Source organism: Lampetra planeri, chromosome 2 (genome assembly GCF_965212315.1).
Source record: "Lampetra planeri chromosome 2, kcLamPlan1.2.h2, whole genome shotgun sequence".
In the NCBI taxonomy this organism is placed as follows: domain Eukaryota; kingdom Metazoa; phylum Chordata; class Hyperoartia; order Petromyzontiformes; family Petromyzontidae; genus Lampetra; species Lampetra planeri.
Genome location: NC_136108.1, coordinates 14,352,200 through 14,424,288, shown reverse-complemented (window position 1 = coordinate 14,424,288; position 72,089 = coordinate 14,352,200). Strand labels below are relative to the sequence as shown.

At 45.3% G+C, this 72,089-nt stretch overlaps 3 protein-coding genes across 7 annotated transcripts in view; 1 reads left to right on the top strand and 2 right to left on the bottom strand.

Moving 5' to 3' along the window:
* Window positions 1-6,032, bottom strand: part of LOC144728675 (nuclear envelope integral membrane protein 1-like) — an 8,419-nt gene extending 2,387 nt beyond the window's left edge. For both annotated transcript variants that reach the window (XM_078608269.1, XM_078608278.1), the window contains exons 1-7: window positions 5,883-6,032; window positions 2,730-2,830; window positions 1,731-1,941; window positions 1,225-1,297; window positions 666-759; window positions 175-289; window positions 1-67 (exon numbers count right to left, since the gene is read on the bottom strand). The exon at window positions 1-67 is cut by the window's left edge and continues 159 nt beyond it. In XM_078608269.1, the coding sequence (XP_078464395.1) occupies window positions 1-67; window positions 175-289; window positions 666-759; window positions 1,225-1,297; window positions 1,731-1,941; window positions 2,730-2,830; window positions 5,883-5,964 (743 nt within the window). In that variant the 5' untranslated portion in view covers window positions 5,965-6,032. The remainder of the gene's footprint in view (window positions 68-174; window positions 290-665; window positions 760-1,224; window positions 1,298-1,730; window positions 1,942-2,729; window positions 2,831-5,882) is intronic.
* Window positions 6,033-15,024: 8,992 nt separating this feature from the next.
* NAB1 (NGFI-A binding protein 1) lies at window positions 15,025-33,325 on the top strand. Of its 3 annotated transcripts, XM_078608257.1 has the most exons (12): window positions 15,296-15,362; window positions 21,701-21,841; window positions 23,180-23,471; window positions 24,008-24,142; window positions 25,840-26,088; window positions 26,687-27,091; window positions 27,695-27,828; window positions 28,513-28,645; window positions 28,771-28,890; window positions 30,496-30,670; window positions 30,941-31,147; window positions 31,633-33,325. In XM_078608257.1, the coding sequence occupies exons 3-12, from the start codon at window positions 23,244-23,246 to the stop codon at window positions 31,761-31,763; spliced, it is 1,917 nt and encodes a 638-aa protein (XP_078464383.1). In that variant the 5' UTR covers window positions 15,296-15,362; window positions 21,701-21,841; window positions 23,180-23,243; the 3' UTR covers window positions 31,764-33,325. The 3 variants fall into 3 exon arrangements, with proteins under 3 accessions (XP_078464375.1, XP_078464368.1, XP_078464383.1); XM_078608249.1 differs by lacking the exon at window positions 21,701-21,841 and having other exon boundaries at window positions 15,025-15,362; window positions 31,639-33,325; XM_078608242.1 differs by lacking the exon at window positions 21,701-21,841 and having other exon boundaries at window positions 15,025-15,362.
* Window positions 33,326-34,683: 1,358 nt separating this feature from the next.
* On the bottom strand, window positions 34,684-62,399 carry STAT1 (signal transducer and activator of transcription 1). 2 transcript variants are annotated; one of them, XM_078608221.1, is made up of 25 exons: window positions 62,219-62,399; window positions 61,687-61,806; window positions 53,173-53,310; window positions 52,758-52,902; window positions 51,417-51,515; window positions 50,620-50,712; window positions 49,663-49,741; window positions 49,410-49,492; window positions 48,581-48,732; window positions 46,423-46,581; window positions 45,831-45,923; window positions 44,882-44,941; window positions 44,744-44,770; window positions 44,144-44,237; window positions 43,813-43,857; window positions 43,012-43,095; window positions 42,090-42,188; window positions 41,595-41,730; window positions 41,255-41,307; window positions 40,947-41,041; window positions 40,155-40,294; window positions 39,700-39,885; window positions 39,099-39,165; window positions 38,705-38,975; window positions 34,684-38,481 (listed from the first exon to the last, which is right to left on the bottom strand). In XM_078608221.1, exons 3-25 carry the CDS (start codon window positions 53,298-53,300, stop codon window positions 38,383-38,385), a joined length of 2,487 nt encoding a protein of 828 aa, XP_078464347.1. In that variant the 5' UTR covers window positions 53,301-53,310; window positions 61,687-61,806; window positions 62,219-62,399; the 3' UTR covers window positions 34,684-38,382. The 2 variants fall into 2 exon arrangements, with proteins under 2 accessions (XP_078464347.1, XP_078464355.1); XM_078608229.1 differs by having other exon boundaries at window positions 61,740-61,806; window positions 62,219-62,377.
* Window positions 62,400-72,089: the final 9,690 nt, after the last annotated feature.

Sequence of the window (72,089 nt, the reverse complement as noted above, 5' to 3'; positions counted from 1 at the left end):
TCGTTAGTCACAGGTCCCAGCCGGTAGCAGACAGCAAAGCTCACAAAGCCCACTGCCGCCAGGTAGCCTGCATTCACATGTTACAAGCATGGCCCTTATCCAAATGCAAGTTATTCTCACAAGAGTGGGGTTTGATCAAGAAACTTGAGGACTATATTTCATAAGTGTACTTACCAGCAACATACATCTTGTGATCAGCAAGCAATTCTCCCAGGTGGCGGTAAGTCCACTGCATTGCATAAAGAGCAGCGGACCATCCTCCCACCATTATAGCGTAAACACTCGACCTCTGTAATGGCAACAAGCCGGCAATTCATCTTTATGTTAAAATAAGTTGTTGCCTTTCAAGCACTAATTCACTTGCATAACAATCAGCGAGAGCCTTGGTACTGTCAAAACGATAATTCACCCAAAGCACTGTTACAAAATGTGCGAAGACAAGATATTTTATGCATCTCGAGACAATGCAAGAACAATTGATATTCACTGTGATGTGGGAGAATTGACGTAAATTAAAAAATGGCATCATGTAATAATTTACACTCCATGCAATTTTAGGACCACAAAGCACTTTTTGAAAATTATGGCAAACAAAGAATTGAGCTGCCTGTGCTATATGCACCCGGTGGCTGTCACGTGACGTGTATGTTCTTCCAACAACAAACCTTGGGAAGAAAGCGGCCAACAACAAAGATGATGATGAGCAGTGATGCCACAATCCCCAAGAGCACACCCGATGAGTAAAAGAATGTCGCACTCCTGCAAGTACATGACAAACAGCTGTGAGATGACCCAATCGTGGCCACTAATCTGCTACACTCCTACAGTTATAAAGCATCCAATTTGTGTTTTACAGTTCCCAACTAAAAACCCTTGACATCTTAAAATGGACGGTTAAGCTTGACAAGCAACTGAAAACTTTGATTTAAAGTTTGACCATTATTTCAAAATATAAAAAATGTGTGGCAAAAATCTAGCAAAATTTCGTGATCCCTTAGCACCAGTATCAGTACTTGACTGGATTCGTTGGTTGTAAATTGTAAATGTTGTGTGCTGTAGCAACAGTGGTGTTTTGTTTTATTGCTCTTAAACTACCAGGAATATTTAATTGCAAAAGCAGCATGCTCAAAGTTATATTATACAATGCTGCATAAGTCAAACATTGGCTATAATATACAGTGGCTTACATGGAACGCCAAGCATTGAGCATTTTAAGATGCATACCTACTAAGATTTTCAGCATAGAAGAAAAGAATCATTCCAAAGAGGAGAATGCCGATTAACCTCCAACTAAATGCTGAAAAAACAAAAACACATACAAATTGTAAGAGCATTGGAATTTACAATAAAATGTACAACACAATTAAAATCCTAAAACTCATTTTTGACCAGCATGGTGAAATGATATGAAATAACCCCATGGCAGACATGCTATGGGAAGACCTTTATCCAGCAGTTGATTAACAATTGGAAGTAATTGTATGTTTCATAATGCAAATTCAAAGCATTTAAATCCAGGTCACAAACACACCACAGGCACAATTCACGAGTTTGTAGCAAATGCCAATATTTTTTCTAAATAATTGCCATTTTTTCCCCCCATTATCTGTCAACTGGGCTCCTGATCCACCAAAAAGCATAAGGAAAATGGTTTTGTGCAACACATGAATCAAACCCATATTACTGTAAAGTATATTGTATGAGATACTCTCCCTATAGAAGTGTCATACCGGTACGGATGACTTTGACTTCATAGATGCCGCTCGTCTCCACGCAGAAGCAGGTCTGGTTGGCGAGGTTGAAGTAGTGGTAGACATCTCGGGAACCACTGCTCACCCGTCTCCACATCCAGCTATGCCAGCTGCTCACCTGCTGCTGAATCTCCGTGGCATTGTGCCCCATCAGCAACTTCACGTCACCATTCTTTCCCTTCACCTCCACCTGGGAAGTGGAATGGGCTCACAACTCCACACTACTGCTGTCTGCTGATATGGAACCTATAGCTGGTTAAAATATTGAACCTCTGCATATGGGGAAATTAAATGGGGAAATTATATCTGAAGATTATTTCTCGATTTACTGGGAAATGCCTGGAGGTTTAACTGCAATTGAATAACACTTTAAATGAGTTACACTTTTGCTTTTTAGACATTTTAACTATGACTTTTCAAGCCAAATGGTTATTCAAGATACAGTATTATAAATATAAAGCTTATTTTTCACGAAGAGCTCATTGTGACCAAAAGTCTGTTTAAGGAAGACCTGGTAATCGACTGCAATGTATCTGATGTAACCTGCTGACACTTGATTAGCCCTTTTTCTAAGCATACTCTTCCCCGTTCAGTCTTCCCAATGCTAACACAAAATACGCCAAGCCCTCGCTTAATGCGTGTTCATACAACGCATTTTCGCTATAACGCGGTTCTTCTATTGGGGACACTTTACGCACAGCGCAGAACGTGCCCGTTACAACACGGATTCTGAGTGGTTGACGACTTACTACTTTCTGGAGCTGCGTGGCCGAGCGGTATTATACAGTGCACTGCGGCCTACCATCATCTTAGTTGTCATGCCATGGGATGACTGCAGGCAGATTTTCTAGTGCCAATGTGATTCAGTAGAGTAAATCCTCGCTTTCTACGTTTTTGCTTAACGCGGAACTTTTCGAAACATTTTTACGGCATCAAACGAGCAATTACTGTAAGACCAAAAAGTGATGATTGTCTTACATGTATCGTCAACCAAATATCTTTTAGTTGTAACTTAGCCGGTGTGAAGCAAAACGTCTGGGTTTTATTGTGCTCTTCAACGGAGCCAATCTTCAAAATGCCTGCAAGGATACACACAGCACATAATCACCACAGGCACACCAATGTTAAAATATTCAATGTTGGTTCAAGTCATTCCTGGATTTTTTCTTGCAGAACAGTGTTTCAATTCCAGGAACATAGAAGCTCAAATATTACTCAACATAAGTCTCCACCACAGTGCAGAGCTTCCCAAGCCAATACACAATTGCCTGAAGAATGTCTCTGCTCGAATGTCAGAAAACACCTGATTTGGATGTATGGGAGAAACTCCAAACCCTCGATGTTCAACTTGGCTGTGGGCGCATGGGCTGCATAGGGTCAAGCATTGTCTTGGAGAAAAACTATTTTTCTGGACAGAAGGCCAAGATGTTTCTTTTTTTTATTGCGATGCACACATCCTGAAGGTAAAATAGGAGAATCTTGATTTGAAGCTTTCGTGACTGCAGGAATCCATACTCTTTGGTTCTTTCGGTAAAGTCACGTAGGTATAAAATAAATCACGTTTCGGGCGCAACACAAGCGTCCGTCATCAGGTGCTTTCCGACCATGTGTTGCGCCAAAAACGTCGCGATTTATTTTATTTTATACCGACGTGACTTTACCGAAAGAACGAAAGAGTATAGTAGACAATGTTAATAATGGTGCCCTTGGCTGAATAATACATATTAATATTGTACTGTAATCATCGTGTCAGAATTAATTGGGTGGTAAAGATGCTGTTTCCATTCCATACTGAAATGCTTTAATTATGGTGTGCGATTATGAATCTAGGTCTCGTCACTGGTGACAATGCGTTCCGGGAATGTTTGGCTCCCTGCGATTTCCATCTTTGAGAATCTGAGCACTTGAGTGGGCAACGATTACAATCAGATCTCGAACTGAAGACGTGTCCTGATAGGTTTGAAGCGAAGAAACACTTCTTTCTATGTTGCTTTGGGCATGCAGGCACTTTTACATGGGTGCAAAATTTGCTGTGGATGGAGAATACGTTGAGAAATAGGTACCATTGCTGTCATTCTGGATTATAAAATATTTTCTGTGAGAAAAATTACAAGCATGGCTTTAACCACACCCTGTACAGTATAGAGATTTTATTACGCAAGGTAGGCATGCAATCTTACATATGCTATTGCCCTCTACAACTGTATGGCTGTATAGTTTTTAGGCTGATCACTAGCATCAGTTGTGGGTCAAGTGTCTCAGGTCACTCCTGGATAAGGATCAAATGCACATTAGTCAATGGCAGCTAGTCTGCAGCTAAAACACATGTCAGTAGTATCCTCACTCTTTGGTTCTTTCGGTAAAGTCACGTAGGTAGAAAGAAAATACAAATCACGACGTTAGTAGTATCCTGAGTTTACTCTTCAGTTAAGCTTGAATTTAACCTGCGAAAGCCTAAGATTGTAGAGTATTTAGAATACACTTTTATGGATACATATCGGATCAAATTAGGAACATCTCCAAATAAATGTATTAATGTACACAAGTCCTTTTTTTTGTCAATCCACTGCTGCATGATAACTTCCTCTCGCCGTGGGTCATGGGGGTTGTTTGACTAAACTCCACGGTGGGGCGTGTGGGCTCGTGAAGACGGGGAGCATGGGACAGTGCCAATGAATGTTGCCGTTCAGGTTCCTCTGCGGATCTGACGATCTCCGGCGCATGCTAGTTGATTTGGTGATATGCTAAATAAGGTAATCGGTAGGAAATAATAATTAAAATGCGGTGCTATAGAAATATAGCTAGCAGAGCTTAGAGAATAACTACTGTTGCCATCTCTTGGGTACAAAATATTCATCGAGACATCACTAGAAGTACAATATCTCAAAACTCAAAGTATTTTAATACAAGAGTCCCCCCTATATCGGTTTGTCCCTAACTTATTGTAATTATACTCTTACCAATCTAAAAACAATCGGTCCGAGACAATCTACACGACTGGGAATGTAATGTTTAAGTGATGTTTGAGCAATATTTTCGATTTTCCATGTAACAGTTGATTTTTGTTCCGATTTGTATTTGCTTCATTGCTCTACTTAGATTTGTTTAGCTTTTTTTCATTTTGGTGACCATGGTTACTCTTGCAAATAAGACGATCCAGGGATCTTTTGAGTTCTACACCCGGTTAATCAAAATACACTCGAACATTGTCTGCCGTCGTGTGCATTATATATGCCACTGACAAAAACCACGACTATCAATATCTTGGGAAGCCAGAATTTCCCAGGACAGACGACTCAAAGAGGGCTGCTCCCTGTGGAAACCAGTACGGGTGGCAGCCCCAACGTGTTAAAGGAAGCGTTAAGCAATGTCAGGTGAACTGAACAATGTCATCTTTGGCAGGCCATGGTGATCAGCGAATATATAATTTCGGGGAACATCGAGACGCGAGAGAGGAAGGACACAAGCCGTGCACGAGTAATTGTGCATGAATGGCATAACCTCGAGGACTTCCAAAAACGTACTAAATTCATGGGGAACACTTACACGCGTGCGTGGCGCGACAATCGTCCACCTTCACAATCGATAACAGCATTGATATTTCGATACACAACCCATGCGAGTGCCAGACAAAACGCTGCATATGTCCAAAGCAAAACGATACGATGGGTGGAGGTTACAGCAATACGAGTCCTACGACTTTCCCAACGTGCTGCTTTAAACATTGACGCTTTCACTTTTGACTCACAACTTTACACGACTCACTACCACACCACCGTTAACGCAGCATGTGACAGGCAACCTCCCCTCTCCACTTGCTTGCGGCGGAGATGCGCTGGTTGGTGTACACTCGTCGGGCGAAACGCTGTTGCTCACGCCGTTAAACGCCAAAGCAACGTAAAGAGAACAACAGCAACAACTAAAACAGCAACAACTAAAACAGCAACAACAACGACGACTCCCCCCTCGTGGTTGTGAAAGGCGCGAACATTCAACGCCAGCATCACGGCCATTGCTGGCCTCTGACTCTCGGCGCCGACTGCGAAGTTCTAACTCGACACATGAACAACGCCAGCAACGAGAGTCGAGAGAGATACGTGCAGATAAAGAGTGACAACGAGAGGCGCGTACGGGGTTCGTCCGGAGCTGCAGAGACGCGGAGGAGGAGGATCAGAAGCGGCGGTAGCAGCAGCAACAACGCGCATTGCGCCATGACAGCGGTGTGGATCGATCCGCTCGACGCTACTCGGCGATTCGATTCCGCAATCGATTTTTTCGTTTATAGCAGTGGAGAATCGAGTCGCGATTTTTGTTTGCACGAGGTTAATCGAGTCGACTAATATCACGAATTCGATTCGCAAGCACGACTGCAGATATTCTTGGTTCTTTCGGTAAAGTCACGTAGTAGGGAAGTAATAAAATAATACAAATATAAAAAAACACATGTTTATTTTATTATTTCCCTTCTACGTGACTTTACCGAAAGAACCAAGAATATGAATCCCTGCAGTCACGAAAGCTTTAAATCAAAATTGTATGACTGCAGATGCTTATGAAGGGCAATTGCCTGAAACGTTGCCTATTGTATATGTATACCCCCCCCTCCCTTTTTGAGGAAGGGATACTGACACATTTGTTGAGTTTACTGCGTATTATTTTACGTTTTTGAATACACCTTTTAAAAAGATTACGTTATTGAGAATGTAATGGGGGTTACAACACATCTGGACCACCACGAAAAGTCACCATTAATAATATTGAGCTGTTTTTATATTTTATTATAACAGAGAGCCCCCCCCCCCCCCCCCTGTTATCAATGCCCAATGTAACCATTGTCCCCGTACACAGTATTCCACACGTTTGATCTTCACAGCTGGAACATAATTGGGTTAAAACAAATCTTCAGGTATTGGTGGCCTGGCTAAGACGAAAAAATAACATAAAAAAAACATTTTGTTTAAACACGCTTTTATGAAATGTACCGTACTAGTAATGTAAGAATTCCACGACTCCAGGAAGTGGCCCCGAAGCTTGCCATAACGTAAGTGACCGTGGCCAATTACAGCCAACGTCAGTTGACTGTGGACAATTAGACCCAAGCCGAAACATAACATATAAAAAAAAATGTTTACAAATATATATTTCTTATGATAGAATATAGTATTATCATCAGTATGACATAAGTATACCAAGTTTGCAGTCGATACCACATTGGGAAGTGGGTTAAAATTGAGTTACAAGATTTGAGGATACAACAACAACGACGACAACAACAACAGAGTGAGTGAGTTAAATGAAAGCGTGTAAAAAACCCAACATTTGTGAACCAATAGCCGGTTACCATGATAAGCTGTACCAGTTGACCTTTGGCAACGGCCACTTGTTAATTATTTACAATTGGAAGTGAAAACGTGAAACGCCACCTCCTGGTTTGATCATGAATTATACTCTTAGGTTTTTTCGTTAAAGTCACGTAGGCAAAAATAAATAAATAACAAATAATAATAAAAATAATAAAAATTAAATATTTATATTTCTTTTTTATTTCTTTTTTACCTACGTGATTTTACCGAAAAAAACCTGTTACGAAAGCTTCAAATCTAGAATTGGTCATGAATTGGCAGTATAGCAAGTGGATTATTTTATATCTGTTCGAGGATTGAGTTGTTGCTGCCCGTTCGTAGCGTGGGGTTTTACTCACGCATCCTCCCACATATATAAGAACGAATTCATGGAGTTGGCCAAACATCCAAATATAGGTCCACAGAGCTTGGGTAATTGTTTGGCGCCGGTTCTAGCTGCCTTCCCATTCACCTGTGGTTTCCCGCACTTCTGAATCCCATGAATACTGTGCATTACACACGTGGGTATTTTATATTTTAAATACCGAACACTGTACTATATAGTCATCTAATGGATAAAAGGCGTCCTCTGGTCTTTTGGCATCATCTGGTCTAGCACCGTTTGATGCTAGGCTCAAAAGAAAGCTGTTTCTGGTGTGGACCGATCAGTTTCAAAGACAATGCATATATTATCAGAGTATGTTTTTTGTTTGCATTCTGACCACAAGTATATGTGGTTAATGCAAACATGATTCCTTGTAAAAGGTTTCAGTTTGGTGTTTTAACATCTTAACACCTGTTTGTTGCCAGAAAAAAAGGTAAAATCTATTCTCATATTTTTGGTACTGACAAAAGGAGGTCCCATGATGGTTGCGGTACATTCATTTGTATTCATCTTTATTCTATCTTAATTTAATCAGTCAATTGCTGTAGTTCATTAACATTGGTTGTTACAATGGGTAAATGTCATCAGCAAACCTGAGACAGTTAATACGTTAACTATTTATGTTTATGCGTTTGCAAAACTGAAATAAAGCTTTAGTTGTAATAATATATATTTAAAATGTGCAGAAATACATAAGCAGGACCATAAGGGATGGCGATAATATGGGGTGGCTTTTGTTCAGCGGTGGATATAGATGAGATATTGTGATGAATTGTATGAGCAAGCGAAGCCCACGCGCCTCAGCACGCCACCCACGCACGTGCGTCACACACGCGCACGAGTCACACGAACCACGCACCTCCATTCCACACACTCACACATACTTCCCACGCAGTCACATACACAGTTACACACGTCCTATACAAACCACAAAGACACACACCCCCCCGTCCCCTTCCCCCGTATAGCCTCTAACAGAGTGTTGAGGACAGTGCTGTCAGTGAGCGCCTATGAAGGCCAGCACAGCACACGAAGTGGTGGGTGGCCATGATCACGCCCGGTTGACTCTGTCTCCCTCTAGTGGCGATGTTTACACACTACACAAGGTACGCACTTGGGGCTGAGTTGACCTAGGGAAGGCCCAGGATCTCTTCAGATAATATAATTGATACTGGCGTTGGCCGTGAGCAGGAATCGAACTCGGGTCTCCGGGGTCGTAGGGCAGTGCGCTAACCACCACTCTACCTATGGGACCCTTTTTGCCGGTGTCAAAATGATGAACAAACAAACAGGCTTTACTTTTTCACCACTCTCCCGCTCTCCAAACAATAACAACAACCGACCTTCACCACGAAGTGGCGGTAACGTCACCCCCGGTGCCTTTGCCAAGCGAAGTGCACCACACAACCACGCACATCATACGCACACAGTAACGCGCGCACACTTCATGTCAACACAGTCACGCACACACACACGTCCGACACACAGTCACAGACACAGGTCCTACAGACCTATACCAACAGTTACACACACGGCCTGAGCACGCGCACACCTTTTTTCAACGCCACTTGAGTGACTGTGACGTCATCCCCTGGCATGTGCCAGGCAGAGCACATGGCATCCATGCAGGACCTCCGATTAGAACGGTTGGCTACGTACGGTGCGAAAGAAGTTCAACATACATACAGGAAAGCTCCTGCCTGAAACCAACTGGGAGTTTCTCAACTCACTGAGCAAAGAGATGCCCTGGTCGTTGTTACAATCAGCGTCATCCTTCCAATCCTACCAAACCCATAATGTTGACCGGTTAGTTGTAATGATGTCATGTAAGACACCGTAAGGTCTGCTGTAGCATACGGACAGCGTGTGCATCATGTGCTGAGGACAGCATGTGGTGCATCTTTGACTTCTGATCAATTAACCATCAGAAACAGGCGCGTGGACTGACAAGTTGAAGGTCTAATGATTGATTGTTGGAAAGTATTGAAGATGAGATCTTCCCTTCCCTATGATTGTCTCGATATAAAATAATATATGCTCTATACACTCACACACATTTGTTTTACACACACACACAAAGTCATACAAAGTAACCGGTTAAGAAAACGTAATAACGAGACGTCCATGCTATCTCTGAGATAGATACAATATTATTGTAACGTTTTGGCAGATTATCGTATTTTATTTTGTCAGATACTCCATACACACACCCATATACTCCATACACACACCCAGACTCTTTACCCATATGGGAACACACACCCATGCTCCACTGCCAGCATACACACGTCCCACCCACACACCACATCCGTGTCCCGCCAACACACACGCAGCTTTATCCCCTTCTTAGCAACAACAACCGCCATTCGCCACTAAGTGGCGGTGACGTCACCACGACGCTTGTGCCAGGCTAGGTGCACCTTGAGGCCACGTGAAGTGTCGAACGCCCGCTGGCAGGAGGTCACGGGGCAGACCCAGATGCCACAGGTCGACTGACTGAGACGACTGGCTGATGCACCACCTGTGCCCCCTACTGTGCCAACTTGCTGTGCTTTAGCCACCCGGCGCTCCGCTCGTTGTTGTGAGCGGTGCTCCTCCGCTCTCCGTTGTCGTTGGAAGGCGACTGCCGGTGGCTGGGCATGTGGGCTACATGACCCAGCCAAAGCAGCCTTGCCTGCCGGAGGAGCTCACCGATGGGACTTTGTCCAAATCTTTCAAGGATTTGTGAGCTCCTCACACAATCCAGCCTGGTTAAACCCAGGATGGATCGTAGGCAGGCCAACCCCTGACTCACACCACCTCAACACACACACGCCCACAACAGTCTCACCCACACATTCTCCCATCCTACACACACATCGATGTCCGACAGACATTATATGAATGTCTCACACACACATACCACATACCCTAAACACACCAACTCACAAAGACACCCAAAAACTTTTCCTCGACATACAGACTACAAATATATGAGTTAACTATTGATTATTTCACCAGGAAAGGCTAACTGAGATATATAGCTATTTTTCAGAAGCGACCTGGCCACGAATGATAGCTCAATTAAGGGGCTTATCATTTGGAAATTTTCATGTAGAGAGAAAAACTGGAGGACCCCAAGATAAATCCACACGTTCACGGGGAGAGACACACGCAAACTCCAAATATACAAGCGTCAGGGTCGGGATTGAGATCGAACCCATGACCTTCTGTATACCAGGCGAGGTAGTTAACATATCGCCACCGCGTTACCCCCATACGCGTCCCTCCACTAATTACCACATGGGTTCAATTCCTGGCTCGGGTGCTTTATGAGTGGCGTTAGTATATTCTCCAAATGTTTACACCATTGGAACCTCATTTGCCAGTAAAAATATGATAATTGGTTTTTACCCTTCTATCTGGAAACAAAACTGACACCTTTTTTACAAGGAGTCATGTTTACATAGACCACGATACCTGCAGTCATAATGCAAACAAAAAACATAACTCTGATAATGTGCACTGTCCTTGAAGTTGATTGGTCCACACCAGAGACAGCTTTCCAACCCATGTCAGACTAGGCTCACATGGGTTGTTTGCATTATGACTTCAGGTATTGTGGTCTATGTAAACATGACTCCTTGTAAAAAAGGTGTCAGTTTTGTTGCCAGATAGAAGGGTAAAAAACCAATTATCTCCAGATGTTCTCCATGAATAACCTTTAGCTTCTACAGTTTCCTCACGTAAATAAAAACACGTTTGCACACTACACCGATTACCCATGTATTATGGCCGTCCACTTATACACACACATACAAGCACCCAATTTTCTCCTATACACAGATACTCATTAACTCTCCTTTCCCACGCGTTCTATCCTCCACCCTTCCAACCGTATAGACACATATATCTTTCCTCTCAAAGCAAACATTCAGTCACTGAAACCCACGCCTTTTCGCTTCCACAAATACACTTCGACACCACACACACACAACCTGCCCTATCTTTCCAAAGACAAATACAAATATCCCTCGTATAATCTTGATTTGAAGCTTTCGTGACTGCAGGAATCCATACTCTTTAGTTCTTTCGGTAAAGTCACATACGTAAAGTCACGTACGTGACTACTGAAAAAAACAAAGAGTATCCCTCGTATAGCCTTAACAGACCGTTGGGGGCAAGTGCTGTTAGCGAGCACCTATGATGGGGTGGGTGGCCAGCACCACGCCCGGCCGCCTTTGTCTCCCCAGGGGCGATGTTTACACACCAGGCAAGGTACTCATTTGAGGCTGAGTCGACCTAGGGGAGGCCCAGCACCGATTCAGATATTCGTGACTGGTGTCGGCCGTGAACGAGAATCGACCTCGGGCCCCCAGGTTCGTAGCGTAGAGCGATAACCACTGCGCCACCGCTCCCCTGCACGCACACCCTCCCTTGAAAGCACACACGCTGCTCTCCAACTTCCCCACACGCGCACACCCAGCAGACCTTCTAAACTCTCCCCACTCACAACGATCCCCCCTGGACACACTCCCCACACGCACACCCTCCCACTTCTCCCACACAAACACCCTCACCCTCTACACAAACACTCTCTAACACCCCCCCCCACACGCACACCCTCTCACTTCCCACACAAAGACAAAGATCCCCCGTATAGCCTTAACCGATTGTTGGGGCAAGTGCTGTTAGCGAGCAACTATGAAGGGCCGGCACGGCACACGAGGGGGTGGATGTCGAGCGCCACGCCAGACCGCCTTTGTCTCCCGAGTGGCGATGTTTACACACTGCACCAGGAACTCAATTCAGGCTGAGTCGACCGAGGGGAGGCCCAGAACCGGTTATAATACTCGCCACTGTTGTTGGTCGTGAGCGAGAATCGAACTCGGGTCATCGGGTTCATAGCACAACGCGCTAACCGCTGCAATTCCCACACACATAATGTACACTCAAACCATACACACACATACAATCCAACCATCCGCACACGTAGACTCCGACCATGCAACAACAACAACCGCCATTCGCCACTAAGTGGTGGTGACGTCACCACGACGTTTGTGCCAGGCTATGTGCACCTTGAGGCCACGTGAAGTGTCGAACACCCGCTGGCAGGAGGTCACGGGGCAGACCCAGGTGCCACGGGTCGACTGACTGAGATGACTGGCTGATGCACCACCTGTGCCCCCGACTGTGCCAACTTGCTGTGCTTTAGCCACCCGGCGCTCCGCTCGTTGTTGTGAGCGTCGCTCCCCTGCTCTCCGTTGTTCTTGACACCGCTGGTACCAGTCATCGGCAAGTCCACTCAGATCTACGTTCCCCTATACCACATCACTCCATCTCTTCTCTAGCCCGTGCCGCGCCCGTTTAGCCCCCTCGATCCGGCCAAACAAAAGCTGTTTCGGCATGCAGTGGCTGGGCATGCGGGCTACATGACCCAGCCAACGCAACCTTGCCTGCCGGAGGAGCTCACCAATGGGACTTTGCCCAGATCTTTCAAGGATTTCTGAGCTCCTCACACAATCCAGCCTGGTTAAACCCAGGATGGATCGTAGGCAGGCCATCCTAAATGTTTCTAACCGGCGCAGATGCTCCATATGGGGGGTCCACGTTTGGCAAGCGTAGAGAAGGGAGGGAATGACTGTGGCCGAGAAGACCTGAAGCTTCGTGCGGAGCGACAGACCAGGTTGCTTCCACACAGTGTTACGCAACCGATGAAAAGATATTGCCGCTCGACTGATTCGGAGTGAGACCTCTGCTGTTAAACTGGAGCCGGCCATAAGCACACTGCCCATGTATGGGAAACTCTCCACTCTCTCCACAACTGCCCCATCACCGATTGGGAGTTGTGGGGGTGGAATGTCCGATTGTACAAAATACCCAGGCAGGTACTTAGCTTTGGTGGAGCTGATGGTAAGGCCCCACCTCTTAGTGGCAAGCTCCAGGTTCAGCAGCGCCTCCAACGTCTCCTCTGAGTGAGCAGCAATTACCAGATCATCGGTATACATAACGTGGTTGAGCAATAGGGAGCCATCCTTTGACCGTACCCGGGCATCGATCAGCCTCCCATTGTATCTGTACCAGATGGAAATTCCTCCGGTACAGCCATCGAAGACTTCACGAACTACGTGGTCGAAAAATAAGTTGAATAATGTGGCAGCCAGAGGACATCCCTGTCGCACCCCAAGGTGTACAGGGAATGGCTCCGACTCTCGGCCAAGTAGTTTTACCCGGGCCCGCTCACCATCATGAAGGTCCTTAATGATCGTGAGCAGAGGGTCAGGGACTCCAAAAGCACGAATAATAACCCAGAGCCCAGGCCTACTGATGGAATCATAGGCCTTGACGAGGTCAATAAATCTTGACTTAAAGCTTTTGTGACTACAGGAATTCATATTCTTTGGGTCTTTCGGTAATCTACGTGACTTTACCGTAAGACACAAAGAATATCAGGTAAATAAAGTAGAGATGTAGGTTTTGTTGGAATTCCCTACACCTCTGCTGTAGCAGACGGACAGAAGAAATGGCATCTGTGCAGGACCGCCCTTTCCTGAAATCGCATTGGGGCTCCGCAAGCCTCTCCTTAGCATGCCTGGCAAGGCGATGTTGAATTATCCTTGACAGGACCTTTCCCAGTACACTGAGTGAGATGCCCCTGTAGTTGTTACAGTCTGTGCGATCCCCCTTCTTAAAGAGGGGGACCATCAGGGCATCCTTCCAATCCTGTGGAACCCGTCCAGTAGTCCAGACTGTTGTTATGATGTCATGTAGTGCAGTCTGTGCACAAACGCCACACTCCCTCAGCATTTCGCTTGGGAGATAATCTCTGCCCGGTGCCTTTCCTGGTCTCAGACTCTGGATCGCCAGAGTCTGAGACCCCCCCCCACACACTCATACACTCCAACCCTCCACACATCCACATACACTCCAACCCTTCACACACCCACATATTCTCCAACCCTCCACGCACACACTCCAACTTTCCACACACACATACACAAACAATCCAACCTTTCACACACACTCCAACCTTTCACACACACACATACACTCCAACCTCACCCACACATACACTCCAACTCTCCACACACACTTAAACCCTCCACACACACATACACTCCAACTTTTCACACACACATACACTCCAACACTGCACACACACATTCCAACCTTTCACACACACACATACACTCCAACCTCACACACACATACACTCCAACCTCACACACACATACACTCCAACCCTCCACACACACTCAAACCCTCCACACACATACACTCCAACCCTCCACACACACATACACTCCAACCCATCACACACATACACTCCAACCCATCACATATACACTCCAACCCTCCACATCCACACACACATTCCAACCCATCACACACACACACACTCCAACCCATCACACATACACTCCAACCCTCCACACACACACACATTCCAACCCATCACACACACACACTCCAACCCATCACACATACAATCCAACCCTCCGCCCACACGCACAAACCGGCGCGCCACACACGCACACCCCCGCACTGCGCCCGCGTGACGACGGAGGAAGGGGTGGAGATGGAGAAGGAGGAGGAGGAGCCGCTCGCTCGGGGAGACGTGATGAGGAGGGTGGTGGTAGTGGGGGGTTCCACTTCCCACAGGCAGCCTCAGCAGCAGCAGCAGCGTCTCCTCGCCCGGCTCCCCTGCGTGGCACACGCGAGGTTGTGGGGTTCAGAGCGTGATTCTCGTCGTTGTTGTTGCTGCTGCTGCGCGACAAGAGGCCGCTTGATCCACCGTAAAAACGCTGCGTTGCACTGCGGCGGTAATAGAGCGAAGAGGTTTTTTGTTTGTTTGTTAGTCCGAGACAGAAGACGACGACAGCGGGTCGAGGCGGACACGAGGTACGGACGGGGATGAGGGGGGAGGATGATGCTGTTGTTGGGACAGCGGTGGTCGGGAGACCGAGAGACCAGGGTGACCACTGTGCACTGGGGGAGACGCGGGGTGGGGGGAGAGACACGGGGCCGGGGCGTGAGACGGGGTCAGGGGTCAGGGCGTGAGACGGGGTCAGGGCGTGAGACGGAGTCAGGGGGTGAGACGAGGTCAGGGGGTGAGACGAGGTCAGGGCGTGAGACGGGGTCAGGGGTCAGGGCGTGAGACGGGATCAGGGCGTGAGACGGGGTCAGGGCGTGAGACGAGGTCAGGGGGTGATACGGGGTCAGGGGTCAGGGCGTGAGACGGGGTCAGGGCGTGAGGCGGGGTCAGGGAGTGAGACGGGGCCAGGGAGACGAGACGAGGCCAGGGGGACGAGAGAGAGGCCTTGAGAAGCCAGGCCGACAGGGCAGACAGAGACGGGAGAGACACCGGAGACCCAAGTGGACAGGAGAGAGATAGAGGGGGAACAAGAGACACGAATGTGAGCTGGGCTCTATTCAGCTCATGGGCCACCAATTGTTCAGGTGGTGTGTCTTGTCGATGTCGCTGCACACCCCGCTTGTTGGGAATCTCAGTGCTTGCTGTGGTTGATGGTTGTGGTGGTGGTGGTGATGTAACCGAGCTTGACCCTTTTGGTTGATGTTGTTTGAGTTAAGCGGCGATATAGGGTTTAAGTCTGAGTGAGGAATGGGATGTGTGTGGTGAGGGTTGAGGCCGTGAGGGGTGAGGGTGGAGGTCGTGAGGGGTGAGGGTTGAGGCCGTGAGGGGTGAGGGTTGAGGTCGTGAGGGGTGAGGGTCGAGGCCGTGAGGGGTGATGAGGTCGTGAGGGTCGAGGTCGTGTGGGGTGAGGGTCGAGGCCGTGAGGGGTGAGGCCGTGAGGGTCGAGGTCGTGAGGGGTGAGGTCGTGAGGGGTGAGGGTGGAGGCCGTGTGGGGTGAGGGTCGAGGTCGTGAGGGTCGATGTCGTGTGGGGTGAGGGTTTAACCTGACACCGATGTTCTGTTCCGCGTACCCGTGTGGACCCATCTGCTGTGCTTCTGGCTACTGTCTCTATGAAGTTTTCCGCTGTCAATTCAAATTTCCCTCGCTTGTTTTGGAAGTGACACTTGGACCGCAGCCTGTCAATGTCACTTCGCTGCGGGATCGTGGCGTGACGTCCACCATCATCAGCAGAACACGGGGAGACCGACAGCTTCTCCAGCACAGCATATTGAGAGGGGAATGGGGTTGCCTTTTGTCTCCAAAGTGCCGGACGTGTACACGCCGCACAAAGTCCCTGTATTATTGCACTTCTTTCACACCGTACGTGCTCAATCGTAGGTGCGCGACGAAGTTGTCGCGTAAGACCGAGTCGTAATCTGGAGGAGGGCCCGGGACAGCTTCACAAAGCCACCACTTGGTGTGACGCACCCGCGGGTTCCACAGCGCACGACAACGACGCCGCAAGAGGCACAAAGGGGGCCGCTTTCTATCCGCGCTGTTGCTTCACCCCAGGACCTTGCTGTGTGTGTGTGGGAGGCTGCAGTCTCCGGCCCTCCCTGCCGCGTTTTCCCCGTGAGCGAGCGAGCGAGCAGCCCTCCACAGGACGCCCCCCCACGCCTCTGACGTTCACGCGCAGCTGGTGCCGATAATGGCCACGTGGGGCACGTGGGCGGGCAGCAGCAGCAGCACGAGAGGAAAGGGCACCACCTTGTTTTTTTCGGTAAAGTCACGTAGAAGGGAAATAATAAAATAATAAAAATAAAACTTAATAAATTGCAATTCTCACGACGTTTCGGCCACAACGCAAGCAGCCGTCCTCAGGTGAAGAACAGGGCTGTTGGATGCTGTCTTTCCGACAGACCTGTTCTTCACCTGAGGACGGCTGCTTGCGTTGTGGCCGAAACATCGTGATAATTGCATTTTATTATGTTTTATTTTTATTATTTTATTATTTCCCTTCTACGTGGCTTTACCGAAAGAACCAAGAAGATGAATCCTTGCAGTCACGAAAGCTTTAAATCGAGAAGAAAGGGCACCTTAGGCTGTGCGTGCGTGCGGTGCAAGGAGGGCTCTGGCAGGCAGCGGTGTCTCTCACTGCAGCACATCCACCGGCCCACACACAGCAACGCTGGTTGATGGGGCTTTAGAGACGCATTCACGCCAGCCACTTGTACGCAGATGCTCACAGCTGTAACAATGGGAAACGTGGAGAGGAAGAGAGACGCCTTTTGTTTGGCTGGTGTGGTGGTGTGCTCAGAGGCACGTTGCAGGAGGTGACACCTTTGTGTGTTGCGTGTGATACCCATGTGCATGATATCGTATTTTGTTTTGCACAGCGTGCCATTTCATTTGGTTGACTAAAGCTTTCGATCACACTTCCACGATTACTACTTTAACCAAGTTTTGTTATAATACTGGACAGTATAGTGACTGTAGCCAAACTAATCGTGAAGCACTTGGTTTAAAGGCACCAACATAAATTTTCACCCAGAAGAAAACCCGACAACCTATTGCTGCTGCCTTACTAATTTCTAAGACTTGGAAGGCACCATTCGTGTTATTTGACACAAGCATAGAAGGATATTGTCATTATCTTTTACCTATGCATTAAAGTCACGTCTCATGGTCTTGCAATGCAGCAACAATCCATCTAGCTCCTGCACACGAGGATATTTCATTGCTCCATCTCTGCAGGTGACGTGCTCTCGGTGTGTTCTTTTCTTTGGCTGCCACGAACTCGATCTCGACCACTGCCAATCGTCTCTTGTCTCGACGTGTTCTTCAGAGGCCTAATTACTTGTCCCAACTATCAACGTGATGTCTCTAACTTGCATATGTTCTCCGATCCACGAGTTTCTCTTTTTGTCTCTCGATGTAATTCATGCATATCGCCATGCTTCTTGGCACATTTTTCAGCCTTTGTTTGCTAATGTCCATGTTTTTAAACCATATGGCATTTTCAGGAAACAGACGCTTAAAAAAAACCCACTCTCTTATGTTATCAAACTGTTTTAAAAACTTCTAGTGCATACTTTGATACACTTATTGTTACATTGTGTTTTTTAAGTTGTACTCAAAAGTTTGGAAGTTTCGAGCAGGACAGCAACTTGAGATGGTATTTTTTGCCCTGACTTGTGTTAAATCTGTGTTGACAGGAGCAAGTGTGCCTTTATATACGTAACAATTGACTTGCAAATTGTGTGACCACACTACATATACTATACAATACAATTTGGCTTTATTTAGGTTCTGAATGTGACCGCATCTCAAGGAGCCGTTCAAAAGTGTGACATTGCATAGGTGATTTCTAAAATCACAATTTCCAAATAATGTTGCACTGCACTTTTAAAGAATGTTACGAAAATAACTTTTATGTAGTTACTATAATATAGTTAAAAAAATGTGTTGTAAGCTTAAAGTAGCAACTAATATTCATTTGTAGGTTTTACAATAATCGATTATATCGATTACTATAGTGTGGACTTCATTCTTTTTCAAATTTCTCAAATCTGATGAATAGAGAAGTTGCTTCATTTAGCCCATTGTTGGTCAGACGATTCGTACGTGAAAGATACGTGCGTAGGAGAAGTTTTTTTTAAATTTGTATATTGTGATGAATGCACATTCGAGTGTGCCACAGATTGCCATGCATATTGTGTGGGTGGCAGTCGTGCGTGCACGCGCTCGTGCGTGCGTGGGTGTACAATTGAATGAATGCAGCAAATGAAAATGAGAACTCTTCTACTTGTTGTAAAGGACCTGGCTGGCTGCCTTTTGGTCCAGATGGAGACGAGGCAGCAGCAGCAGCAGGGCCAGAGTGGGCGAGTGAAGGAGCTCGTGGAAAGAGAAGGAGGCAGGAAGCTGGGTTTATACTCTTTGGTTCTTTCGGTAAAGTCACGTAGGTATCAAATTAAATCACGACGTTTCGGGCGCAACACAAGCGTCCGTCATCAGGTGGGACAACCACAGCAAGAAAGAGGCCATAAACAGGCCATTTGTTGCAGCAGCCCTTTTGCCCACTTCAGCAATTGTTTCTTGCTGTGGTTGTCCCACCTGATGACGGACGCTTGTGTTGCGCCCGATACGTCGTGATTTAATTAATTTTATTTTATACCTACGTGACTTTACCGAAAGAACCAAAGAGTATGGATCCCTGCAGTCACGAAAACTTCAAATCTCAGCTGGGTTTACTCCTCAATCCTCCTGCAGCGAGGCTGCCTCTGTTGAGTGTCGTGTGTAGCATGTGTACCTACTCTAGTCGATAGTATGTCAAGAAATATGTGGTGTCAATGAGACGATCATCATTATTATCATCATCACACTTGTTTACCCAGGGAAGCCTTACTTGAGTCTCAAGGGTCCTGCCAAGTGTTTGCAGTAGGGGGCGATTAGCTATGTGTAATCCCAATTGAGTACTTGTAGATACATTTTCAGCATTGGGATATTTGGTTATATATGTTGGACTTCTTCCGCACCATCCGTGCTAATCGGAGGTGTGGGAGGACAACAAACTAAACGCAAAAAAAACTGTTCTAAAAAATACCAGCTATATTGTATGGTTTCTTTTGGCTATCGGCGGAATATAATCCAGGAGCTTTTCGCTGTGAGGCACCACATGTGTTACCACTGCGCCACAATTATTCGAGTTAATATACAGTACATTGGGCCAGAAGAAGTGGCACGGTGCTGGGAGATTTGCGTGAGAGAGATAGAGAGAGGGGTTGGTGGTGTGTACTGTGAGAGAGAGAGAGGGGTTGGTGGTGGTGTGCTGAGAGAGAGAGAGGGGTTGGTGGTGTGTACTGTGAGAGAGAGAGGGGTTGGTGGTGGTGTGCTGTGAGAGAGGGGTTGGTGAACTTGGTGGTGTGTACTGTGTGAGAGAGAGGGGTTGGTGGTGTGTGGTGGTGATGGTGTGTGCCGTGAAGAGGGATTGGTGGTGTGTTTGGTGCTGGTCCTGTGAGAGAGGGGGAGGGGTTGATGTTGTGTATGGTGGTGGTGGTAGTGGGGACTGTTATCGGTGACGTACGCCACGGGACGGGTGAATTGGGGTTTGAGAGACGGAACGTTCGGCGCGTGGTCAGAGGAAGTGGAGGCGGCTGCGTGGGAGGAGGAGTTGCCGTGCCAGGCGCAGCTGTGTGGGAGGAGAGTGCGCGCAATCGGAGAGCTTTTACTGCCGGGTCTGATGAGGGACGGGGGTGGTGTGGAAAGAACACTGACCATGGGAAGGAGAGGGCTTGTGTGGGTGGGCGGGCGGATGTCTTTGTGAACATTTGTGCGTAGTGGGTGTGTGCGTGGGCGGCTGGCGTCAGCTAAAACCCCAAAGGGGAATGTGTAGTATTAAAAAACCCATTAAAATTAGCTCTGTGCCTTTCACGAAGACTATTTTCATACATTGAAAATGTATTTCCACACATTAAAATAAAGCGGACGTACCATGTTCCCACAAACACTTATACATTTCATACTAATTTTCCTGTAATTTGTTGCATTTTTGATGGATATATTTATTTACGGAGCATGATTAGACATATTTGCATCTTAATAACACAGTGAAGTCCAGACAGCATCACTTATCTTGCTTAGGGCATGGGGCAGCAACACAGATTGTTACACCTGTGTAGTTGATGAACAGGAATTGTCTCCAGATTGTGTTATTTTTAGTGGATTCCATATCGAGATTATTGTAATTCGAACGCAGAGGCATGGCATAAAACTAATGCAAAGAAAACTTACCCACTAAAGGCTATGTAACATTTATTCTGCATGACAAGTTGGATAAAAGCAAATAGTTTTAAAGGTTTAGATATAAATTTGTTAGCTGCAAATTTCAAGAGGTCATATTGAGGCCGATTGGTTTACGTACTAAACGCGGGCACGTGTCGAATATTCACAGAAGCCTCCACGCTTAACCACAGGGCAATGGGGCTTATTTTTCATCACATATCGTAGGATAAAGACAACGATCCCCGTATAGCCTTAACAGACTGTTGGGGCAAGTGCTGTTAGCGCGCACCTATGAAGGCCGGGACGGCCTTTGTATCCCGAGTGGCGATGTTTACACACTGCACCAGATACTCAGGCTGAGTCGACCGGTTCAAATAATCGTCACTGGTGTTGGTGGCCATGAGCAGGAATCGAACTCGGATAGCCAGGTTCGTAGCGCAATGTAGCGCTCACTGCTACACTACCACTCCCCCAATTTTTTGCTTCAAAGATCGCAGGACTCTCTCTTCTACCAGCCACTGTCTGTACCACTGAGTATCGGTGAGCCTTGTATCTCACATTGCTAGTGATCGTGTTAGGTACATTCACAGCCCTTTCTGTCAGTCCACTGCAGAATGAAGGCCTCCCCCACACTTTGCGGGCCATTCGGGATATTTCACCAAACTTTACGCTGATCAGTGGGGAGGGGGAGGGAGTGCAGAACTGCTGATGCTGCATTGCCCTCTGCTGCCCACAGTGCCTATGGCATGTCTCTTGCACATGGTGGTGGTCGCACATCCTTGCGCTATCCAGGATCATCACTGCTTGACTTCTGAGGTCTGATAGGATGAGGGGGTCATTCTGAGTGATTTGTCAAAGGCGAGAGCTGGTTGTTGCCTTTCTAAACCATGTAGTCTCCGCACTCAAACAGGATCCCAGCATCTACGCTGGATACAAAAACAACATCGTCACAGGGTGGGGAGCTCTATTTTGTAAATTAAATAAAAAACACGTGGCAAGAATGAAAGTTTCGCTCACTGACAGATATAGGATCGCCCCATGTGGCCGATGTCCAAATTTTGCAACCTGTATTTAATGATGATGATAAAGAGCATTATTATTTACCCTGGAGATCCTCACTGAGTCAAGACACTGTTTCAGCAAGGTCGTGCAATGAGACGTTTGACTAACTGCATGAATAAGCATTCGATATGCAGGGATGAACCACTTGCATATGAGAGAATAACACTCACAGCTCTGCACAGAGTCCAATGCTGTACTGCCATCTCTTGGCCGCCTCTCGGTGCAACTGTAATATGCCGGCAGTCTCCTATCAGAATCCTAAGCAGGCTCGATACTGCTTAGTTTAATGGGATCTGATGAGACCGGCCAGAGTTTCAGGGGGGAGCCTTGCTTATAGCCTGCCACATGGGAAACATGGATACCCGTTGCTCTTACAAGGGCTTGTCAGTTAGCCATGCATTAGACCAGTGTTATTTTAGTCAGCATTCTTTAGTTTAGTAATAGTCTTCGTCTTGTCAACCACAATCTTTGTAATGTTAGTTCAGTCTCAGTCTGTGGGTTTAATTTTTTCATTGGTGCATTGGGATCTACGATTAAATGTGCCTTACAAATGTAATTCATGATCATTCTCTTAGTCTAGTTGATACAAGCAGTTAAAACATTGTCCACTCTTATTTATACATTTGATTTGATGTGCAGGGCACACGATCCCATCCTCCTCTCCCCCCATAATAATCTCTGGATATTCAATCAGTGAACTCAGTCATCCTTTTTTATTTACATATACCCATTTACCGTTTTTTGTGTGCCGCAGTACACTGGAGTCTCTAATAATTTTACTAAAGTATGTCTGCGTCTTCATCAGACTCATTCGCTTCGTCGCATCAAATCAGCGATGCCAAGTTCTTTGGCGGGCGACCTTAGCCATCGTCAAACTTGACGACTTTCATCCACTCATCGTAACCTTTTGCTGAATAAAATAAACTACCACTGCCTATCGACATTTCAATCTCTTAACTTGATGAAGGAAATGAATACCACACGTACGACTTGAGTGCCGTTGTCTGTCACCCCCCGCAGGCTGTCGCACGGCGGCGGTGCGGCGACGACAGACGGTCTGGTTGTGGGCACGGCTCGGGGCACCATGGCGGTGGTGATGAAGCCCAGCACGTTGGGCGAGCTGCAGCTGTTCCGCGTGCTGCAGCGTGCCAACCTGCTGTCGTACTACGAGCCCTTCGTGGCGCAGGGGGGCGACGACGTGGCGCAGCTGTGCGAGGCGAGCGAGGAGGAGTTCCTGGAGATCATGGCACTCGTGGGCATGGCCAGCAAGCCCCTGCACGTGCGCCGCCTGCAGAAGGCGCTGCAGGAGTGGGTCAGTTCCACCGGTAGTTGCGATCCCTCCACTCCCGCCAGCGCCACTTGCCACCAGTGTTGCCAACCTGGCGAGTTTGTTTGGTAGATTTAGAGATGTTCTCTGGGGTTTTCACGGTGATAAAATGTTGTCAAAGTGACGAGTGACAAATACCGTGACTTTCTCAGACTTATGCAGATTTAGGAGAGATTCCAGCTCTGTATTAATGACCATCTATGAGTTAATACTTGGTAAATGGTCAATTGACACGATTCCTGATGTGTATTAAGGATCTTGTATGAGTTTACTTTGTTTAAAAGTTAGTAAAGCTGTCTTGATGGTTTTGACAACTTTTAGAGGTCGACCTTGGGACACTTAGCGACCCGAGTATTTATTTTGTGACTCTCCACTTTTAACGAGCTACCTACACTGCTCAACCCACACTCACCGCCAGGTGTACGTTCATTACGCTCGCCACCGCTCGACCGTTCCCCCCGGCCTGTGCGTAACAGTGGCTGTCCATCACAGTGGCTGTGCGTGTGATTTTGGTGGCGCAGGTGAGCAACCCCGGGGGGTTCAGCCAACCGCTCACCAAGCTCCCGGCAGCGAGCATCCCGCTCACGCGCGTTCCGGAGCTGTCGGCTTCTGCTGTGGCGCGCCCCAACCCGGCGAGCAATGCCCTCGAGGCGCAGGTGAGCAGACGGTGACCGCGTCACGCGACTCCAGCACGGCGAAGTTCTGCCGTCGTTAACTGCTGTCGGGAAATTTCAAAACGTGGGCTGTGTTTTGGGGTGAATCGATGAAGGAATGTGGCCTCGCAATGCCCTGCGACGGTCTAGCCAACAAGGGGTGCCCCATTTGCAGGTGTCCCTGTGCGGCACGAGGTGTACGCAGCATTGGCCTACATGGTTTTAGTTTTCCCACAAATAATTTCTGTGTGCACACAATTTATGTGAATGCAATGCACTTGATGTGCTGTGTTTTTTGTTATGCTAATGAATACAATCAATAAGAGATGGATGAACCTCTTATTCCAATGGGTGATAGTTGAAGCTTGGGTTGGTGAAGGTGGGGGATTTACAGAAAATGCCCTCTGCCCACGACGCATCTTGCAACACCTGTCTTGTGTACACAGTGGTCACCCATCCAGGCTGCTCCATCCAGCTGAACCCTGCTTGGTTTCAGAGGTCTGTCAATAATTTTCATAAATGGGTAAATTATTGATTCTCACGCACATTCAGTTGATTGCACATTTTGTGGTGAGTGTGAGAATCGATTTTAATTGATGGCTCTGTTTGTCGTTACGTGCCTATTGTGTATGGAGGGCCGGTTGGGTCAGTGGATCACACGAGTCGAGCAGGACATGTCTACTATGGATGCAGGAGACAACAGTAGAGGCAATACTTTTGTTCTCAAGCTGCATCGACAGGGCTGGTAGAAAACGGTTACAGGGATAAGAGACAAGTTGAAGTGAAAATCACATTAACTCGGGTAACTGTCAAAACCCCCCATAATAATGAGCCATTATCATACAAAGATGTGTATTTTAAAAAAGACTTGCATATCATTGATCGAAAAGGGTTATATCTTTCCATTCATTTTGCTTCATTTATAAATTCCATTTCCATATTAACGTATGAAATACGTTTTAGCAAGCATCGTAAACATGCGTAGGACGACTTGTCATCGCGTCTCCCTCCAGAGATGATGAGCGTGATTGTAGAAGACGTATTACGCATTGCAGGGTATAATTTTAGCCATTTTCGGAAAGAGCCACTTCACGAACATTCATTTCCTGCTTTTGTTGCCCATTAGGCTGTGCGATTGTGACTGGGTGTGATTGGCAGAGTGTTGGCTGAGTGTGTGCTGTGCTGCACTATTTATAAGCTTTGGTTATTGTGTGCTACCTTACTCATCCGCTAAAGCTGGAGTGCTGGGAGCTTAATTGCAATGTCATCTCAAAGGCTTCACTGCCTACGAGGGTTGACAATGTGATGAGACATCCTCAGTGCGTCAACCTGGTGGAGGCGTCTATTAATTTCAGTAACTGCACTTTATTTCTCTCAATTATCCTAATTTAATTTCAACATTTGAAGCAGAGTAACCAGAACATTCAAAATAATTGCGGAGATTGTGTCAACCCAAAAACTTTATCCAGACATTTATCCAGATAAGTAGGGAAACTTGAATACTGTACATCATGCATCTGTGTAAAGTAGCTGTTGGCTGGTGCAGGCTCATTTAGTCTAGTTGTGAGGCGCAAGAGTTACCAATGCACCACCCCTGCCGCCCCCAAAAAAGTGACTTAGAAACGGCGAGAGCTGATGCGTGTCCACATTGAGCTCTCCTGACCCGTGCTGCATCTGTGGTCGCCGCCCTTCCCCTCCAGGTGCGCTTGGCCCAGAGTCTCGTGTGCTGCGCCTCCAAGATCGGCCGCCCTGGCGGCATGGACGCCGTGCCCGCGACTGCCGGCTCCCACGTCGCGCCGCACGGCCCCTCCCTGGCTCACGCGTCGGCACAGGCGCGCATCCACCCGGCGCCCACGCACGGCCAGCAGCACCAGGTGGCCAGGGCCGTGCCGCTGCCAAGCGCCCCGGCCGTGGAGAGGCCCTCGCCTCCCCTGGCGACCGCACGCGAGGTTCGTGAGGGACCGCCTGGTGGTGAGGGGCTTCTGTGTAGAGTCGGGAGGAGGGGGCGGAAGGACCTGTCTCCGTGCAAGTGACACACTCAGATTGGTCACCGAGTAGAAGTAATGGAATTAGTGCTGTGGTATTCGGGGCAGCCTCATCGGGTATCGATACTCTTCCTCAGGAAGTATCCTTAAGTCATTTCACTGTGCGAGAGAAAACAAGTTCTCATAGGAAACTCTCGCGGTTAAGAGAGAATCATGCAAAATTTTGAGTTGAAAAAGATTTTCCCCACTGCCACATCTTACCTCGATAGATTGAAGTTTCTTAATCATAAATTCTGCAACATCTACCAATCCTTCACCCAAAGCAATACATTAAGAGGCACACACCACCACGCTTGGCTAATTACTATCTTCGCCAGATAACAAATTAAGCTTTTTTTCAGATTTTAGATCACGCGTCAATCAGACTGACTTTTAGTGCCTGTCACGTCCGCATAAGCATTCTTCTTGCATGTTTCACACCCGGGGCGGTCTGCGCTGCCTTGAGTAAACCTACCGTGTGCCAGTCCCCGCCCTCACGTGCGCTGCGCTCGTGTGTCCCCAGCGGGACGCGCTGCCCCCAGCATCACTGGTCGTGCACTCGCAGCAGAGGCTCTCCCCGGCCGACTCGGGTTGCCGCTCGGCTGACGAAGGCCCCGGCTCGCCGCCATCGTCGCCGCCACGGGACCTGGAGCCCGGCGCGTGCCTTGACGACGCCTCCATTCAGAGCATCGGGGAGTCGGCGCAGAGGCTGCTGAGCTCCGTGTCGACGCCCGCACCGCCGCAGCCGAGCCCCGAGGAGCTCAGGGAGCTACTGCGCGGCAACCGCAAGCAGGGTCGCTCGCTGGCGCACATCCTCGACCTGCACGAGAGCGACCGCCGCCGCATGGACGAGATCCGGAGGTACAGCGCCATCTACGGCCGCTACGACTCCAAGCGGAAAGATGGCCGGCAGCTCACCTTGCACGAGGTGGGTGCTCGCTGTTGCTGCGTCCAGTTCCTCTTCCCTTATGTATGTCCTACCCAGCTCCCTGCATACAATTACATATTGTGTAAGTGTACATTACAATACAGGAGAGGCTGCCGAAGTGAAGGGGACGACCACCCATACACAATGCAGTTACAATCGTAATAATAATCATCGGTTGTTTTCTTCATGATTATGTTTTGGATATGGAAGGCAACAAGAGTACCAAGAGAAAATCATGCATACGGATGACTAATCTAAAACATATATATATCCATGCAGATAATTCAGCAACCTACCAGTTGTACAGTAGTGTGATATCCACTGGCCACCTTATAACTTATCGGATTGGACGCATCACAGGACATAATGATCTTTGTACGATCCAACAACCCCCACCTATAAAGCTTTGGATTACACTTGGGGTACAGGGCGCTCGGCATCTCCTGCGCCATGTGATCTCGGTGACACTTGAGCGGGCGTGGAAGACGCGCCGGCGCCGGCGTTGTTAGTCATGCCGTCCAGCTTGGGGGGGTGGGGGGGGCCAGCTAAGCAAGGGGGATCGAGTTCCATGCCATGGGGTCGGTATTCGTGCGCTGCTCGCAGATGACGGTGAACGAGGCGGCGGCCCAGCTGTGCGCGCGTGACCTGACCCTGCTGATTCGGCGCGACGAGCTCTTCCCGCTCGCACGCCAGGTGGTGCGCGAGTCCGGCTACCACTACAGTCGCAAGTACTCAAAGTACGTTCGACGCACGCGACCCACGCCCCCTACGCCCCCTCGCCGTCTTCCTCTGAAAGCTCCTGAATCGATAGACTGGACGCCACGCGCGTTGTTTTTCTTGACTCGGTTGTTATATTCATCGGAGTTCCTTGTACGCTCCACCCTGTGTTACATCTGTCGGATACCTCTTTGGAGTTGGTCTGGCAACACACAGTGGTCTTTAGGGGGACGCGATGTCTCTGCAGTAAATCATGTTGTTTGATCATAGCAACTTCAGTGATTTTGGTTGCTCGGTTATATATTAGGTCGCTTAAATATCCTGCCTCTTTTCCCATGAAGGACTTTTGGGTAAGCAAAGACCATCAGGCAATAATGTCAATTGAGAATATAATTGTTCTCTATATAAAAAATAAATTAGGCTTAAAATAATGCTCTTGAGACACTGTATGTAGAAACTGGTTTAGAGTTTCCTTGTTTAGCGACTGAAATTATGCACCCCCAGAAGGCATTGTTGCTGATGGGTATTTTAAGAAATGCTTTTAATTTTTTTGGAGAGATGTAATGTGGAGAGACGTAATGTATCCTTATTCATGTTGTAATTTACAGTCCTCACAATACTACTTTTTTTTTAAACAATGTGAGAAGGGGAGTTTGCTTTTTCGCTTGGAACTGACGCACCATTCGCTCGCTTGTACGTTACAGATCCAAGTACATGGAGAGTGCGTTTTCGCTTGTGGCAAAGAGACCCCGACTGGAGGGGGGAGGACTCTTCAGCCGTGACGACACCCCTAACCCCCGCACGGTGCAGGCTGAGCTCGCCAAGCTCAAGAGACAGGTGCGTGCAAAGTGGGGGGACACAGGCACGCGCGCGGAGTGACACGGGTGCAGTGGCGTGAGACCGAGCGAGCGAGCGGCACTTCGGGGTCATGGTGTAACTTGCCGTGCGTGTGCGTGCCCCAGGATCGCCTGTTTGAGATTGAGGACCGGCTGCGCACGTTACGACAGGGCCAGGACACCCTGCAGGATCAGCTGGTGGAGGCCAAGAGCACGGGGGCCACTGCGTCCATGACTCAGCTGCAGGTTTGCTCGCACACTCAACAACCCCGATTTCATTCCGATGCTGCTGACGTTGATGTTGCTGGACCTTTGCCCCTGCATGGCCTCGTGCATCAGATCTGGATTGTTCTAAGCGTCTCGCATTCCGACTCACATGCTGGGAGCTTCTTAACGAATTTAATTCAGGAACAATCCCGAAATACATCAGATAGCGACTACAGGCGCTTACATTTTTGAACGAGCTGGCACGACCATTGTAAAGATAATGGCCATTTTTACTTTTGACACTGTTCCCTGATAGTGGTTGCATTGGTTCTCGCTACTCTTTGAAATATGCACTCAACAAGGATGGCGGTGTAATTTTTCCACGATGTTTCAGGGATGTTCAGTAGGCGTGGAACAATCCTTAAATCCGTCACTTAATATTTATTACGAAATTCACGATAAAAACATCGAACCACCCGTCTGAAAATTGATGTCATGGTTTGTGTGTTGTATCAATGGGTTCACATCACCCCTGCAGCCACTAGAGGTGCTGTTTGATACTGCAACGTGAAAATAAGAATTTATTCATGAACCGAATTGCCACAATCGTGAATGGGTGCAATTTGCCAAATCACTTCGGAGGTGAATATTTCCACTCCAAATTGTCCAATTATCATGACCAGATCGACCGGAGCCTGAAGTCAAGATGAGTGAAGCAGGGACAATGGAGCCTGGAGTGTGAAGCCTGTCTGTTTCAGAGCCCCCCGATTAGATCTTGGTACAGATCTGTTTTATATTGGGCTTGAAAGCCAGGCATATTACCTGCCATAAGTTTGTTGTCCTTACCCCGCACCTATGATGGTTGGCTATGTAGAGTACGAAATAAATAAATAAAATACACACAAACATACTGTGCCAAGACACAAGCGTGGCCTGTTCGACAAGTTTGTGATGACGGTTGCCACCTCTTGCGGACCCAAAAATCGTATCTATCATGGGTTAAAGAATATCTGACCATACCAGAAGTGGGGGGAGAACTACATGCACATTAGGGCTGAACGATTTGGGGAAAATATCTAATTGCGATTTTTCTGACATTGCGATTTGATTTGCGATTATATTTTTCTAAGTCAAGCTTCAGTTCAATATTCACTGTGTAATAGATTTTAAACAAGCATTACCACATGATACCACCAACAAATGAACTCTATATATTCTAATGCAAGGATGAGAACTTAAAAGATATGCATTGCTTCCAACATGTATTTATTAAAATGTTTTAATTGAAATAGAACAATCAAACATAGAACAATTGTTAAGTTAAATAAATAAATTTATAATAATAAAAAAATGAAACAATTTCAATAAGAAAGTAGTAGGACTTTTCAAATCGCAAAAAACCGCAGCCTTTGCGATTTGCTAATCGCATTGTTTCAAATTGCGATTTCGATTTAAAATCGATTAATCGTTCAGCCCTAATGCACATGCATTGTATCCAGTTTTGTATTATGCAACTGACAAAAACTTGGGCTTTTAATGTCCCGGGAAGGCTTGGAGATTTTCCAGGATGGCTACCTCAAGAAGAGGGCGATCTGGGAAAATCAGGGACAGGTAGCAACCACAGCTATGACGCGTCCCCACCAGGTGCGGCTGGAACTGATACAGGCCGAGCAGCACGCGCTGAGCCAGGAGCAGGCCGAGCTGCTGCGGCGGCAGAGGCGCTCCGATCGCTATTTCTACAGCAAGCAGCAGCGCGGGGAGCAGGGTACCCCGGAGGATGGTGCCGACGACTCCGACTCGAGTGGCGATGATGCCGCGGGTACGACCGATGCTCCCCCGCCCCCTCCCGCCCCTTCCTGCCCTCGTCACGGCAGAGACTGTTTTGTGTCATTTATATTTCATCATTATGATCGTTTACCCAGGAAAGCCTCACAGAATCTCACAACTCTGTCAGAATAGTCCTGCCAAGTTTTCGCAGTCGCAGCAGTGGTGGAGAGCGGGGGCAGAGAGATGACCGCTTTGTGTAAATCTCAATCGAGTGATTCGATGACACCTGCAGAGAAATGTAACTGAGGCTGTGCGTGCGCAGATGCATGGGAGGATGGCGCCTCGGACTCGAGTATGGCCGGCGCGCCTGGGTCCGGGGAGCTGCCCGGGAACTACCGCCCGAGTCCGCTGGTGCGGCAGCAGCTGGTGCAGCGCATGCTGATGGACGAGGGGCTGCGCTTGGCCCGGCAGCACGCCATACTCGCACCCGCGGAAGTGCCGCACGTCAAGGCCGAGCCGGCCTGGTCTGGTGAGCCCTGCTGCTGCTCGAGTGCAGCCAGATGTCACCGTGCATTGTGCATTTTGTTGTACTGTGATCGTCATTGCAACGAGTTAACTTTGCCTCTGATTTCTATAATGTGGTCGACACGTTTTGCTGACTCCTTTCATTTGTGCTACATGCCCTTGCTTTACTGTGGAGTGGAATACTTTCTTTTCATGCACACACTCGGCCTTTTGAATGCTTGTCTTTTGTGTATCATTTCATCCTCATATAATCTTGATTTAATAAGCTTGTTATTGCTCCCCTGTCTTCAGTGCATTTCTCTGTTCCCGTCTGCCTTGCTGTAGACTGCTGTTCAAATAAAAGTAAATGCATTTGTTTTTAAATGATCATCAATTATGTTCAGTCTTTTTCATGAACAAGGTACCACACCATACAATGGTGTATACGACTGAAGGTTTTGCTTTTTCAGGGTGATTGTCCATTGACTCGTTGGCTTTGTGCTTGTGTAGATGCAGAGGATGGAGCAAACGAAGACAAAACAAGTACAACTGAATCCGTGAACCAGGAGGAGAGGGTCGATGACTGTAGCCCCTCCAATGACCGCGGAAATGGGCAGGTTGAACCTAAACTGGAGTCCTAAACGGCTTTATTTTGTGTATTACAAATCTGCAGCTGTTGCGTTGAAATTAGATAATATCTTGCGGTCTTTTTTATTTTATTTATGAAACTATAAAACTATTTTTTAAGCCCGACGTTGTAAGACAGATGTGCTGGCTACAACGTGGGGGGCGTATGGACCTCACTCTTCAGCACGACACATCTCCCTATTTACTTGTGCGGCTCTCCTGCAGTGCGTTCATAGCAAATAGGTTGCGATTGTTGTGTATCACTTTCTTTTGGCAGTTATTAATCATTCAATGTGGTTTCTTAATGAAATCAATAAAAAAAGCCTACGATAACCCATGCAATCAGGTAATTGCACCAGCGAATGTTTCCATCGCATAACAGGGATGCAATCCTGTATCATCGCTGCTTTTAGTCCTGTACACTGTGTGGTAAGGCACTGGGGCCGGAGGTGGCATGAGGAACTGTGTATGGGGTGAAACACATTAGGTCTCTGCATAATACCACATATTTTACAATATATACGAGGATAGACACCCCCAATTTTAGCATTTTCAGGCTTTTGGGGCACATTCTGTTTGCGAGCTCCTATGAAGGTTGGCATGGCGCATAAACCATCCCTGGCCGCCTTGGTCTCCCCAGTGCTGATGTTCATACACTGCACCAGATATTCATGTTTAGGAGCTGAGTCGACTTAAGGGAGGCCCTGCTCCAGTTCAGATATATGCCACTTGATGTTGACTGGAAGCGGGAATCTAACTCGGGCGGCCAGGTTCAAAGTGAAGTGCGCTAACCACTACGCCACTGCATCCCCACAGTGCGTGTGTGTAAATATACACCCTACTTATGCTCAACTGCCTTCTTGCTTTCCATACTTGTGAATTTGTATGTAAAGGAATCTCAACATGCCAAAACAAAGGTACAGCGATTCTACTGTTAAATGTTTTATTTATTGTTGTCTGTGTTGATGTGGATCGTGCAGAGTGAATGTATTGTGCAACATGGTGAAACGTCGTACTCGGATTGTAAATGTTGTGGATTTGCTCTCCAACACACCGGTGTGCTGTACTCGTAACGAATTGGCATGTTCTGTTTACGTGACAAACCTTATTAATTGGCTGTGTCGGATGGTGGCGGGTTTAACGACACGTTTATATTTACGCGATCTAACCCAAAAAAACTGTATTATGGATGCCCATACTATATTAAAGTCTTATATATGCACACAGTAGACAGTTGTGTAGTTATTTGTGTCAAAACAAGAACTCTTATGTTATTTCCAATACAATGTAATATTCTTAATTTTACTATTGTTCCAGGAGTGTTTTTGTTGCTGTGTAATGTTTATACATTGTAGCTATTTGGGGCTTGCGACGGCTTGGGAAGGCCTCATCCAGCAGTGGATTGATATGGCTGCTGATAGTGTGTGCTTAGAAATACTTGTGATGGTATTGAAATTCATGTGCTTGTGGTTTGTGAAAGCACATGTGCATTGAGAGTTGTGTTTATTATTACGTAATTGTTTTTTGTGTATATTCAGCAATAAAGAAAAGTTAATAGATTTTTCTAATCGCTTAATGATGTTTTCTGAATTATTCAGTCGCCTGCTCTGCATTGCAAACATTGACAATAAATCACACTACGGTACATTCTCTATCATTTTACAGCTATAGGGGCCCAATTGACAACTTGAGGAATAGGAATACTTTGCCCAATTATGTGAAAATGGAGGCTCCCCTGGCAGAGTGAATTTATTTTCACACAAACTTTGTGAGAGAGGCCTTTATCCGGATGACACGGAATGAGGAGGGAGGGGTGGAGCTGGGTGGGGGGGAGGGGTGGGGCTGGGTGGGGGGGAGGGGTGGGGCTGGGTGGGGGGAGGGGTGGGGCTAGGTGGGGGGAGGGGTGGGGCTGGGTGGGGGGAGGGGTGGGGCTGGGTGGGGAGGGGCTGGTCACCCCGTGGTAATGTGTTGGCACCAGACGTTTATAGAGAAAGGAAACGTTGCCCGTTGATTTGTCAGCCGTTCACATAGTTCCACGGGAACTGCAGATTTACGTAACAAATTTAAACATTTGTCGCTCATTACATTGAAGATATGTTTAAACATAAGCCATCTTGTACCAGGCCTAATGTTATACAGTACGGTATTATCAAACAGTACTTTGGTTGTGGTGTACATTGCCTAAATAGCTTTAATTGTGCAGGTGATCTCCACACTGTCATTTCACGTGAGCGTTAAGCCCAAAGTCTTGAGCAGTGAGTATACCGTGGGCAGATGTTTGTTCAGAATAAAATACTTTAAGAAAGGTGCTTCGAAGTAGTCTTACTCATTTTAATTTAAAGCACTTTATGTTCATTTGTTGAACATATCAGCATCTTCCATTCCAGGAAAACAATGGGCACTGTATGACCACTGCATATTTTAACAAAATAAAATATTGTGCACTCTTGCCAGGGTTAATGTCTAACGAGAGCAGCACTCACAACCTACGACCAATGTGTGCACCGGTGCAGTCGAGCGATAGCAATTTCAGATTCCTCGGCTTTTGCATTTAACGTATTGTCCACCGTCACCAATGATAGCAACACCAGATTCCAGAACGTCCTTCGAAACTGTTTATTTAACTCCCTTAACCGAGGTTAACTTGTGACAATATTTATTGTATGAAGATATCCATGTTGAACTATGGGCAAACTATGTATGCACAGATGATCAACCTTTTGGAAAGTGCATTGCAAATGAGCATGTGTTCATTTCATTCGTTAACTTGTCAGCCGGCTGGCCAGGATTGGGCAAAGATGTTGCACTTTTCATCCATGAAACCGGAGAGCACTGGCTTAGGTATTTGTTGAAAATGACGTACACATTAAATACCTGATATACTCTCAGAAAGAAATCTAATTTGTCGAATATATTACACCAGTACTGCAAGAGTTAATTTCATTTTCTTTATTAAATGAAATAAAAGCACAAAGCTGTGTTGCTTACAGCAACAAATCAAGCCACATAAAAGCGGTGCAAAGGGTGGTTTTACTTGAAAGGTCATGTTTGTTTTGGCTGTCTTGTGAAGGCGCGTCAGAAATTCTCCAACCGCTTCTCAATTTAACCCGAATCCAATCATCTGTGAAAATACAACCCAGGGCAATCATAACCGCCATGCGTGGTTATAGTTGTGGCCACTTATCTGCCATCCGCAAGCATGGGCATGATAATGTTGAACGAGAACTAGAAAAACTGAATTGTAAATTTGCTACTCTGTGCAGTAACATGCTCTCATTATAAGGGCACACACGTGGCAGTTAAATGCTCATGTACACACTTTAGTACAATTAATATTTAAAAGAGACCTTGGATTTATACAATTCTACAGTGAATAACCGTGTTACTTTTGCGATTGACGGGAAGCCCACCTGAAAGTAATCGTGTTTAAAAAAAAAAAATGTTGAGAAAAAAATGGCAACTTAAAAAAACCAAATTGGCCCAAAATGACACCAAATCTGTTATTTACCAGCTTAAATGGCAATGTATATATATTACAAATAACTCTGATCAGACAACTCATGCTAAAAGTAAAAGGCAGCAATGGAGAAAAAATTGGATAACACCTCAACTGAGGCCAAAAGGCCTTAGCATTTAACTCACGAACATACAATACATGTAAATACCAATGGGCACTGTAGTTTATCCGTAATGAGATGTAGATTATCGATAGTGTATGACATTCATTTTATAACCACAGCCCTTTTGTCCGTGCTCTGTTGGATACATGCTTTCACCACACCGTGTCTATCATGGCTTCCTTATTTTTACTATACTTCACTGCAATGGTCAGTGGGGTTAGTTGAAGAGAGGGACACCGAGCACCAGTTCAGATATCGTTGTTAGGTTTGCCGGTTTACCCCCATTACAAGACATTACACGTGTGTGTGTGTGTGCGAATACTGCAATATCCATTGTTTTTGGATGTAACAGATAATTTTGGATACAGATGTTTTTTTTTATATAAAGTACGAAATAAACAGCATGCAGGACAGCAGGACGGAGCTGCACAAGCCCTAATAAAGGCAATATGTTACATCAAAGCAAATATATATTACTGTGACATCCAGTGATACCTAGAGCAAACCACTAGAGGTATTGCTGTGGATGGCATTATCATAACCAGGTTACATTGAGGAATATGTAGTCAATATACGTGTTTAAGCTGTAAGTACATTGTCTGAACAATCCTATTACTGCTGTACTGCATCCATATAACACACTGGGTGTTCCAATCCTTGCTTACATTCTAATCTTTGAAGCATTTAAGATGCACTCCAAGCAAGTTTTTTCTTTACTGCTGGTAAATACATTCAAAATATATAGTTGCAATATATATGGTAATCTGAACAATACATGCTTTGTCTAATCTACGTGGACATGACAAAAAGACACGTCAAAAACGTTAAAAGTTTAAGAAATACAAGATAAGTGAATCCACAAATAATCGTATACAGAGGAGAATTGATTACATTGCGATACAAAGACACGTCTTTCAACATCTATGGCTTTTATCTACACATTTTTTTAAATCACCATTAATTACTTCTTCTGAGACCGTTTTGTCCTGCCAGGCAGAACTAATGTTACACGGCATGTGGAGAAGCACCTATAGAATCCCATCTTGAGCTTCATTTCACCACACAGCTGGTTACGAGAAAATACATTTAAGATTTCTCCCCCCCCCCCACCAAAGGAACGGGATGCTTAGGGATTGCTCCACTTATCATTATTCCTAAAAAAAACCCAGGGAACTGCTTATACTTGCAGGACACACAAACATTTCTTATTTATACAATAGGCCACTTAAACCATTGCCTGCTTGCTTACATTGCATAAAGGCGTTACTCCTTCATCGATTGTGAAGTTAAATGCAGTGAATGTTTTTATTAACTCTGGTCATTAAAGAAAATCACAAAGTACCTTTACTGTAAAATTAACTAAACATTTCTTAGGAAATCTCAAATTTCTTACGATGTGGCAAACCCCCCTCCCCCCCCAATTGCAAACAGCAGCATAGGCACGCAGAAGCCATGCAGGGCTGTCACACGGGCCACCTTTGTCCCCATCCTGAAGCAGACATTAACAGGTTCAATACAGGTACAGGTGTCATCCTCTGCTACTTCAAAATGTATACTTTAGCAAGGAGCACGCTCATTATTCACATTCATCAAGGGAGTAAAAGTAAAACAATATTTTTTAAAAAAGCTAATACAAAACCACGTACTGTACAATATGGGGGCAAATGAAAATAATCTTTGAGGCACATTCAAATAATACTTTTAGGAACTCACAGCTTGGAAAATAAAAGGTGGAAGGAAGAAAGTAAGCGATTGTTGTATCCAAGTATTTCCAAAATATCCCTTGATCCAGAAAATCTTTATTATCAAAGCATGATGGTTCTGCTTGCAGTGTTTGGATAATTCCAAAATCGAATGTTTCCATGCCTGGAAGAAAACAATAACCTGGAAAATCCCACCAAGCTACAATTGGAGCTAACATTAAAAAACCCATCCAAAGCACTTGCTGTAATACCTTAGGTTTGGTATCTCATGAAAATGATGATCCATATGGCCATCCACCCACCCCACCTACATTATCGTGGATTAAAACAGCACATTTGGTAAGGCAAGTATGTTATCACGAAGATAATCAAGGTGTTGAGGAATCCTTTACACTGCATACAAGTAACATTCTGCAACCAGCAAGCCAAATAATGCCGTTACTTGAAGATGGTTTTGGAAGGCATAACATGCAAAACACGAAAACGACAAAAATTATGTGCATTCATTCAGGTTGTCTGAATGTGCTACATTGAACAAGGCATTGTTTTTGGACAAACTTACATTACCGAATTTCTATATTGACAAATTATAGCGAGTTAATAAAAGAAGATCAAACTAAAAATCCTTAAGTGTACTCTTTAAAAATCTTTTTTTAAAAGCAAGAAAATGTGCAACTCCCAGTCACCTCTCTCAGCGTTTACATTCTAACGTTGGACAATCACCTATGCTCATCACATGCTCATCACATGCTCATCCTGGAATCAATTGCAACTTATTAGAAGAGCAACACCTTCCTAAATTAATAGGTTTCCTACTTCAATTGAAAACTCAGGTTAACTGGCAAGAATGCCATACGGATTACCCATGTACAGCTCTAAAAAGGAATCCGCACTCTGACCCAGCAGTGTGAAGGGCTCCACATATCCTGAAGAAGGGGACACCTGCTTCTTGCTGCCACAAGCCTCGCATCATATGTGAGGCTTCTGGGTTTGACTGAACATGGGCTCACTCCAGTTTAGCTGCTGTCACATGGTCACTAACTCTGGTTTCCCACCTCACCTCGGAGACAAAATGTAGATCTGAAACTTAAGGGAATTAATTATCTGTCTGTGGTAGTGCAATGATGTGAGGGTGAGTGTTGAAAGAGGGTAGTCGTTAAGCAATGAGTAGGTTATTGGGCATGCATAAATCATAAATGAACAGAATATGCCTAATAGCCAGATCTGTCCTCACACTTCATCATTCTCTGCTCAAACGTCTCCTCCCCATCCAGGTCTTCCTTTCTTCCAGAGGCATCTTGTGTTGTGGCTCAGTTGTTCTGGTACATGTGCGATGCCGGGAACGTTGAGCACGTCTGTCCGTAGAACGGGCTGTACAACGATTGGCCCTGCATGCTGCTCGAGTAACCCTGCAGCCGACAGTCATGGGAGTGCACACATGGCTTAGCTCACACAGGGCATAACTGTAGTAAAACTGGACAAAAGTTTACACGCACATTTCAGTTTACACGTAAAACATACAAAAATATATTACAAATATTTGTAGCTGCATATTTGGAACTTCACGCAATGAGCTGTTTGCTTGCAAGGCATGCATGTTTAGCCAATATGGTGGAGACTCCGTGTACTCACAATGCCACTGTTGGGCAATTCGGCGTGCCCACTGTTGATCTCATACTCGGGCGAAGACATGGTGAAGACTTCATGCGGATGTGCCAGCTGCCCTGAGTGTGGCGACATCACTTGACCTGGATGCTGGGGGGTCATGTGAACCGAGTGAGGGGAAGGTATGTGTGCAGAGTGAGGCGAGCCTATACAGCTCGAGTGTGGAGAAGTCGCGTGATTTTGTGGCTGAGAGATCATGTTGCTTGAGGACGGAGGGGAGCTGTTTGGCTGCGTTGACCTGGCGGATGGGGACGAAACAAACGTCAAACGTCCGATTCAACAAGAAATGCAAACCGTGAATTTCAATAAGCTTAATGTTTATCTGCAGCTGGTGTGTACAGCTGGTGTTGGCAACACTTACACAGATATGAACTGGGTTTTGATGTAACCAGGTTCCTTCGGGCCGATTTCCATTGGCTCAGGAGGAACTGCGCTCACAGATCAGGGAATCCAATTCATGAATGAATGCACCGACTTTACCTCTGTTTACCGCAACTCAGCATCACAACAGCAGAAGCTGAGGCAGCTTCTTTGTTTCACACAAAAGTTTCAAAAAACCCGCTAAATTACTATATTCAATTGAGATATATTATACTTCTAGATTTGAAGCGTTCGTGACTGCAATGATTCATACTCTTAGTTCTTTCGGTAAAGTCACGTAGGTAAAAAATGAAATTAAAATTAATTTCATTTTTTAAAAGTCACGTGGGTAAAAAATGAAATTAAAATTAATTTTATTTTTTATCTACGTGACTTTACTGAAAGAAATAAGAGTATATATTATACTGCTGGTGACCCTTCACTCAGTGACATCACCAAAAAGGACCGACACGAATATAGAGAAGCATACGTAAGCATAAATACGATGCACAGAAGCAGTTAGTTGGCAAGATGGCCGCTGTGCGTGCAGCTGTTCATGAAGGTAAGCATCTTTCACAGGCGCATGTGCCCGTGCCTCTTACCTGTTGGCGGAGCGTAGTACTTCCCAAACGCTTGGTCCTTGGGCACGTCCGGGTACAGGTACTGGAGTGGGTTTGTGGGAATATTTTGCTCAGCCATCACCTTGTACGTGCGAATGATGTCAGGAAACGACACCGCAGACAGCTGCTGCTTGGTGTAGGGCTCTACCGAGTTGATGGGCTTTTCGCCTGCACGCAAACGCATTCCAGTCCAGCAAATGAAAGAGAACTTGTATCACTCGCATTGTTAAGCCATTACAGTTCCATCAATTATGTATCCTTCACGTTACCGTGCACAAAAACGGCACTGGGTGTGGCTGCTTAAATCTTCTGAGTGGATATGCAACGTTGTTCTGTCATGCCATCTTGCGGGACCGTTGCCTGATACAACGTGATATTATGTCGAGTGTCATGACAGTTCCAGGTGTAAATATTCTTGTCACGTGGCAGGGAGCTACCGTCTCTGCTCTGCTCCACCCAGGTGAAGGTGATGCCACCGTCTTTGCTGCTCTCGCTGAAACGTAGCAGGAAGGTGCCCGGGGACTTCTGCTTCAGCAGCTGGCGCTCCCTGTCCTTGCTGATGAAGCCCATGATGCAGCTGTGACAGCCGGTGCCAGGAAAAGGTCACACGTCCAACAGACAAAGAGGAAAATCACAACCGAGCACTTAAAAATTATATGAAGCAGCCTTTGTTAACATTCCGATATCCAATAAAGAAAGCCTGATATGTGGTGGAATAAAGGACAAATAGCTGATATATTCTTTGAATCTGGCCACTTCCTTATCTGAAATACTGAGAAAAGGAGTTAATTTACAAATTAAGTGTTGGGTGTGTAGATGTGCCATTCTGTAGTGACAATGCAACTTTACTCTAAATTAGAACCCATTGAAATACACATTTTTTTAAGAATATGTACATGTCTGTCACTACTCTTTGGTTGTTTTCGGTAAAGTCACGTAGGGGAAAAATAGAATTAAATAAATGAAAACAACTAAATTAAATCACGACGTTTCGGGCGCAACACAAGCGTCCGTCGGAAAAAACCAAAGAGTATGAATCCTTGCAGTCACAAAAGCTTAAAATCTGGAATGTCTGTCACTCTTTCCATTTGTCAGAAATGGTGAATAACACTGTCAGTGACACTTCCCAAGTAAAGACATTCTTAATAGAATACAGGACTTAATAGCCTAGGTACGTCAGGTGGGATGGTGGGACTGCATGTGCTTCACTGGCATGAGGCCAAACCCACCCGTCATTCCACAGCGTAATGAGATGCTTTTTCACGAGTTCCAGGATGCCATCCAACCACAGCCAGAACGAGAAAGGCTTGTCTGGCAGATTCTCCTGCAGACATGCGAGAAAATATGTAGTGACATGTGTGCATTACCCAATGTTAAAAATAGACTGCAAGAGAATTGCTTGACTGAAGGGTAGGAAATGTTTATTTCAACTGGAAAAGAAAATGGATGATACAGCCAATGCACAGCATAATCGTGAATACACTCAAATGGTGACAACACGGTGCCAGAGACACCCAGGTGCAGGTGGTGAACATACCTTGCAGAACTTGGCCCAAGGAATGTGGCACTCGCAGTAGTTGACACGTGGGCCTGCCAACAAGCAAAGGTGCACATTAGCTATCTCGCAAAGGTAGCCAAGCGCATTATCGACAAAGGGACTTTCATATAGTGCAGTTGTGCGTGAACGGTGTGATGGTGGCGAGAGGTACAACCATACATAGCTGTGTTTTATGCATCAATGTGAGTTTGTGCGTACTGTGGAATGAACATTTGTGAAATATGCAGATCACACGTGAGAGCGAGCCTCCCCAGAACACTGCATTCGAGCTGCGAGGTTGCCCTATGTGCGCGTCAACTCTCTGTGTGTGTCTTCTGACCGAGAAGTTTCTCTGCCAGAGTTGACAGCTGCTCTGCGTTGAGCCCTCGTTTCGTGCAGGACGAGAACTGCCAACTCAGCACCTCGGAGAGTTGGCTCCACATCGCAGGTGGGGGGCTCGTGAAGAAGCTCACGTTCTGCAGAAGCACGCACACATTTACGTGAATAGGCATACATCCAAATATACACGTGCACACAGGTGCCCATGTTTGTGTGCTTCTCTGAGTAATAAGTTGTTCATACATAGAGTATGGAGGCATATCGTTACCAACAATAGCAGGATATAAGATTAAGTCAACGATTTAGGTACTTTAAAAGTTGATGATTAAATAGTTGAAACACATTTGTCATGAAATACAATTTTAAAAACACGTGAGTGCATTTGTTGAGTTAATTTCAAACATAAGTGATGCAAACTGTCGACCTAAAATTATTCCCAAAATTCACCACAGCAGTACTTGGGCATACTTTTGCCCTTCTCACTGCTTGCCCTCACCTTGGGGTCATTGGTGAGCATGTTGTACCAGAGGACGGACGCCCATCCCGAAGGCAGCTGGCTCACATTAGAGATGACCACCACTGGCAGCGAGCATGTCTACGAAGACAAAGATCCCCCGCATAGCCTGAACAGACTGCAGGGACAAGTGCTGCTCGTGAGCACCTATGAAGGCCGGCACGGCACACAAGGGGGTGGGGGGTGGCCAGCACCACAACAGTTGCTTGCCTCCCTCGTGGCGAAGTATTTACGCATCGCACTGGGTATTCATTTGTATGTATGCTGAACTTCTTTCACACCGCAAGTAGCCAACCGTGCTAATCGGAGGCTGAATCGACCTCGAGAATCCCCCAAGACCAGTTCAGATAATCGTCACCGGTGTTGGCCGTGAGCGAGAATCGAACTCGGGTCACTGGGTTCGAAGCGCGGCACACTAACCACGACACTACCACTTCCAAGTCGACAGCCACCACACACACACTTTTTGAGTGGGACACCGATCCTCACTTTTGCTCTGCTGACAGCCAACAAAAAGTCTGAGCTCTCAGATCCTAACACACTGAAGTATGCATTACAAGTTAAAGTTTCCAGACATTTCACCGCTGGCTTTTATCCCACTTGGTTAACCTTAAAATGAAATGTTGCCTCATTATAAACGGGTGTTTTTCAAAATGTGGTGTCTTCCACACATGACCTCGTTTCATAACTGGAGGCCAAGCTTGCTTCTGACCCCATTACAACAGTTCACACACGGACAAAGGATGAATAGATTTTTATTTAAGTTGGGAAAAGAGCGGTCGTTAAGGATGAATTTCTCCACGAGTACCGCAGCTCAGATTTGGTTCAACAATGTTGTTTAAAGTCTTCTGACACCACACTCGTGCCCTATCAGTGTGCAAAGGCAAAACCAAGGGGTAGCTACCTCCAGCTCGATCTTAAGACCCTGGTGGAACGTCTGTGTCTCAAAGGTGAATGTGTGCAGCTCTTCAGTCACGATCAGAGGAGCCTGTGAGATGGACAGACAGAGATTTACAAACCAACAGACAAGTAGGGATTATTAAGATCCACAAGCTATCAAAGGGTTAGTGCATCATTAATCATTCTCTTCATATTCGTATCTAATATCGTTGTTTTAAAATGTCAGGCTGATATTCCATTTAAATCATTTATAAGAATAAAAATTGGCTTTATATAACGTATAAATGCTAATGTATGTCAAGACTCTGTACAACATTGCAGGCATATAGATTATGGGGCACAAAAGATGCCTTTAGTCTAGAACTGATGGTAGTGATGTCCATTGGGGTGACAGGCCAGGGGATATCATGAAGAGATGGTGAGGAGGTAATAGGACAGGAAACCAGAGAAGCAGAGCCAGACATGAGAAATCCTTTCCTGATTGTTTTCAACCTTTTCTGAAAAATAGGAGTTGCTCCCATTTGAAAATGGATGGATTAGCAGAGGAAACCGGGTTCTGGGGATGGAGGAGGAAATTAATCATGACGAAATGCATTTAGGGTTTCCGAAATTTTGTAAGGCGTTGTAAGAAATTATACATCCTCGCTCAGTGCGCACGCTGCGTACTCGGAACCAAAAAAAATCAAAAATATTAATGTGCCCCACACACAAGGATTCATCTTCCCCGTAAACGAGATGTACAAATCGCCATCATCTGTGTTGACCTGAGCGCAATGAAGCGACTACCACCTACACTAAATTTCACCTCATTGGTGCGACCACCAGCCGAAGACTTCTGTTCCTTCAGCTGCTGCGGATGACAAGCGAAACAATTTAATTAGAACAGTTTGCAACCTTAACAGTCTCATTGGCCGCAATGCATGTGCCCGCCTGTGTGTATATTATCATCTCGGTCAGTCGATCCGTGGAAACTAGGTCTGCCCCGTGACCTCCTGCCAGCGGGCGTTCGACACTTCACGTGGCCTCAAGGTGCACATGGCCTGGCACAAGCGTCGTGGTGACGTCACCGCCACTTAGTGGCGAATGGCGGTTGTTGTGTATATTAAGTGCATCCCACTCAGCCCCCCCCCCCATACCAGGTGTCGGAATTCCACAGACAGGCTGCCATTGTTGGACTCCTCCATGTTCATCACTTTGGTGTTTGTGCCGAGGATGTTAAACTTCCGGCAGCTGTGAAAGAGGTTCAGGGTGGTGATCAGCGGAAGTTCGAACGAAACAAAAAGTGAAAATGTGTTCCCAAAAAAGAGGGTGCCTTCACGAGTTTTAGGCGTATTTCAAGTGAATGTCCAAAGCAAATTTACTTAAAATGTTTGACAGTTTTAACGTACAAGGATATTTACAGTCATGAATATAGTCAAATTGTATAGCCTTTGCTTCAACAACGCTGTCCACTTATGTTTCAAATATCACCAAGACAATGTAAAAGTCAGCCCAACAAATGTTATTTTATTCATACTTGTTCATATAGGAAATCTGTACTGAGTCTCAAAACTCTTTTTTGGGAGGGTCCTGCCAAAATTAAGACTGGTAACAAATAATAAATGAAGACCGCATGAATAGTTTCCATGAATCTTGTGGGGCAAGCGTCATAAATTGAGCATGCACTTCCAGTCACACAAGTTGACAGTTTAGCAATAGCAAACGCACCCAAAAACACTCATCCTCACTGCTCTTACCCTTTAATCGGAGGCCTGTCCACGTCCCTGCAATAGAAAAACAAAACCCGTTACACTCTTATTTTCACGTTAAAGGACAAGATTATGCAAAGTAGCGTAGACAGCCGACAGTACGAGAAGGCTGCCCGCGAGCGGTACCTGTCGATGACGGCCTTCACCTTGAGCTGGTAGTTGAGCTCCACAAGCTTGACCAGCAACCTGCAACACAGCCGCTGCTCAAAACTCTCCCTAAAATATAACCTTCTCCAGGAACGGAGCAGCATGTTTGTAATTCAATGGTGGGTAGGCCGACCATGTAGATTTCTGTATCTGCTGTGATACACCAAACCTGCTGGGTTGCAATGTGGCCAAGACATGGCAGTATAGCAAGTGGGGGTGTGAAACATCCGTGGAGATTTGAGTGTTATCCCTTTTGTATGTATGTTGAACTTCTTTCGCACTGTACGTAGCCAACCATGCTAATCGGAGGTGCGGTGGAAGGAAAAAAAACGAAACAAAAATATATTCTAAAGAAATGAGTTTTCAATCTAGATTTAAAAGTGAATAGCTCCAGTGGCTTCAGAATATCAGATGGAAGAGCATTCCAGAAGGCCGCAGAAGCACATTTGAAAGCACGCGATGCAGTGACCGTCTTTGCTCGATGGCTAGTCAAAAGTCACTGTGAGAATGACCGTAGTTCGTGTGATGGTTTATGCTCCTTGACAAGACCAGCAAGGTATTGTGGTTCAACTGTGGTAAGCACATAGGTTATCTGTAGGTGCTCTGGTTTATTTTTACATGGAAGAAACGAACGAAAAAAAACGGAACTTTCCATAAAAAACGCCAAACACTCAATGAGGCTTTCCTACATAACAAACCATTATCGCTTCTATGCAATTTTAAATCATGCACACAGTAAGTAGTAAAGCTCTCTCTTATAGAATAAAATCAAATGTGTTACTCTCCTATCATAATTTGTATGAACTTATTGAAATGTTAATTAACATTGGGTTTTCTTTTTACACTGTTGCTCAAATGGGTGCGAGCTACCACAGTGAGGAGTGGGGCGAGTCCCAACACCACGGATAGAGTGTGCAGGGGGGCTCACCGCAGCTTCACGGTGAACTGCACTCCCGTCTTGAGCACGAGTGGCCGCTGTGGGTGAGTCGGCATGCACGGCTGGCGCTCCACCACAAAAGAGCTGCACACATCCCATTGACAAGACGGAGTTGCACCTTTAACATGAACAGCCGACACCAACATGATCACCAATAAAGCCTGGCAGCATGCCCTCATGCCTCGCCCTCAAATTATCTCGCTGGTGACAGACTATGGCGAACGCTTTTATCTGACAGTGGTGCAGTCTCGGTGCTTTAGCCAGGTGCCACAGATGGAAAGATGCCTTTGACTGGTAGGGCCCGTATTAAGGCATTGGCAGCCATCTGCCTTACAGAGTCTTCCTAACGTTAAAGTAACGGTTGCAGTGTACCCGTTGCTTGTTTTTGGGGTGGCCCCTATGAAAAATGGCATCATACTTTCTATCCCCATCGCCTGTTCAGCCCACTCTGAGACTCGAATCGTACTGTGTACCAGGGCCCCTTGATGCTTCAATCCAGCAATGAGGTCTGTCAATCGTCTCATCTACTGCGCTGTGCCTCCATTATAATCTGCCTGCCCAGGCTCCCGTCCACAGTACGCACCTCTTGACGAGCGAGATGAAGAGCTCGTTGGTCTTCTCTTCCAGCACGGGCCGCATGGCGGGGATGGGGTCTCCGCTGTAAGACACCTTCTGCTGCAGCTCGTCCAACTTTTTGAGGTGCTGCCGCACCTGCAGCAGGCCCTCTGACAGGGAGGTACACCTGGTGGGTGGGCAGAAGAGGATCGGGAGCATGGTATCTTGACAGCTGCAGCGCAAATCCATTTACATATATCAGAAATCAGTATACCGAGTTTCATACCCTTTGACTTAAGATAAGTGGAAGTGGCAAAGGTGTAATATTACATCCCCGATATATGCAGGTAAGGCTGTATTCGAATATTTATGGAAAAGAATTATATTCATATCAACTGCCCACTTAATTTGAGAGCTAAATATAAAGAACACATTTTCACTTACCAACTTTACTGAAACAAAAAGAAGAGTAACTCAAAGAGGTTGATATTTTTTACAATCTCTTAGTTTGGAATGCAGTACTTATAAAAGATATTGAAAGAAATACATTTTTAAAGATGTGTTTTTACATGCTATATGTCTTTGGTATTTTAATTCAGGTATTAAACAATTAATCAATATGCAAATTATTTGGCGTATCTGTTTTGCATAAACAAGATATTTATGCTGTATTCCTATGTAACCCCATTGTTCAACTGGAGCCAAGCTACCTCGTTGGGCATTTCCCTCATTAAAACGAAGGTTCGAGTTTCTTATCCCAAGCTGCAATGAGAAAAAATATATATGCTTTTTTCAGACATCGGCCGTGGCTATTTCACCAGTCTGCGGTAAAAGATGGCTATCATGACGGGGCGCGATCTCCCCACGCCAGCCGCTTAGTCACGTGGAAATGTTTGTGCGCCACGGAACATTTGGGGTGGCCGCCGTTCGGGGCTGGCCCCAGCGCAGCAGCGTCATGGCACGTATTACGTGGCAAGCGACCGCCCACACGCAGCACGCAGCGCAGCACTATCGCTGCTCGCCCCTGCAAACGTGGTCGTGCCTCCTGAGCCAAAACAGCATATCCCCCCCCCCTACCTTGGTGGCGAGCCGTTACAAACCACTGCGTTTCTAAACAACAGCCTCCGCCGAAAGCACAGACTTCGAACCCACTCGCTTACACGTTTGTCAATGTCATGGAAATTGTGATAAATAACAATCTGACATTTCATGCAGTGCTCAAAAGAAAAATACCAAGGTTACTGGGTTGTTTATTTGATTGCAATGATCACACTTGTTTGCCCACGAAAGCCTCAGGAAGTCAAAAGTCTTGTTAGGAGGAACCTGCCAAGTTTTTGCACGAATTAAGTAATTTGCAGATAACTTTTCAGCACTGGGATATTTGGGCCATACCGTTTTTTTTTATTAAATATTTTGTCAAAACAATGTTTTTACCTAAGCCCTAATCAACAAAATGCCATTTACACAGTACTAGTTATAAGTTAAGCATGAAAGACATTCAATTTCTCCCGACACAGCTCAGATAAAACCAAGCACAAATTGACAAGGATTGGAATTACATGAATAAGGAAAATGTATGAATATGAACTGCTGCATCTTGTAGTAAAACCATAATTTCTTTGAGGTAGGATAACAAATATAAAACCATGAAGATCTCTACACAATTAAAATATTTATCATAACATGTAACATCATTCATTGTAGGTCTCAACCAAAGTGATGCAGTAAATGAATTAAAACCCATCCATGAGAGCAGTGTCAATGGAACATCTCTCTTCATAATAAGGATAAATATAACTGGATTGAAAAACACATGTGTGTCTATATATATGAACACATATGTGTATATAAATATGTGGGGAGGGGCAGTGTAGCAGTTAGCATGCTGCCCGATGAACTTGGCGACCCGAGTTCGATTCTCGCTCACGACCAACACCAGTGACGATTATCTGAACTGGTCTTGGGCCTCCCCTAGGTCGCCTCAGCCTCAAGTGAATACCTGGTGCAGTGTGTAAACTTTGCCACTGCGGAGACAAAGGCGGCACGGCATGGTGCTGGCCACTCATCCCCTCGTGTGCGTTCAATAGGTGCTCGCTAATAGCACTTGCACCAAAAGTCTGAAGGCTTTATGGGGGTTCTTTGTTGTGTTCAAACACAGTTCTGAGGGAGCGGGTACAGATGCTGACCAGCTCTGCAATTGATCCAGGCAGGTGTTGGGAGGACCGCCAATGCAGGCGATCTGCTGGCGTTGTTTCCACTCCTTCAGTTCATCGTTGAGCACGGCAATGTGCAGCGACTCCATGAGGCCCAGCAGCTCGCCCGTGCTCTTCAGGAAACGCTGTGTGTAGCCGCAAAAATGGCAAGCGTTGTGAACAGCCGCCCGTAAACTCGCGCAGCAGAGCTGTTTACCAACGTTATCAACACCCTGCTGTCACAGAATCCCCATTCTTCCCCAGTAAACTCCAGGAAGCCCTTGATAAACAGCAAAATGGGTTTCTGTGGGCGTAAGGGGTAGTGCGCCACTAACACCATTAAAACGCAACACTTTTACCCAACTGTTGCTAAAAAAAACCCAATCGACACATGATAAGTAGCTGGAGCAAAAGTGTTTATTTGTGAACTCACAGGCCTGTAGCTCTCTGGGGAAGAATCAAATCACACTGCCTAAATTTTCTGGTTTGATTCGGAGCTGGTAGTACGGTACACAGCTGTTATATGCTTTCCTACGGGTGGCTGTACGACCGTGTGTGCGAGCAGTACAAGACAGTGCCCATGCCGTGTTTGCACCTATACTCTTAGTTCTTTCGGTAAAGTCACGTAGGTAAAACATTTTTTTAAAATAAAAATAAAATAATAAACTCACGACGGAGACTTGTGTTGCCTCCGAAACGTCGTGAGTTTATTATTTTATTTTTATTAATTTTTATTTCATTTTTTTTACCTACGTGACTTTACCAAAAGAACTAAGAGTATGAATCCTTGCAGTCACGAAAGCTTCAAATCTAGTGTTTGCACCTGTCTGCGCTGGTCCAGGTCCACCAAGATCTGCTGCAGCTGCTTCATTTCCTGATTGCGGTGTCCGTTGACGTCCATGGTCTCTGCGCGTACACAACATAGCCACCACTGTCAGCACACATGTGTATGGGCATCGCACTAAGTGTATGGATGTCCTAAGTATCTGAATCAGGAATGATATCCGTGCAAGCCATTTGTGCAGGAGGGTAAGGGCAATGTATGTACATGAGATACGGCATGATAAGAGGCCCACCTCCATTTTGCATGGTCTTAAACTTGAAATCAAAGTCATCCTGAAAGTCTTCAAGGTTCTTGATCTCCTGCTCCATAGTCTATCAAACACAAATATGCACACCGAGGCCAGCAGTGGTGAGCATGCATGTCCAGTTAAAATTTTCAGGGGACCATTCAGAAAACATGGATAACACTTTGTGGTAGTCAGCAGTCATTGTTGTATGGAGACACAAGTTACTGCGATAAGAATGTAGAATTTTTATCTATGACTCAGGGTCATCAATGAAGATGACAACTCATTTGAGAATAAGGATATTGCTTTTTTTGTATGAAAAAATAAGAATAGGTTTTACCCTTTCTGGCAGTAAAACAGGTTTATATTTGGTGTTCAAACACCAAATAGAAACCTTTTGCAAGGAATATTGTCTGCATTAACCACAGGTACTTGTGGTGAACATGCATACAAACATGCTCTAATATATGCATTTTCCTTGAAACTGATTGGCCTACACCAGAGACAGCCTTCTTTAGGGCCTAGTCAGACCTGAGAATGACAAAAGTGAACAGTACAAAAACAATGCCACTATCAGGGCATTTAAAACTTGGGGTTAGCAGCTATAAAATGGGACCTGTTTGCCAGTATCAAAGTATAAAAAAATAAGAATAGGTTTTACCTTTTCCGAGTAAAACTGGCGTTTGAACTTCTTAACACCAGTTTTATTGCCAGTAAGGGTAAAACCTATTCTTATTTTTTTATCCTTTTATACTGGCAAAAAGGTCCCATTTAAAAAAAAAAACTGGTTTGTTTAAGTATATAGATTTAACTACACAGGTAAAATAGACAAATGGGTTATTGTATTGGCACGCATGTGTACATTGTCATTTTAAGTATAAGATGCATCATTGTTTTATTTGACTAGCGTACTCCTCGGCGTTCGGCGGCGCACATCAGCAAAACGCCAAATGCCTGACTTACCTGCACACGCTTGCGCATCTCGTTCATGTTGCTCTCCAGGTGCTTCACCTTGCTGGGAATTTCCATATGTTCATGCCTCACCATGCCACCCATCTGACAAGTCATGTGGACAAGATCAGGGGTTATGCTTCAAGAGTTATTGATCAAGAGCAAATGATACAACTTGCACTCTAACAAAGTCCACGGTGTTGTTAATGTACCAATTTTATTAAATGCTTTAATTGCCAAAAAGGGTGTTTAGCTTTTAGGGCACAGTGGAACATTGTAATAGCTACATAGTCTTCACAAACAAATAACAAATGAGGTATGTCATTACAACGAAATATATATAGCAGGCTGTGAGTACTGCATGACCAAATAGGCCTGCAAAAGACCAATATATGGAGCTCCCAATGTCGATGCACAAATTGTCCTCCAGTTACCAGATTTAGTTCATGGGACAGAGCATAATTTGGCATAACCTGAAGTGGCAAAACTTTAGTGCCATCAATGATGTCATCACACACTCATTCAAAAAAACGTTTTTAATTATTTGCCTTCATTATGAATGTAAAGAAATTGGTACCACTATCGTTTTTCTACCTCCGGTTAGTACTGAAAAGTGAGATATCTGGTCTAGGCCAAATTTACTAATTTGTGCTTGAAGTAGCTACAAGTTCAACCTGTTGTTGTGTAACCCCTACCTCTTTCTGTTGCTACTAAAAATGCAAATCCAAAACCTGCACAAAACATGCAAATTTCATCACGGCTCGTACAGAAGAGGTATGTGTGCCGCACGTCAGTATTCCTGGCCATACTTGCTCAATGTTGCGGGCACTGCTCAAGATCTTCAACTCCTCTGCCAGGCAATTGGAGATGATGAGAGCCATCTGGAGTGGGTCCTCCAAATAGTGCGCCTACGGGGTTATATAGAGGGAGAATGAGATAGCTTTAGTCTGCAGCAACATATTATTTATGAACATTACAATGCTTGTTCTACCTGGTTGTAGGTATGCATTTTCACCAGTTTTAGAAGAAAAAACGCATAAACATAAAATAAGAGAATATTGAAGGATCTCAAATTTGCTGTTGATATAGTCATTATAACAACCAATGGACATGAACTTCAGGAAATTATTTCAGAAATGAATAAAGAAAGCTATAAACTGGGCTCAATATAAATATAAGTAAAACAAAGTCACATACAACAAGTTTGATGAACAATTGAAGAAATCTGTTGGAGGGACACATCTGATAAAACATCAGCAGTGTATATCTCATTAACAGTCGATCAGGGTCAAATGGATTAAATAAAGAGGCGGATGAGACCAGGTTGGGGGCTGCCGTTGAAAAACTGAACTTAATAATGCAAAGAAACTTAATGTGCCTAGAAAAACAAGTTATTAATCAGTGCGAATCTGCTGCTATGACATGTGCATCAGAAACATGGACATTTACAAATAAAATGGAACAAAAGCTAACAATTGTGCAAATAATCGTAAAAAGGTGCATGCTTTGAGTTACAATGAGAGACGAAAAAAGAACACGGGAATCGGATAACCAATGCAAGTTATCACATTGACTATAAAAAAAAGTAATTGAGGCCGAGCAGGACACATTGTTAGAAGGGATGATGGCTGACTGTCAAGACTAATGATGGAGTGACAGCCAAAAGAGGGAACGCACCCATTGAGGATGTCCACAAAGGCGTTGGAACGAGACACATCCCGAGTACAGGACCCTAAGACATATTTTGCATCTCTCAAGTGTGAAAGATGGTGAAGTTTGGTGAGGCCTTCATCCACTGTTGGTAATTGTGGTAAGAATGGTTTTGGTAAATAGATTATTCAAATAAATGCTTTGCCGAGGAGCCCAATTATGCATTATAGGTAAGTTGACGCACCCTAACATTTCCATTCAATATTGCACAGTAAAAAACACAAACTACTCTCAGTAAATGTAACAGGGCTATGGGTGGACAAGCCTTTTTATGCATAATGTCTTCCCCCTGACCTCACCCCGCTCCAACCCTCGTGGTCTTAATATTCCAGTCAATGCTTAACACCAAATCCATAGAAGATTCAAAAGCCCTACCTTTATTCCCTCCATGCCCCGAATAAGTGTACATACATCCTTGTCCAGAATTGTACTCCACCTACCTGCAGATTCTGCTTAATTTTGCGCAAATTGTGCTGCAATAGGAAGTTGTTCTCCTGTGTGAAGCGGCTGTACTGGTCGTCCAGTTGAGTGAGCAGGTTGTGGAACAGCAGCGTGGCCTGGGAAACATTGTTGGATGCGTGGTTCCTGCACACAGCATAAAAGGAATTAGGAGTCACTTTTACAGAATCGATATTCCACGCCCAGGCACCAAGTTAATCATGCATAATTCTAGATTTGAAGATTTCGTGACTGCAAGGATTCATATTCTTAGATTTTTTCGGTAAAGTCACGTAGGTAAAAATTAAAATTTATAAAAGTAATTAGAATTTTATACCTACATGACTTTACCGTAAAAACCTAAGAATATTAATCATGCATGTACATTTACATGTTACCGGTGTGAGGGGCACCCACCAGTCGTGGCTCTCAATCCAGTGAGCGAGGAACTGGCGGACCTCCATGGGGAAGCTGTCATTGTAAAGCTCATCCACTTGTTCCAGAAACTTGGTGTCCAGCTGCTGCAGCTGTGCCCACTGCGCCATCCTTGCTCCACTAAGCATGCATCCACGCAAACAGACAACCGTTTTTAATCCCACAAGCAGGGCTAATGTGCCACTATTCTAGCTGGCATAGCACATGTGGAGGAGTGGTGGTGAGCACATCATAGACCAGGAGACAAAGAGGACACGTCCACATTAGAACTTACAGAAAAAATGTGGAATTACACCTAGATCACTGGACCTCGAGTGCAGGTGTACATCAGCCATATACATTCTCATATCCAAAGATAGAGCCATAAATGGGCTTGATGGTAATGAAACAATAAAATGTCCCACAGGTGCAGCTGCAATTGAGTTTTTTGGAGTTTGTGTCCAAAACTTCAGTCTGAACCAAAGTAAATATAATGCATCTCTGAAGTTACCAAGATGTTCCATTTAACCTCATAATTTAAGTCAAAGCAAACAATGCCCTTGTTCCATTTATTTACCTTGATTGTATGACCATTGTGAGATTGGCACTTATATTTATGCACTTTAGTTTGTAGTTCTTTGATAATTAGTTCCAGCACAATACACACTTGTAACAATGTTTACAGTATGCATGCCAATGATACAATAAGTAGATGGACATCTGTGATTAAGCCATAGGGGTTCAGTCAGGGCTTCAGTCAGACACAAATATCCCCTTTTTAGTTCCTGGCATGTGTAACACATTTCAGGTAAAACGATAAACATTACAAAAACACATGACATGTGAGATGTTTCTTCCTAGTAGTCGATGGGATGGTGACCACTTACAATGTTTTTAACATTATGATGAGTTTACAAGGGATCATTTGCAATATACTAAGCCAGGGTTTCCCAAACTCGAGTCCTCAAGACCCACCAAGCAACATCTATCCACATTTACAAATGTACTCCCCATTCAAATACAAATGTGTATGTTCCACGCTGCATAAGCCCGGTGACTGTTAAACACGTCCCACGTGATGTGCTAAGTAATTAACAACGTCTGCGTTAATACAGCCGATTCACATTAATATTGAGATCTCGGTGTGTGTGTGCACGTTCCATGTGGTGCAGACAGCGTTAATTGCTTAGCGAGTCACGTGGGATGTGTTTAATAATTATTAGGCGCGTGCAGTGTGGAACAACTTAAGATGTATTTTAATGGGAAGTAAATTGGTAAATGTGGAAAGTTTGGGAAATCCTGCACGAGGCCAACTCAATATCTGGGCCCCACAGCCTTTGAAAATAATTTTATCTTAAAATCAGTCTACTATTCAGTGCATACTGTTGAAAATATAAATTAATCTAAGGCTGGCTTATGTAATAAAATGCTACAGCTAAACATTCATCTGTAAAATCCCATCAGCTAATAGATTACAATTATTTCTTCTGAGAAATAAAAAAAGTCCCTTATGTGTGCATTTTTAGGAGTGAATTGAAGGCTCATACTCATGAAGTTCATCATGTCTAACGATACTGTATATTATATGTATTACATTTTTAGTCGGGGTGTTAAAAACAAAAAAATGAAATCCAAAAGTATGTTTTTGTTTCCAAATTTTTAAAAATGAAACCATAAAAATATAACCAAAATCAAAACCCAAAAGCCACTGATATATTTTAATTTTGTGATCACCCAGAGAGGTAATCAGCATCCCATGGACATTATACTAACAATCATTATTTGTTTTTGATATCGTGCTCTTCATACGGTGGTATCTTACGGGCACTTTACACGTGATAAGCAACTTGCAATCACATCTTAAACGTTCGAAGGGCACCCCTGCTTGGCAGCTATCCCTGTGAGGCACAAGGGGACTCAGCACCTGGCATGTAAGTGGGCATTACTCTGAGTAGCCGGGGGCAATTACTATGTGCAATCCCAATTGAGTCATATTCAAGTAATTTTTCCAAATTGGCAAATTTGAACAATGACGCCAGCAGACAATGGCTTACTCATTTCGAATGTCAGGGGATAATTGACATTTACTGTGAAGGAGAAGATACATTTTACAGTTATGCACCCACAGTAATAACCAAGGTGGCCTGCCATATTCTAACCACCAACCTCTGCAACAAGCGGCGAATAAGCTACCGCTGGACCAAGTCATTCCCAATTATTGTGCGGTTATCAACCAAGCTGCGATTTCCAGCTGTACTATATGCAAGATTGCAGAATATTAGGAATCTAAAATCAGTTACATGTGCGCACATGACTGACACTTATGAGTGTTTCTTTACACTTGCCCATGTGTTTATTGCTCAAGTTGAAAAACGTTAATTCCTATAATTTATCAACGTCTCAGCCAACATCACTTTTTGTCAAGAATTTATACAAAGTTGGATTTAACCATGAGTGGGGTCTGGTACTCCAAGCCAACTGTCAGTTTTAGTGCTCCAATGATCCCATCTACAAGAATCCGAGTATCACAAACATTTCATGTACAGTAAAGTTTGTCTTGCCTGAAAAAAAATGGTTTAACTCTATAGAGGCATGGAATTTTTTATAAATTTCCCGTCTCCCAAATATCCTTTTCCTCCTGCGACACACATAGGATACGGCTGGAAAAAGAGGGATCCAATATATATGAAATTATATTCTCGGAAGCGAGTGCTTTTCTTTTGTAAGCGAGGCTGCCAGAAACTACCTTGTTTACTTTCATACTTGTGTAAGACATACCACAGAGGCAGCTATTGTTATAATAATTTCAAAGTGTTCATACAGAGTGCATAGAAAAGACACAACCACATGGTCAACTGTGTAGAATTTGACTGGTCCCATTCAGCATAGTAACATGCTGAAAATAATTTGTTAGGATGATAATCTTGTGATATTCATATTGTAGAGTGAAAGATTTGAATACCAAAAACACTTAAAAGTCACTTGGACATGTGAAAGGTATGGAAGCACATGGGTGATTTTGCACTGATCTTCATGGCAATGCTGGCACAGTAAGCAAAGCACTGTATTGTGTAAATAGCAGGCTAACCAAGACCATCTCTGAAAAAGCAGGGCTTTTTGGAATGTTAAAACTTGGAATGTCATCAAGGTTCTTGAAAATGTGTAGCAATGTAAGTAATGTACAGTGGTATGTAGACCATCCAATGCATAACCCGTGGGCAAAACACAACTTAAACAATATGGAGTGACAAAATGGCAGAGGCAAAATATGAGCAGCAACACCACGAATGTAGCAATTTTTCAAGACACATTATGAACAAGGGCGAAATGGAGGCGCACTGGTTCAATGCACTGTGACTAACACGAGTGGCGAGTGGTATCTGAACTGGCTCCACCAACCCACAGTGACGAGAATGGTGAAGTATGGTGTAAAAAAAGACTATGAGCGACACGGCATGAGGAAGCCTTCATCAGCAGTGGATTTGCAAAAGGTTGTCGATTATCATTATTCATTGTAAGCAAGACAGCACACTTCTTGAGACAAAATTATGAATAAGTTTTTTTAAAATTACGAAACATAAAAGTTTGGTCATTGACTTTTTCTTTGGGAAAAATGTTTATGCAAATTAGCTTCGCACAACGATCCCATAGAAGTGGGTAATGTTAAAATGTAAATTGAAGCAACAAGCAATCCCCAGTTGTCCAGAATATAGTTAGACCACTGAGAGAGCTGCTAATGCCACTTGCTACACCATTTAAGGGAATCAACCCGTACCAGCCATATGTATTTACAAATTTACTTTAAATACTTTACACCTTCGCACTCATTATACACAAAATGCTGAACACAAATGAACCTCAGTACCTTGCTGATCTTTTAAAGGAGCATAGACCATCACGCAAACTCTGGTCACATTCGCAGTGGCTTTTGGCTAACCATTGAACAAAGATGGGCACTGTATCGCGTGCTTTCAGATGCGCTTCTGTGGCCGTCTGGAACGCTCTTTCTGCAGATATTATAGGAAGCCACTTGAGCTATGCACTTTAAAATCAATAATTAAAGCTAATTTCTTATAAAACTGCTTTGTATTTAGTTTGTTATCCTTCCCCTGCACCTCCGATTAGCAAGGTTGGCTACATCCAGTGCGAAAGAAGTTCAACATACAAACACTGACCTTTCAGATGGATAAAGCACTCGTTCACTCCCACACATATTCTCACACACCAGGGCAGCCAAACTCATGCTTTCTTACACAACATTCATAATTGCCCTTCAGATCTGAAGCTGATATCAATCTTCACCCCACACACACACATATACACGCCGACATTTGCCAAACCACTCTACACATAATCACAACCTTATGCTGCTAATTAATTAATGTATGTACTCTGCATGCACACTCAGTTTGGACGTTTCGGTCCTGCAAACTCAACTTTTGAAAAACAGCTGTCAAATGTCTGATTGCTGGGCTCCGTGAATTTTTCTATTTTATTTACTAGGTAAAGCCCAAATGAGCTATAAGCTCTTTTTCAGAGGTGATCTGGCCACACAAGATTTCCCATTAAAGTGGCTTATCATCAAAGGTTGGAATATGTATAAGCGGCCAAATAATCTAAACGCACATTCATAAATATGGAGGGCAAAACTGGAGGACCAGGGGAAAATGTTCACGTGACCACGGATAGAACATGCAAACTCCAAATACAGTATATACTTGTGTGTCGGTCGGGATTGAACCCACGACCTGCTGCATACGAGGCAAGGGAGATAACGTCTGTTACCAGATTATAAACTCCGGAGACCATAAAAATAATTGCTGAAGTGAAACCATTTTACAGTGTATGTATTTACTCTCATTGTATACATGAAGGTCGATACAATAAAGGCACTAATGACAAAGAGCACTAAATGATCCTCCAGCCTGAAATGGTCCTCCACGAAACACGTGAATCTTTCAAATGTTCAAACCACACAAAACCCAAACATCCCTGTAACATTGACGTACAAGCTAATTGCCACTAAAACTGGCACACCATTGTCACCTTACGTCGATAAAATGTAGCACTTATTTCAGTACAGTTTTCTTGACTGCCACTGTGACGATGAGACAAAAGCATTCATCAATTATAGCTCCAACTCAGGGAAAAAATTCAATGTAAGTGGCACTCTCCAACTGATTTACTGTAGCTCCATTATGGATCTTTTTCTCATTAACATTCTTGAACGTAAACAAACCTCCCCTAGAACATAGTACAATACCGAGCACATAGCAACAATAGCAGTGTGGAATACATATCCATAACCAAGTAAATATTAAATTGCACTAAAGCATGGGTCACGATGACTGCAACAGCTTGTCTCGTCCTGCAACAATACAAACATTTCCTCCATTGGCTGCCATGCTAAAAAAAGGCCTCAGCTAATGTGTGTCAGAGTTCATCGGGTTAAGATTCTTGGAGCCAACTTCTGTTGCATAATCGATTATTAATTAAATAAATATGGCATGCAATACCATTCACGCGAAACATAAACAAGGCCATAATTTGCACGTTTCCCCTCATCAAACACGAGATTTGTGGGAGGGATTATATTTCTAATATATGTAATACATACATTCAAACTCGCATCTCTGTAATGTTTAACTGAAAACACACATTGCAATGATTTGTACCATCTGTTGGCCTTTCACCAAACCATCCAGAATACATCCAACCTCATCTCAGAGGCTGAGCAGGCTGAGCCTGTACAGTCTTCGGATGGGTGACCACCATCAACCAAAACAGGTGTCACAGGCCACTACGGGGCAACAGTGTCAGCAAATGGCAGGTCAGGAAAATCCATCGTTATCCTATACGATGTTCAAATGTCTTTGCTCCAAACCTTCACCAACCCGTATTGACCAGCATGGCAAGGTATGGTCAAATAAGCCCCATGCTGTGAAGAGGCCCTCATCCAGCATTTGGACTACCCAAACATGTACATATGATAGACCACTCACAGAGCGACTAATGCAGATGTGTACACGTATCATCTCTACATACTAAAATGAACTGAGCACATTAACTGTGTAATATCAATTGCCTGACTTACTAAAACGGCTTAGATAGACACTACACGAATTCATAGTTCAATCATTTTGGAAATTCAATAGCTCACACTGTAAACTTTGCATGTTGAACCCATGACAATCAACACTTTACAACACATGCTGTCCAGCTGATCAGCCACACAGCACCACTATTCCCAGATTTAACCAATAACCCAAGGGTTATGTTTGAGGCAAACATGTTCTACAACTTCCTGTAAAGTCATTGAGTAGAGTATACAGGAATAGTTTTGGGACTTATTATATACAGCTATCGTGGTGTCATTGTTAGCACTCTAAATTTGCGATCTGGAGACCAACCCATTCAACAACCCTTTGCCTCCATTCACCCAGAAGCACCACTTTCAAGACGTTCAGAAAGCATGGACTATTCAGACAAACTAGCCACTAAAGGGCCATTATTTTAGTGGAGACCCTTCTGCCAGCAGAGGTGAAACAAAGAAATTGCAGGGCTGCAACTTTTCTTTATTTCACTACTGTATACAGCATCCTCTCTTAAGTATCTTGTAGAAGCACCACAGCAACTGAGGACATCTGGAATACCTATGACGATCAGTTTTCTGCCAAAAATAATAACCTCCCTGGAAGAATGGACTTCAACAATGGGACATTACAGTACTGTATCTAAATAACTATTGTGAATTGGATTTTGATGTATAAGACTCAATGCATTTTGATCACATTTGCAGGGAAGTTAGGAATAATTAATATTTAGAGAACTTTAAGTGATGTGCATTAAGGGGTTGAGAAAGTGCTCAACAATAACCGAACACTTCGTGAATCAAGACCATAACAAATGCATTTTACACCTAGACCAGCGAATGAAAATACGGCGGTCCAAGGTAGAGGCGGGGACTGTGGTCTCAGAATAAATTCAAGAGTTCTCCTTGATGCACTAATTTCAGCGCACGGTCAATATCTTTAGTAATGCTGTAACAGGAACTGCGGGCAATGATGAACGATCTTGGCGGTTGCTGGTCAGAATGTTTACCACGACGGCATACAGAAGCAAAATTTGGCAAACTGTCCATTGTGGTTATTCGTGCATAATTTAAGTATTATCCTGCACAACATTCAGCATTGGACGTAACGTTTTGAATAATGCACAAGATAAGTCCAGCTCAACTTGACATCTTGTCCACTGATTGGGAAGCGATTCAATCATATCCAAAGATATGGATACGTTATTAGTCAGATATAAGTACAATTGTATTGCGACCCGGCTCAAAACAGTACGGGAAACTGAAATGTGTAAATGATATAACTATAATGATATTTTTTTGAGTCTGGAAGCCATGACTCATTGGCTGCAACAATGTTTTGGATTAACGACATGTGGAATAATGTAGATAATTCCCCTAATAAGGGAGACGTAAAAACTGTCACCATGATCAGCATAAGCCATGCTTTACCTACAGGTTGGACAAAGGCCAACGTCGTTGCCAACACTCCTGGTCCTATGATGCCAAACTGCATCTCGCTCTTACAGATCTCATCACTCCAACTTCACAGTGGACATCATCTCGGGCAGTGGCTCTTTACCTGGGATGCACGCACCCCCTGGGGGTGCGAGATGCCATTTCTGGGGGTGCGAGACTTGGCCACATGTTTTTTTTAATAAGGTAAATCATCGAAACACAAATTAAGCACGGACATGTAAGTACAACTACTTTGTTTCATCAAACCTATGTACTTATTTTCATTATATATTTTTAACCATTGAGAACCAAATGGGGTATCAGGCTGCAGTAAAGGTTAACAACCATTTGCTCTCGAGCATGTTCCTACTTCTGACAGCCATACATGAACTTGTATTGTTCTTCAACGTGCATGGTATCATGGACAGTACACAGTTGTGTAAAGCAACTTATGTAATGTACTTGATTACAAAACAGTACTTTGGTTGTACATTCTTATATCGTCAGTTTAATAAAATTGAACTGTCTCCACGTCTACCGTGCACATGTCTACTGCTTCAAACTCTTTGAAGGCTCTCAGAAAGCACTATGGGCTGTCTACGGGCTGAACAGTCTTAGATCCTACAACTGTTCATGGACACATCACAGGTTCACATCCTGCCCAGAGGTCAAACTTAATCCCACCTCTCCCAATCATCACGGCTATTATCTTCACACCACCACCATCATCATAAACGTCACTAGTTTCACCACCATCTCAATCATTACCATCATCTTCACCAAGATCAGAATCATCACCCTCATATTAATCACCTTAATTTTTACGGTCGTCATCATTTAAATATTCACTATTTTCTAATTATCCTGGAAAAATCCAACCCACAGTCTTTATCATCGTCGTCATATTCACTCGCTGTCAACATCATCGTCGTCACCATCGTCCATCCACGGTCAGTAAAATCAACATTATTTGTGAGTCTCCACTTCACCTGGTGTAATCAGTTGGGCCTTCCTCAGCAGGCAACACCAAGTTGTGACTTGCCTCTTCGAGCGTGCTGCGATGCTCGCCGCGGGAACGTGCAGACTTCACCCGCAAGCACAAACCGGAGCTGCGCACCTCAAACAGAAAAGCGGCACTTCAACTTGTTGTTTTCCGTGGTCAAGCGACGGTGGTTGTGGTGGTGGAGGGGTTGAGGAAGGTCAACTCCTGGCGTCAACACGGAGCCGTGTCTCCGGCCAGCAGTCAGGCAGCAGCCCGTCTCTCCTCCCGTATCAGTCCACGTCTCTGTCTCTCCACACGTCACTTCCCAACCCGCCTCAATAATAAAATAAAGAATTTGCACAGGGCCTCGGCTTAAGCAGGGGAGGCCTCAACGCGTGTGTTTACCACGCAGAGACGTCTGGCCACGGGGGGGGGGGGGGTGGCGGACACGCGACCCAAGCCCATGTCACCTACGTCGACCTCCTCCTCCCTGTACTCTCGCGTATCTCTCCGCGGCCGCAACCCGTCGCCGAACGTACCGTCGTTGCGTCTCCTACTGCAGGCGAGAAAGAGTGAGAGAGAGAGGGGGGCTCCCCCCACACTTGACTCTGGACTCCAGACGCGGTCGAGCGTGACGCCGCCTTCACTGCCGCACTCGTCCTGCCACTGCTGCCCACTGTCACGAACACGTGTGCGCGTGTATGTGCGCGCATGCGCAGTGGCGCGCCAGTGTTTGTACGCGAGCCACCCCCCACCACCCCCGCAAGCCCCCCCCCCACCACCCCCGCGAGCCCCCCACCCCCCACCACCAGCGAGAGCCCCGCCCCTTCTCACGACAACAATCACGACGCCGCCGACCAATCAGCGCGCCGCGCTCGTGGCTTAACGGCGAAGGGCGCGAGGGAGTTGGGGCGGTTGTGGGGGGGGGTGTGCAGAAATGGGGGAGGAGGGGGAGGGGTGAAATGGGGTTCTCGTATAAACCAATGGGAACAGCGAACCCGCTGCCTGTAAAGTTTCGCGAACCAATAGGAGAGCCTTGCTGTTTGTGTGGAAGGAGGAGGGGGAGACCCACGTGACTTCCCAGAAAGGGCGAAGATGTCCAGCGCGGGGATTTCCCGGCAACGGAAGCGCGAGCCGCGGGGGACCTCTCTTCCCTCCCCCGTTCCCTCCCCCGTTCCCTCCCCCGTTCCCTCCCCCGTTCCCTCCCCCGTTCCCTCCCCCGTTCCCTCCCCCGTTCCCTCCCCCGTTCCCTCCCCCGTTCCCTCCCCCGTTCCCTCCCCCGTTCCCTCCCCCGTTCCCTCCCCCGTTCCCTCCCCCGTTCCCTCCCCCGTTCCCTCCCCCGTTCCCTCCCCCGTTCCCTCCCCCGTTCCCTCCCCCGTTCCCTCCCCCGTTCCCTCCCCCGTTCCCTGTTCCCTCCACCCCTCCCCTGTCCCCCCCTCCCCTGTTCCCTCCCCCCCTGTTCCCTCCCCCGTTCCCTCCCCCCTCCCCCGTTCCCTCCCCCCTCCCCTGATCCCTCCACCCCTCCCCTGTCCCCCTCCCCTGTTCCCTCCCCCCTTCCCATCTTCCCTCCCCCTTCCCCTGTTCCCTCCCCCCTCCCCCCCTGTCCCCTCCCCCGTTCCCTCCCCGCTCCCCTGTTCCCCTCCCCTGATCCCTCCACCCCTCCCCTGTCCCCCCCTCCCCTGTTCCCTCCCTCCCCCTTCTCATGTTCCCTTTCCCCTACCCTGTTCCCTCCCCTGTCCCCCTCCCCTCCCCTGTTCCCTCCCTCCCCCCTCCCATCTTCCCTCCCCCTCCCCTGTTCCCTCCGTCTCCTCCCCTGTTCTCTCCCCCCCCTGTTCCCTCCCCCCCTTCCCCCTCCCCTGTTCCCTCCCTCTCCTCCCTCCTCCTCTCCCCGCTCCGCCCTCTCCTCCCCTCCACCTCCTCCCCTCCCCTCCTCCTCCCCTACCCCCTCCGCCCCCTCCTCCCCTCCGCCCTCCCCTCCCCCGCTCCTCTCCGCGCGTGAGAGGTTTTTGTGTGGCGGTGACGTCAGGGCCGTAGTGGTCAGTGCCAGCCGTCGCACTGATTAGGTCCAAAGTAAGTTTAGGTGATTGGGGGTTATTCATCCAGCAGTGGAAAGGTCAAGGTTGTACGTTGAACGTCCTTCGCACCCTACAAAGCCAACCGCGCTAATCTGAGGTTGATGATGATGATGGTGATACTGAGGTCTGATATTGCGACTGTCATCATTGGCCTTGTACACATTTCATAAACTGTCGTGGAGAGATTTTTTTTATCTGCAACCCTATTACACGCAGCTGCGATTATCCAATAGGGTCCGTGGAAACTCCAGTTATTCTATCATCTGCCGTCATCAATGAATTTCCCAAAAGTTCATTGCAGAACGGCCATTCAATTATCCGCAATATTTTCGCGGATAAGTGGACCTGCACACTAAATCGTTCCTACTACCCGTGGCTTACTCTTTGGTTATTTCGGTGAAGTCACGTAGAAAGAGAACATAATACATTAAATAATAGTATACGACCTTTCGATTGCAACACAAGCAATCATCATCAGGTACAAATGAAAGATAAAACAAACCTAGTAAACTTAGAAATATAATGCAATACAACACAGACAGTCGGCTAACATAACAGTCAACACCCTACCTGGTTGATTACGTTCTTCCAAAGATTGCTACATTTGAGAGAGAGACAAAACACAGAACCGGAGACGCATTGACAGACACACAAGCAGAGAGAGAGATAACACAGAGACACAGAGAGAGACACACACATAGGCACACAGAGAAACAACGCCTCTGTGTCGAGGCCTTAAATAGAGAGAGAGAGAAGGAGGCTGAGATATAGAGGGCGGGGGTTATCTGCACTTTTATGTAAAAAAAATAGATAATCCCACACGGAGACGTGAAGACACCCATGGAGCCATGGAGACACACTTATACACAGTCCATACAAAGACACCGACACATACAGACGGAGACATAGATAGGGAATTACGGATTATGGTTAAGCACCATACTGGATTGGCAACCAATGAATTGAACGCATCCGAGAGGAGAATGAAAGATGAAATGAGCTCATACTGGATTAATTATTGCATCACAAGATCATGAGAGGTAGCTGCAGCTTGGGAAGGCCTTCGTCCAGCAGTGGATTGATCATGGTGGTTATCGAAATGTGTTATATCCCCGGCGACCAGAGTTCCATTCCCAATCGCAGGTAATACTCTTATCAGTGGTTATTATCTGAAACTGTCCTGACTGAGCCTGCCCTCGGTCGACTCAAATGACGCAGTAAAGATGGGTCACAAAAACATTTGGCCAACGTTAGTCCATCGGTTGCAACCACATGCCAACGTTTGCCCAACGTTGGCATGTTTACTGGGTAGTACCTTGTGCGTTTTTTTTCTTAAACATAATCACTGGGGAGACAAGGGCGTCGGGCATGGTGCTCGTCACATCGATATCTGGTGCATCACGCTCGCCTCATTACAACTGAATACATTCGTCAATGCCACTGCATTTTAAGTAAACAAAATATATAATAGGCGAAGTTTCCTGCTATGACCATTCTTCGTCGCAGATGGACTACGACGGGAGGAGGAGAAGGAAGATACCTTTTTGTGATTGTGCCAGCACAAACAAGCGACGCTTCATATACCCCACATTCCACGGTTTCCAGTAGACTGCGAAACATCCACAAACAAAATCTCGTATTGGTGGAGTGTAACATCGTTCCAATAACCCGCAAGATATCTGCGGGTATTGACCTCCCCTTGTCCCGAAATTCACTGCGGACAAAATAAGATCAACTCTTAATTATCTGCACTTCTGGGGGCCTCCCCCACGCTGCTCCGACATCCCCCCTTTGCAAACTGCGTCTGGACTTGCAGGGATTCCGTTACCAGTAGGGGGCCATGCGGGGGTGCTGCTGCCTGCGTTAGAAGTTACGTGCCGGCACGGAAGGGAGCTGCGCATGGGATGTCTTGAATGTTCCATTTAATTTCACACACAACGCATGTTAGCGTAATGAACAATGTCCGACTTCTGTTTAATAAATTGCTCCACTTTGCTGACTCAGGTCACTGCACTCTTGCAAATGAGGCTACCCTGGTCTCTTGAGTTGTGTCACCTGGTTAAACACAATAAACTTGAACTTTGGCACACAAGGCATCATTCTTGTACAATGAACATGACTCGTCATTACTGGCGCAATGATTCGCTCTTTGGCGTCAATTTCTTGAGGTTAAATTGCAGGCAGAGTATTGTGCTGTATTTTTGTACTATATTATAAGACATGTTTTTTTCTGGCTGGGTGGGGGGCCCGAGGAGGTGGGCAATTTGGGGAAACACGTGGGGGTGGCCGGGGGTTTTCACGCAGGAGAGATGGGGGGGGGCACCCAGGAGTGGGGAGGTGGGGACGTTGGTGAGAGTGGGAGGACGGTCGTTCAATGACGGGTACCTTTATATTATACTGAATGTAATATACTACAGAAAATTATATTTTTTAAGAAAAGTTTTTCTATCCTCTTGGATTCTTTCGGTAAAGTCACGTAGTTAGAAATATTTTTTTATTTCATTTTTAACTACGTGACTTTACCGAAAGAACCAAAGGGTATGGATTCCTGCAATTACGAAAGCTTCAAATCAAGATTTAAAGTTTTGCTGGCTGGCTGGTGGGAGGGATGGATGGATGGAAGGTCACTCACGTCCAAAGGACGAGCGGGTTGCTTGTAAAATGTGATGTGAAGGGTACGAAATCCAGCAAGGGAAATCCATGACAATCTATCAGGACTTGGCATCGCTGCTGTATATATAGCAAGCATACATATGTATTTATTTTACGCATCAAGTATTCGATAACGGTGTGTGATTACAATGATGCCTGGAATCTAGAATAACAGTGCATTCGACTAAAATGTGTGTTCTGCACATGTAAATTAGAGTATATGACTAACAAAGTGCTGGGTACATATATATATAGCTCACTCGGCAAGCTGTTGCATCTGCTGTGTGTTGGTGAGCTATGCTGCTCCTTGTGTGTTAAATACTCTCCGACCTGAGGATAACATGAATATGTAAATAACACCATTGAGTGAGTTGTGACTGCAGGACTTGACAACTTACGTCAGGATATACAGGAATACGAACCAAGTAACCAACATGTTAGTGTACTGCAGTACAGCACTGTCATGTATTCACATACTGCACAGTATGTGTACAGTTTAGGTTTGTGTACTCATTTTAACATGCATCATTAACATTCTAGATTTGAAGCTGTCGTGACTGCAAGGAATCATATTCTTAGGTTTTTTCGGTAAAGTCACGTAGGTAAAACATCAAAATTAATGAAAATAAAATAAAACAAAAATCACGACGTTTCGGAGGCAACACAAGTCTCCGTCATCAGGTGGGACCCATCTCAAAAGAATTCTCTCATCAAAACGCTATACCACAGAGCCCATGGCATTTCTGATAAACACCACCTGACCGGTGAATTAAGACATGTACATCGGGCCCTCAGGATGAACGGATACTCTGACCGTACTATCCGCCAAGCTGTCTCTCCCACCACACAGAAACAGTCACTTGAAACTCCGACCAAAACCATCACGTTACCATACATAGCAGGCGTGACCAAAAATATCTCCAAAATTCTAAACAAACATAAGATCCAAGTCCGATTCAGTACAGTGCATAAAATCCGTGATCTGATTCCATCTGTGAAGGATGTCGTTCCTGACTTACAGTATCCTGGAGTCTACAAATTGAGTTGCATTTGTGGTGATTGCTACATCGGAGAAACAAAACGTCATGTTTCTGATCGTGTCCGCGAGCACAAGTCAGATCTGAAACACGGCAGAACTGATTCTTCTGCCGTTGCCGATCATTGCTACAACTCGGTGGGCTCTCATGAAATTGTCTTTTCCGAGACCAAGGTTCTCTGCAAACCTCCCGGCTACCATCAAAGGTTTGTACACGAAGCCATACAAATATACAAACACAGACATAATTTCAACCGTGATGATGGGTACAAACTTAGTAATCATTGGAAAGATGTTATCAACCACGCAAAAAAGACTTAATTACACTTTTTTGGACCATCTTATCTGACAGGCACTATTTTACTTTACTTTACCGAGTGTTAACATCCCCAGTTATTTTTTAACAGTACTCTCTTCATTCTTCAGCCAGCATTGGTATAAACATGGGCATTTTCGTTCTTTTGTCTATCATGTGTATCAGACCTCCCCTCCCCCTCTCTGTCCATTGTGTTGGCGTGTGCAGCAGTAACCGCGTCCAAGCCGTCGTCCATTGTTTTGCCCCCCCTCCCCCTCCCGATGTGTTGTACTTAGCACTCCGTGCTGTCTTTGAGCCCCGCCCCCCTCCCTCCCGATACGTTCCATTCATTGGCTACCACATTCTGATGAGCTCCCCCCCCCTCTCCTCCCCCCTTCAACTTGCTTATAAGGGATTACTTCTTGAATCATTGCCTCACTTGATGCAGCTAATTCGGCTGTGACGGTCCCACCTGATGACGGAGACTTGTGTTGCCTCCGAAACGTCGTGATTTTTGTTTTATTTTATTTTATTTTCATTAATTTTGATGTTTTACCTACGTGACTTTACCGAAAAAACCTAAGAATAGAACATCATTAACATGTTTAGGTTTTTAAAAGTGTGAATAACATTGTGTTTTTGAGATTTTGTAATGACTATAACCTTGTTTACAAATCATGCAGCCTACCACAGAACGATGTGTTGTTGTTTTTTTACAATATAGTAGTTAATTTATTATTGTTATTCACACCTACACTGTGGTTGTACTAAGACCACAAATGGCAAGCGTGGACGGTGTTATACTTTAATCAGGCTAACTGTGTGTGATGTGTGCACAGCGGGAGAGATTAGCTGCCCACACAGTATTTGCCCCACACATAGGGCATCTTGCCATCAAGCACGTGTAACCTCACACTTGATTACGTCATGAATCCCACACGGACATCCACGTCATCGACCCCACACCCCCCTCGGGCTTCAATATGGAGGGCAGGCAGGCGGGCGCGTGCTCTAAAGTCCATGAAATATGGAGGGATACATTATAGAGCCATACTAAAAGATTGAGAATCACTCAACTACATCATATAATTGAAGCACTTTACAAAGAAGAGTGCAAAGTGGGACAAAGATCAGTGCCTGATTAAGCTAGTGTGGGGCCTGCAGCATATTTTATAAAGGGGCCCTAAATAAAAAAAATACTCGTAAATATTAAAACACAATTTTTTTACGAACAGAGTAAAGTAATTGTATTTTTTAATTTGCTATACAGCCAGATAATACGACAAATCGCTAACCTTAACCCCCCATTCATTCATAAAAGTTGAACGCAGTATACTATAGTAATAGAGCAATTGCAAAATCACTGAACCGGAATTGATAGCTTGAAAGCATTTAGCGCGGGGCCCTTGAAAGTGCGGGGCCCGTGCATATGCAACTTTTGCTACTAGGATAATCCGGCACTGACAAAGATGCATATTACCAAAACAAAAAGTTATGTTCAGGTTTGCTGAAGAAAAGGAAATTATAGTTTGGAGACAATTATTATTATTATTGGGACACATCTTAGCAGACGTGGCAAGATCTGAAATTGCCACCATTCTTAAAAATGCTAATAAACCCATGAGTAACATCAGCAAAGTCGAGCACTCTGAACTCGCCAAATTGAAAAAGAGAGAGGACATAGTCATCCTCTCAGCCAACAAGGGCAATGCTACTGTCATCATGGATAAAACCACATACAACAACAAAATCCAGGACCTTAATGATGGCAGTTACACCAAAATTAACAAAGATCCTACCAACCGCCTGGCTACAAAAAACAACAATATCATTAACAATTCGACTTCTCTAATCGAACCATTCAAGCGGCTCTCCCTAAAATCTTCTGCTGCTAGACCACCCAGATTCTATGGTATTCCTAAAATCCATAAAGAAGGTATTCCACTTCGGCCCATCGTTTCCACTATCAACTCACCTACCTACAAACTGGCCCGTTTTCTGTCTGAGACCTTGCTTCCATTCACGGGCAAAACTACCTCAGCAGTACGTAACTCAGCTGACTTGGTCTCTCTAAACAAGGGCATCTCACTGTCTCCAGATGATTTGCTTGTCAGCTTTGATGTAGTCTCTCTGTTCACCAAGGTTCCTGTACCTGACACCTTAGTAATAATTGAAGACTTGGTCCAACATGGACTGAATCCTGATGTACAAACTTTGGTTAGGCACTGCCTTACCAACACTTACTTCACCTGGAATGGTACTTTTATGGAGAAATTTGAAACAGATACCATCCAGACATCCACCCTACGCCCTTCCTTGTGGGAGAGATACGTAGATGACACTTTCATCATTTGGCCACATGGCCTGCCAGCATTGAACCAATTTCTCAACCACATTAATTCCAAACACCCATCCATCAAATTCACCATGGAAGTGGAGAAGGATGGTAAGCTATCATTCCTTGATGTTGTGTTTGAGAAGAGGCCTGACGGCTCGTTGGGACACTCTGTCCACAGGAAAGCCACCCACACAGATTCCTATCTAAAACCTGATTCCCACCACCATCCGGCCCAGAAGAATTCCCTCATCAAAACACTACACCATAGGGCCCACTGCATCTCCAACCAACACAACCTAGCCAGTGAACTGGAACACATACACCAAGCCCTCAAGATGAATGGGTACTCGGACCGCATTATTCGCAAAACTGTTTCTCCAACCATGGAGAAACAATCTCCTGAGAAACTAATCAAAACCATCACTTTACCGTACATAACAGGTGTTACCAAAAAGATTTCCAAAATCTTAAACAAGCACAAGATCCAGGTCCGATTCAATACAGTACACAAAATCCATGATCTAATCCCATCTGTGAAGGAGGTCATTCCTGTCATGCAATACCCTGGAGTCTACAAACTGAGTTGTACCTGTGGTAGAAGTTACATTGGGGAAACGAAACGACATGTCTCGGACCGTGTTAGCGAACACAAGGCAGATTTGAAACACGGCAGAACCAATACCTCTGCCGTAGCTGACCATTGTTATAACGCTGTGGGCTCGCATGATATTGTTTTTTCTGAGACCAAGGTACTCTTAAAACCTTCAGGCTACTATCAACGGTTTGTTCATGAAGCCATGCAGATATATAAACATAGACATAACTTCAACCGAGAAGATGGATACAAATTTAACAATCATTGGAAGGATGTTATTAACCAGGTAATGCCTTAACTGGTTGTGGTTGTTTCCATCGTACCTGCCGCTTTACTAGTAGATTTTTTTTTATCTGTGTTACCCCCGGGCCCACACTCAGCTTTCCACTTCCAGCCTCGCCCCCCCCCAGCCTCACGTCCTCTTCCCCTAGCGCCCACGCCCCCCTAACCTACCCCCCCTCTCTCTCCCCCCTTTCTTACCTATATAACGTCTTGCCACGGCAGCTCTCTCGCCTACTTCAGCATGTTCTGGCTGTGGTTGTTCCACCTGATGAAGATTGCTTGTGTTGCGATCGAAACGTCGTGTTTTGTTTTATTTTATTTTATTTCTACCTACGTGACTTTACCGAAAGAACCAAAGAGTATGGATTCCTGCAGTCACGAAAGCTTCAAATCAAGATTATTCAGCAACTTGTTGATTTTATAATTTTTAAGTGACGAATCAACTCATAACAGCATAAAAGTAATGAGTGTAGGTTTAAAAACATTTACAACACACAAAAACTTGTGTGCATCACCAATATAGATTTTTTCCCCCCTCTACATTCAGAAACAATCGTATAAAGTGGCTGCTAGAAATGTCCACGTGATAATCCATTTCGTTGAGCTATCATTTGTGGCCAGGTCGTTTCTGAAAAAGAGCTATATAGCTCGGTGGCCCTTACCTGATAAAATAAACAAAAGTTTATTTTAAATTTTATTTTTAATAATTGCATTGTGCTCTTCTTGTCTCAATCAACATTGATACATTTAGAAATGTCATCAACCAACAGGCAGAAGCGAGACAAAGATACAACCGTAAACCGATGTCATTATTGTTACGGCTTATCGGTACAGTAGAGTAATCTTTACTGCTGCCATCTCCCTCTCAGAGCCTCATATATATAGAGCTGACCCTTGGGCTATGAGCATCCATTAGCTTTGCCTAAATGAAATTATTCAAATCTGTAAATGACGGGAAACCCCATCACAATAGGAAAATTAATGCAGGCCACTCACAGCCAACATCGGTGAGGATAATATGAACTGGCCCTGTGCCTCCCGTAGGTTGACTCATCCTCAAATGAGTACTGTACCTGGTGCGGTGTGTTAACATCAGCACTGGAGAGACAAAGATGGCCGAGCGTGGTGCTGGACACC

What these genes read in the sequence shown, in the direction of transcription:
- STAT1 (XM_078608221.1), bottom strand. Translation starts at nt 53,300, where the DNA reads ATGGCGCAGTGGGCACAGCTGCAGCAGCTGGACACCAAGTTTCTGGAA. An exon ending in TAAGACCATGCAAAATGGAG is followed by an intron (nt 49,493 to 49,662) that starts GTGGGCCTCTTA and finishes GTGTACGCGCAG; the next exon opens with AGACCATGGACGTCAACGGA. An exon ending in ACCTGGACCAGCGCAGACAG is followed by an intron (nt 48,733 to 49,409) that starts GTGCAAACACTA and finishes GGCTACACACAG; the next exon opens with CGTTTCCTGAAGAGCACGGG.
- NAB1 (XM_078608242.1), top strand. Translation starts at nt 15,040, where the DNA reads ATGGAGAAGGAGGAGGAGGAGCCGCTCGCTCGGGGAGACGTGATGAGG. An exon ending in CCCTGGCGACCGCACGCGAG is followed by an intron (nt 26,089 to 26,686) that starts GTTCGTGAGGGA and finishes GTGTGTCCCCAG; the next exon opens with CGGGACGCGCTGCCCCCAGC. An exon ending in TACAGTCGCAAGTACTCAAA is followed by an intron (nt 27,829 to 28,512) that starts GTACGTTCGACG and finishes TGTACGTTACAG; the next exon opens with ATCCAAGTACATGGAGAGTG.